Source organism: Leucopleurus acutus (genome assembly GCF_964270905.1).
Source record: "Leucopleurus acutus genome assembly, chromosome: 1".
NCBI lineage: Eukaryota > Metazoa > Chordata > Mammalia > Artiodactyla > Delphinidae > Leucopleurus > Leucopleurus acutus.
Window position 1 is genome coordinate 137,620,757 of NC_139142.1, and position 71,767 is coordinate 137,692,523.

A 71,767-nucleotide genomic window follows, 5' to 3' on the forward strand; every position below is an offset into this window, starting at 1 on the left:
TTATTTTTTGTTTACTTTCTCATTCAGATTTGGATAATTTCTATTATTCTGCCTTCAAGTTTACTTTTTCTTTCCTCTGTTCCCCACCCCCTGCCCCACATTCTTCTGTTGAGACCATTCACAGAGCTTTTTGTTTCAGTTATTTTCTAATTCTAAAATTTTCATTTGGTACTCCTTTATATCTTCTAATTCTTTGCTAAGACTCTATTTCTTTGGGGAGATTTTATACTTTTTCATTGATATCAATCATGTTTATAATGTTCATTGAAGCATTTTTATGATGACTGCTTTAACATCTTTATCATATAATTCTAACATCTCTGTTATCTTGGTGTTGACATCAGTTGATTATCATTCCTGCTGGGTAGTGGTGAAAGTTCTGACTGTCCACTAGGCCTCCTCTGATACCACGGTAGTGGTGAGCAAGAAGGATGACTTATTATTGCTGAACGGAGATGGAAGTCCAGGCTCTCCATATGGTCTCCACTAACATGTAGTGGGGGATTCAGTACACCCAACAGGGATGAAAGTTCTGGCTTCTTACTCAGCCTTCTCTGACACCACGCTGGTGAGGGCAGCATCCCTACTTGGCTTTTGCTAGTGCAGATGGTTGGATTGGAGGTCACAGTTTTTCTGTACTATTTGGCTGGATAGAGTGGTTACTGGCTAAAAGTTTTCTAAATTGCTAGCCTGCCCCTTCCACATCCTTTGGCTAAAGAGAGTGGCTTTTATGAGATTTTTATGTATGTGCCTTCTCCTGTTTCTGGGTTGTCAGCTTCTTTAGCTCCAAGTCTGGGATATATGAGGCAAAGAAAGAAATCTGGAGAATGCAGTACCATGTCATTTCTTGGGTTCAGAGGTCTTTAGCCAGTATACCTTTTTTTTGGTCCACCTTTTAGAGTCTACTTATGTCTGTTTTATATATGATGTCCAGGGATTTTAGTTGTGTTTAAGAGTTTGTACTTTATCCTAAAGACAATAAGAATATTTTTAAAGATTTTAAGCATTTTTAACAAATCATTCTATTTGGCTGCAGTGTAGATAAAGGATAGGAAGGAACAAGACTGGAAGTAGAGGCCAGTTAGGAGACTTATAGGAATCTGGTGAAAGATGATGATGTTCTGGATTTGGATGGTAACAGAGGAAGTAGAAATAAGTGGTTGAATTTGAGAGATATTTAGGAATTAGGAATCAATAGAATTTGGTGATTGATGTACAGGACAAAGCAAGGAGTCAGGAATGATTTCTGTGTTTCTGACTTGAGCCATTGGGTACATGGTAGTGTACTTTGTTTTTTTAATAGCATTTATCATAATTATAATTTTATAGTTATTTGTATAATTATTTGTTTAATGTTTGTCTCCCCTCACCAGACTAAGTCTAGGAGAGCAGGGGCCATGAGAGTTTTGTTCATTGCTGTAATCCTAGCACTTAGCACAATGCCTGGCCCATAATTATATGTTCAGTAAGTATTAACGTATTACACTATATTTAAGAGGAAGCATGTTTATGGGTGAGATGATTTTGGAAATGTTATTTTTGAATACATTAAATTTAAGATGCCTATGAGACGTGTTCCAGTTAGATATATTGGTCTAGAGCTTAAGAAATAGCTGTAAATAAGTATTTGGGAGCTATCTGCATATAAATGGAAATTTAAGCCATTGATGTGGGGGGATTCTCTATATAGTATATAGGGAAGAGAAGAAGACCTAGAGCTAAGGCTTAAGGAACTCTAATTTAAAGAGACAAATAAGGAAAAGGAGCTCCTAAAGCAACTGGGGGTAAGAATAGAGAAGTAGAAGGTATACTAGGAAAAGTATAGTTATATAGAAGCCAAAGGCAAAATATTTAAAGAAAGAAGGAGGAGTTAACACTGTTGTAACTGAGAAATTGAGCAAGATAAAGTCTGAAAATCATCTACCCAATTAGGGCAAAAATGGTTGTGGTAGAGGTGTTGATGAGGAAGGCATATTGGAAGAGTAAGTTGAGATAAGAAAATGGAAATAGAAAATGTAGACAATTCATGAAGTATTTAACTGACTAGAATGAGAAAAAAAGATGATATCTGGAGGGGAAAGTAAAACCCAGGGAAACTATTTGTTTGTTATTTTCAGATAGGTGAGACTAAGTCATGTTTAGGAGCTGATGAGAAGGAGCCAGTAGAAAAGGAGAGGTTGAAGATAGTTAATGGAACAAATGAGATCCAGAGCACTGGTAGAGGATTTTTACTTTAGATGAAAAGATTTAACATCTCCTTTATTGCAATAGGAGGGAAGGAGAAAGAATGGGTTGAGATAAAGGTGGGCTTATAGGTTCGGTAGCAAAAAACTGAGGGAATTCCAGATTGTAGCTTCTATTTTTTTTTAGTGTAGCTTCTATTGTCTTTTTTAGTGATGTAGAATACCTGTTGATATTGAGTGAGTTAGAAGGTTTAAAAGCAATAGCATATGTGAAGGGACTAGTGCATACTAAGTGCTTAATAAATGATAACTTTGTGTTACTTGCAGCTTTAAAGAGGTTTTCTATGGTTATATACGGCCAGTGCCGTATAGCGTGATTTGAGAACATTCAAAATATCTCCTTTATATTCTGGCAAAGTGCTTGAAACTCTATTTTGAGAAAATGTTTACATTGGATTAAGGTATTTTAAGATACTGTTTTATGTGTTCATATTTTGGTGCAATATATATATATATATATATATATATTTTTTTTTTTTTTTGTCACACCACATGACATGTGGGATCTTAGTTTCCTGACCAGGGAGCGAACCTGTGCCCCCTGCAGTGGAAGCTTGGAGCTTGGAGTCTTAACCAATGGACCACCAGGGAAGTCCCAGTGTTAGCTCTTTTTGTTTGTTCATTTGAAAATTCTTTCTTTAGTCCTTGCTTTCCAAGGTACATATGATAGTGTAAATTTTATTAAGAGTTTTGTAGTATGAGCTCTTATATTTAGGTCACTGATCCATTTTGAGTTAATTTTTGTATGTGGTGTGGGGTAGAAGTTGAACTTTATTCTTTTGCATGTGGATATCCAGTTGTCCCAGCACCATTTGTTGAAGAGACTATTTTTCCCCAATGAATGGTCTTGCACCAATGTTGAAAATCAACTGGAATAGATAAATGAGTTTATTTCTGGACTCTCAATTCTATTCCATTGATCTATATGTTTATTCCTATGCTATTATGACACTATTTTGGTTACTGTAGATTTGTAGTAAGTTTTGAAATGGGAAATGTGAGTCCCCCAACTTTGTTTTTCTTTTTTAAGATTGTTTTTGCTATTCAGGGCACCTTGTAATTCCATATGAATTTGAGAACTGGCTTTTTCATTCCTGAAAAAAAACGGCTGTTTGAATTTTAAAAGGGATTGCATTGAATCTGTAGATATCTTTGGGTAGTATTTCTGTCTTAAAATAGCAATATTCCATCAACAAAGGATGATTTTTTTTATTTAGGTTTTCTTTAATGCCTTTTAACAATGTTTTGTATATTTTAGTGTAAAAGCCTTTCACCTCTTCGGATAAATTTTTTCCCAGGTACTTCATTCTTTTGAATGCTATTGTAAATGGATTTGTTTTCAACTTGTTCATTGCTGATGTATAGAAACACGACTGATTTTGTTGGTGTTGACCTTCTACTGTGCAACTTTTCTGAATTTATTTGTTAGTTATAGTAGCTCTTTTGTGGATTATTTGAGATTTCTATATATAGGATCATGTCGTCTGCAAATACAGATAGGTTGACTTCTTTTCCTTCTGGGTGCATTTAATTTCTTTTTCTTGCTTAATTACTCTGACTAGAACTTCCAGTAAATGTTGAATAGCAATGGTGATGATGATGATGATGAAGTGATCATCTTTATCTACTCCCTGATCTTAAGGAGAAAGCTTTCAGTGTTTCACCATTGAGTATGATGCTAGTTGTGGGGTTTTTATAAATGCCCTTTATCATGTTGAGAAAGTTCCAATCAGTTCTAGTTTTTGAGTGTTTTTATCATGAAAGGGTGTTTGAGTTTTGTCAAATGCTTTTTCTGCATCAGTTGAGATGATAACATGGTTCTTTCATTTATTTTATTAATGTGGTGTATAACACTGATTGATTTTCTTATGTTGATCCACACTTGCATTCTTGGGATATATCCTGCTTGGACATGGTGGCTGATCTTTTTAATATGCTGCTGGATTCTGTTTGCTAGTATTTTGTTAAGGATTTTTGCTACCTACATTCATAAAGGATATTGAGCCATGATTTCTTTTCTTGTAATGTGTTTATCTGACCTCATAGAATGAATTAGGAGGTATTCCCTCCTTTTCTTTTTTTTTGGAAGAGTTGTGAAAGATTGTCGTTAATTTTTCTTTAAATCTTTCGTAGATTCACTCGTGAAGCCATCTGGTCCTGAGCTTTTCTTTCTTGGGAGGTTTTTGATTACTGATTAAATCTGTATTGGTTATAGGTCTGTCAAGATTTTCTATTTCTTCTTGAGTCTGTTTTTGGTATCTGTGTTTCTAAGAACTTGTCCATTTCATCTAGGTCTAATTTGTTGGCATACAATGGTTCATAGTATTCTCTTACAATTATTTTTATTTCTGTAAAGTAGGTAGTAATGCCCTTATTTTCATTTCTGATTTTAGTTATTTGAATCTTCTCATTCTCCTTCTCTGTCATTCTAGCTAAAGGTTTGTCAATTTTGTTGATTTTTTCAGAGGACTAACTTTATTTTCATCGATTCTATTTTCCTATTCTCTAAGTCTGTTATCTTTACTCTAATATTTATTATTTCCTTCCTCCTTTTAGCTTTGTGTTGACCGTGTTCTCCTTTTTCTAGTTCTTTAAGGTGTAATTTTATTTTTAAAGAGTTCAGCTTTTTATTGAACATGTTACTGAAGAGGTTTAGTCAAAAAGACCAAAGCCCATGTCATCATCAGACTCTTCAGATTCTTCTTTCTTTTATTCCACTTACTCTACTCAGCTGGGGCAGCAGTGGTGGAGGGGGAAGGACCTCCTGCTAGTGCAGCACCAGCTGCTGGGGCAGGTCCACCTGCCCCCACATTGCAGATGAGGCTCCCGATGTTGACATTGGCCAAAGCCTTTGAAAACAAGCCTGGCCAGAAAGGTTCAACATTTACACCAGCTGCTTTAATGAGGACATTGATCTTATCCTCTGTGACCGTCACCTCATCGTCCTGCAGGATGAGGGCTGAGTAGATGCAGGCGAGCTCCGAGACGGAGGCCATGGTGCGGGACAGTGCTAGGCAGGGGCTGCCAGGCGCAGTGCTAGTCGCCGGATGAAGTGAGGGCCTCACCCCAATGCAGCCTTAGCTTCCTTGGAAGGACCGAGCACCTTAGCAGCAGCTGAGGAAAGGGCTAAGGTGTAATGTTAAATAATTATTATTATTTTTTATTTTTTGGCTGCATCACGCGGCATGTGGGATCCTAGTTCCCCGATCAGGGGTGGAACCCATGTCCCCTGCATTGGAAGCACGGGCACCAGGGAAGCCCCTAAATTATTTATTCCAGATGTTTCTTCTTTTTATTTTTTTATTAATTAATTAATTTTTATTTTTGGCTGCGTTGGGTCTTTGTTGCTGCGCACGGGCTTTGTCTAGTTGTGGCGAGCAGGGGCTACTCTTTGTTGTGGTGTGCAGGCTTCTCATTGCGGTGGCTTCTCTTTGTTGCGGAGCATGGGCTCTAGGTGTGCGGGCTTCAGTAGTTGTGGCACACAGACTCAGTAGTTGTAGCTCGCAGGCTTTAGAGCGCAAGCTCAGTAGCCGTGGTGCATGGGCTCAGTTGCTCCACAGCATGTGGGATCCGTCCAGACCAGGGCTCAAACCCACATTCCCTGCACTGGCAGGTGGACCCTCAACCACTGCGCCACCAGGGAAGTCCTCTTCTTTTTAATGCAGGCATTTACTGCTATAAATTTCCCTCTCAGCACTGCTTTCATGGCATCCAAGACATTTTGGTATATTGTATGTTCATTTTCATTCGTCTCTAAGTATTTTTTACTTTCCCTTGTAATTTCTTCTTTGATCCATTGGTTGTTTGAAAGTGCATAGTATAATTTCCCCATATTGGTGAATTTTCCAGTTTTACTTCTGTTATTGATTTCTTGTTCTTTTCTATTGTGTTTGGAGATAATATTTTGAATGATTTCAATCTTTTAAAATTTACTGAGACTTTTTTTTTGTGGACTGATATATTGTCTACTTTGGTGAGTGTTCTATGTGCACTTGAGAAGAACAGGTATTTTGCTGTTGTTGGGTGGAATATCCTATATATGTCTGTTAGGTCTAGTTTGATTATAGTGTTGTTCAAGTTACTTTCTGTTCTATTTCCTTATTAATCTTCTATTTAGATGCTTAATACATTATTGAAAGTGGGATATTGAAGTCTCTATTATTATTCATTCTATTCCTTCAACATTTTCACCATATATTTGGGAGCTCTGGTATTTTGTGTGTATATATTTATAATTGTTATATCTTCTTGACGAATTGACCCTTTTGTGAATATATGTTCTGCTTTTTCTCTTGTAACAGTTTTTCAATTAAAGTCTATTTTATCTGATAGCAGATAGCGGCCCACATTTCTTTTGGTTACTGTTTGCATGGAATATCTTTTTATATTCTTTTACTTTCAACATATGTATGCCTTTAGATCTAAAGTGAATCTTTTATGACAGCATATAATTGGATCCTGTTTGTTTGTTTTCACTCATTCTACCAATCTCTGCATTTTGGTTGGAGAATATAATCCACTTACATTTAAAGCAATTACTGATAAGGAAGGACTTACTTCTGCTATTTTGCTATTTTCTGTATGTCTAATATCTTTTTGTCTCTTATTCCCTCTACTACTCTTTTCTTTTGTGTTTAGTTGATTTTTGTAGTGAACTTTTTTGATTCACTTCTAATTTCCCTTTGTGTATAATTTTTAGATATTTTCTTAGTAGTTATAAAAGGGATTACATATAACATATTAAATTTATAATGATCTAGTTTAAATTGATACCAACTTCAACAGCATACAAAAACTCTGCTCTTATAGAGCTCTGTCTTCACCCCTTTATGTTAATGTTGTTACAAATCACATCTTTATACACTGTGTGCTCAATAATAGATTTATAGTTTTTAAAATGCATTTTCTTTTAATCATGTAGGAAATAAAAAGTGGAGTTAGAAACTAAAACTACAGTAATGCTGGCTTTCATGATTACCCATGTAGTTACTTATACTGGAGACCTATGTTTCTTTCTTTTTTTTTTTTTGCGGTACGCAGGCCTCTCACTGTTGTGGCCTCTCCCATTGTGGAGCACAGGCTCTGGAGGCGCAGGCTCAGCAGCCATGGCTCACGGACCCAGCCGCTCCACGGCATGTGGGATCATCCCAGACCGGGACACGAACCCACGTCCCCTGCATCAGCAGGCGGACTCTCAACCACTGTGCCACCAGGGAAGCCCCCTATATTTCTTCATACAGCTTTGTGTTACTAACAACTGTCCTTTTATTTCAACTTGAAAGACTCCCTTTAGCATTTCTTGTTGGTCACATCTACTGATAAGGAATTCCCTCAGCTTTTATCTGTGAATGCCTTAATTTCTCCCTCATTTTTGAAGGATAATTTTGCCACACGTAGAATTCTCGATTGACAGCTCTTTTTCTTTCGGTACTTAATTATGTCATCCCACTGCCTTTGGCTCCATGGTTTCTTCTAAGAAATAGGCTGCTAATCTTATTCAGGATCTATTGTACATAATAAGTCACTTCTCTCTTGCTGCTTTTAAGATTCTCTCTTTGTCTTTCAACAGTTTGATTATGTCTCAGTGTCTTAATCTGTTGGGCTGCTATAACAGAATGCCATAGATTACATGGCTTAAAAACAACAGAAATTTATTTCTCACAGTTCTGGAGGCTGGGAAGTCCAAGATCACGGTGCTGGCAGATTCACTCTCTGGTGAGAGTCTGCTTCTGGTTCATAGACAGCCATCTTCTCACTGTGTCCTCACATGGCAGAAGAGGCAAGAGAGTTCTCAGAGTTCTCTTTTATAAAGGCATTAATCCCATTCATGAGGGAAAAGCTCTCATGACCTAATCACCTACCATAGGCCCCACCTCCTAATACCATCACATTGGGGGTTAGGATTTCAACATGAATTTGGAGAAGGTGGGGACACAAACATTCATTCTATAGCACTTAGTATGGATCTCTTTGAGTTTATCATACCTGGAGGTCATTGAGCTTCTTGGATATGAAGATCCATGTCTTTAATAAAATTTGGCGAGTATTCAGCCATTATTTCTTCAAATATTCTTTCTACTTCTTTCTTTTTCTCACATCCTACTAGGACTCCCAAAATGTGTGTATTGGTACATTTGATGGTGTCCCATGGGTCCATTAGGCTTTGTTCACTTTCCTTTATACTTTTTATTTCTGTTCTTCAGACTTTTATAATTTCGATAATCTTATCTTCAGGTTCATTAATTCTTCTGCCTGTTCAGAGCTGTTGAACCTCTCTAGTGAATTTCTCATTTAAGTATCGTACCTTTCAGCTCCAGAATTTCTGTTTGGTTCCTTTTCATAATTTGTATCTCTTTATTGGTATTCTCATTTTGTTCTTTATTTTCCTACTTTCTTTTAGTTCTTTGACCATGGTTTCCTTTAGCTCTCTGATCATATTAAAGATAATTGATATAAAGTCTATGTCTTTTTGTCCAATGCCTGGATTTACTGCTTCTTTGTATGTCTTGTGACTTTTGTTGAAAACTGAACATTTGAATATTACAATGTGGAAACTTTGGAAATTAAATCTCCTCTTCCCCAGGATTTGCCATTTTGGATTGTCTCTTTGACGCTTCAGTCACCTATGGTTTAGTGACTTTTCCAAATTATTTTTTCAAAGATTATATTCCTTGCCATGTTTTGTTGTTGAAGTCTACATTCCTTTAGCTTATGGTTAGCTAGTGTTTTGACAGAGATTTCCTTGAATATTAGGAGCTAAAAACAAACAAACAAACAAACAAGCAAACCACCTCTCCTAGTCTTCACAGATTAGCTCTGTGCTGGGGCAAGCTGTTTAGCCTTAGCCTTCGCTTCTTGCTTGTACCAATTCTAGAAATTAGCCAGAAGTGAAGGTTTAGGATCTTCTCAGGTCTTTTCTAAGTATGTGTGTGATTTTCTAAATTCCCCAACATACTTAGAAACTTCCCTTCTTTGGCCAGCTTGCCACCATCATCTTGGATCCTCCACATCTACTCCACAACTCTTTTGTTTTTAGCTGCCTACTTCAACCCAAAATTCCAGCACCTTCCAGCTCTCCAACCCAATTCTACATCAAGCTCTGAGTCCTTCACAGATCAAAATGCATCAAGAGACCCTGATAAATATTTGTCAGTCTCCTCAGGGTCTGTGTTTAGCAGCACAAAGAACTGGCAGTAGCTTTGGCTCTGTAGATTTTGGGGGGTTTTTGGTTTTTAATATAATTATTTTAGGCAGAGTACCTCTCCCACTATGGAAAGAGAATTTTCCTTCTCTGTGGAGCGTGTTCCATGAGTCATGGGAAGGGCCTGGTCTCCCATTTGCATCTCTAACTGTAGCAGGGGTGAGCAACTTTACCATTTCAACATCGGCTAGAAAACTAATACTAAATTAGCCCACTCAGGAGCAAAGGCAGGGTTTACTGCCAAATACCTCGGCTGCTCTGGACATCTCTGTGTTCTTGCTTTGAAGGAATGACTAGGAGTCTGGAGGCAGGCTTCTGGATTTGTCTCTACTAGAGTGGGTTGGGGTTCCTTACATCCTTATTCAGCTCTGCAGGAGTGAGCTGAGCAGGCAACTAACCCCGGTGGCCAGTTCCATTGACTGGGCTTCCTCAGTCCTGGGTACTTTGTCCCTATGTAGGTGGCAGGAGATGGGGATAGGGCCAAACTTCTTACAAACTTCCCAGCGGTCACTGACATTTCTTGAAGGAGGCAGGGGTTGTCAGATGAGTTTTCTGGTCTGGGTCACCAAGACGGGGTCTGGAGGATGTGTCAACCAGTAGCCTTTGGGCTTCACTTTCAGTCACAAAACAGCCTCCCCTGCCCAGGTTTCATAGATCTGTTCCCGTGTGGTGGTGAAAATCAACGTGACCTTCAGAAAGCCTAAAATATTACAACTTGTGAACACAGGAGGATGCCCTAACCCACCAGCACACAAGAGCATTTTTAAAAAACATTAAAATGTTTTCAACTGCGAAATTTCTTAGACTCTCAGTGTGTTAAAATTGGAGGAGATCTACGAGCTAGGCTGAACCCAGCCCCTCACTTTACAGATGATGAGACAGAGGTCACAAGAGGGGAGGCCTTGCTCAGGGTCACCCTGAAAGCCAGTGGCACAACCAGGACTGCCCCAAGTCCACCCACTGCCCTCACCACCAGTTTGGGGACGAAGGTCTGCACATTCTCCTTTTCTTATTCTTGCTTCTCCTCAGAGCTCATCTTTTGTTTTTTTTTTTTTTTTTTTTTTTTTGCGGGACGCGGGCCTCTCACTGTTGTGGCCTCTCCCATTGTGGAGCACAGGCTCCGGACGCGCAGGCTCAGCGGCCATGGCTCACGGGCCCAGCCGCTCCGCGGCATGTGAGATCTTCCCGGACCGGGGCACGAACCCGCGTCCCTTGCATCGGCAGGCGGACTCTCAACCACTGCGCCACCAGGGAAGCCCAGAGCTCATCTTTTGAATTCTGTGCCCTTGTTCCTTCTTATCTAGTCCCACTACCACTGCCTTAGTTAAGGCCTCTTGTCCTCTTGCCAGGATGGTGATGATGGTAATAATAATATTAATGATAGCAGCAGCTGACACCGATTGAGCCCTTACTGCTCACCAGACCCTGTTCTAAACTTTACGAGTATGAACACTTTAAAATCTAACAGCCCTTTGAGGGAGATGCTAGTATCACTGTCATCTTATAGATGAAGAAACTGCGGCACAGAAAAGCACAAGGTCATAGAGCTGGTAAGTGGTGGAGCCAGATTTGAATTTGGGCAGTTTGACTCTGGAGTTCATGCTCTCAACCATTTGATTAAACTGCCTTTAGGGGATATTAGCATAATGGGTAACAATTACTACCCCATTTTACAGACCAAGAAACTGTCTTGGTGAGATTAAGCAAGGGCACAAGGCTAGTAAGGAGCAGAGCTGGTTCTCAGGCCAAAGCCGTGGCTCTTAAACACCAGTTATACCTCTTCTTGTCATCATGACCACCCTGCCCCCATCAAACTGACAAAATCTAAGCCTCCAACAGGAAGGCCAAGAAGCAGTATTTTTAACAAACAAATTTAAGAACAACTGGTGTCAGGAGTTTGGGATTGACATGTACACACTGCTGTATTTAATATGGATAACCAACAAGGACCTACTGTATAGCACCGGGAACTCTGCTCACTATTCTGTAATAACCTAAATGGGAAAAGAATTTGAAAAAGGATACATGTATATGTGTAACTGAATCACTTTGCTGTATACGTGAAACTATCACAACAGTGTTAATCAACTATACTCCAATATAAAATAAAAAGTTAAAAAAAAAAAAGAACCACTGGTATCAATGGTATCAAGATTAAGGGACTTTGGAATCAAACAGTACAGAGCGTGGAATCCTGGGCCTATCACTTTAACCTCTTTAAGCTTCATTTCTCTCTTCTCTAAAAAGGAATATTAGTTATTTTAAACCATAGCTAGTATTTATCACCTGCTCACTGTTGCCCAGGCCCAGTGCCTCACATGCAGTTTCAACTGATCACAGTGCTGTCCCACCAGGTTGTGGTGGCAGTTAAATGAGATAACACCAAGTGTTGACCCGGCATGAACTCAGGCTCAGCAGATAATAGCTATAATCTTAGCCACGATGATAGCTCTCCATCCATTTTGTGTCTGCCCCTTCTGGATAGGAAGATTCTCACAGTTATGATGTGTGTCTTACTCATTTCTGTGTCTGACCAGGGTCTGGCTCGTAGCCGGTGTCCAGTCAGTCTGTAGAAATCTGTTGACACAAAGGCCGAGAGCATGTCCTCTGCTTGCTTCCAAGCCCTTAATGATTTTTTGGCTGAAATGAGCCTCTTGCTTTTCATTTTGTTCCAACTGTTCCCAGTTCTTCCATGAACCTGAGCTATACATGCTTCAGTGATTGTGTTTTTGCTTTAGGGATCAGGGACAGCATAGGGTGGATTTTTGAAGATTTTGCAGACGAGGATGGAAAACCCAGGCAGCTTGGACCAGCCACTGTCACAGTGTAACGGAAGATGTGAGCTGACACACTGGTGGCCAAGGTGGGCGGTGATCTCTCCAAACTTTTCCGTCTGCATCTGAAGTCTCATGAGGCTCATCACTGCGGCTATGGGAGTGTTTCTCTTGATGTCACCCATAAAGTGGGGTGACCACTGCCTTCCTACATCACAGGGTCACTGTGAAGATCAAATCAAATGACCACATGCTTGTGGAGGCTTTTGCTAACTGTAAAGCTCTGTACTGGGGCTAGGCCTTGGTCAGGTGGGCGTTTGGTTCTCAGTGAGTTGCCCCTCCCCTTGGTGGAGACGTCCCTCTCCCAGGACCCAGGGCCTTACCTTCTCATTGTTCTCTTCTCCTATGCCTCTGTTCATTCAGCTCAAGCCAGGCTGGGCTTTCCTGACTTGCTTCTGAATTCTTTCAGACCCACCTTCCTTATCTTTGCCCCCTTGCTTTCAAATTCTTAGCTGACATTTTAATTTTTCTACAGAAACCAGAGTCTTTACAGCATTTCCATCTTACTTTAGCAGTGCACTGTGTCTGCTGGTAAGTCTTATTTGGCAGTCCTGGCTCATGGACCACTGCCTGAGCATGCAGCTGTCTGATAAGCTCTTAGCCATGTGGGGGAGGTCGTCTGTTCCTGTCTTCATCACACACATGCAGGCCTCCTGTCTCCCGGAGCATCCTGTCACATTGCTTGTCCCAAGCCAAGATCTCGCCTTTCAACAGAACCTCATTCAGTCTGTTTCCTTACTGACCTCATGTCATTCCATCAGCATGATCTTCTGGTCCCTTGGTGGCCCTCTGAGTCCAGCTGATGGGATATAACCCAGACTTCTGAGGAACTGAACCTGCTGCTGGTGCCAAGAGCTAACAGGCAGGGAGCTGTGAGTGGGACTTGTGCCTGGGACACCTCGGTATAGACACAGCAGGTCCCACAGGAGGATCTGTTCCCTGCCAGTTGCCCTCAGAAGTCCTGGGCAAAGGCTTGAAGGGCAAGGATCACTAGTGTCCAAGTAGGGGGACCAACTGTCCCAGCTAGCCGGGATCCAGGAGTTTTGCGGGGCACAGGCCGTTCAGTGCTAAACAGAGAAAGTCCTGGTCTTCCTGTGTCTGGGACAGTTCAGCCTCAAGAGGACAAAAGGGGGTCCTTTCACTTCGATTTGGATTTGAGGCCCCTTGATTTTTCAAGGCTCCCTTGATTTTTCTCAGCTGATGAGAGTATGAACAGTGGTTTTGCCTGAGCCTGAAAGCTCTGTCCCTGTCCAGGTGAATGATGACAAGAGGCAGGCCCAGGCAAGCCCTTGCTGGCCCTCAGCAACCTGCCTGATGATTTGGGGAAGTGAGACTCATACACGGGGAGAACAGAGAAAGAGCATGTCTGTTTAAGCTAAGGTGGCAAGGCTCCATCAAGACAAGAGAAACCCCAGGAAATAATGATACAGCCCATTATCGGGTAAGTTAGCTGTTGACCAACGATGCCCATCTATGGGGTCCTGCAGAATGTACAAATCAGACCTTTTCTTCAGGTGAACACGGTGGGGGAAGGATTTGGAAATGAGTCCTCGATTTAATGCATCTGCTTCCGAGGCCCCTTGCTCCCCTGCCACCACTCAATGCGTACATGCATATACACGCACACGCAGCCAGCCTCTCCCCCACTCCTACACATCCCCGCAGGTCCTTGACCCTTGCTGCTCCTGTGTCCAGACCATGGCCCCCGCTGGGCTTCCAGATCCACAAAGGGAGCTGAGTCTCTTGGGCGGTGACTTTCAGCCCTAACAGCATCGCTGGCCTCACAGATGTCCTCATGTAGCCCTTTGGTGGCTGAGGGATTGCTGTATCTGTCCCCCTGCCCTAATCATTCCAGGAGCAGATAGCTAGGGACAGCCCCTGTGCCCCAGAGCCTGCTAGAATTATTCAAACAGGCCAGTCCTAAGCCTGCTTACCCTGCCTCACCCATCCTTCCCATGGAAACTACAATAAAGGCTCTTGCCCAGTTTCCTCTGCTCTCTCTGTCCTGACTGGCCCTGGTGTTACCCAGTGTGGCCCTGCGAGGTGTGGGGTGCCTCCTGTTTCTAGGGATCTGTGAGTATAACACTCTTCTTCCTTTGTGACAGTTGTCTCTATGTCTGCATGTCTTACCTTACCTGACAAAACAAATATCAGGTAGCTTTATCATGGTCAGGCACACACCTAAGCACTCACTGTACATGGATCATCTCATTAAATCTCAGCACAGTCTGTGAGGCGGGTGCTATTATATTTTGCAGATGAGGAAACGGAGACCTGAGTACACGCAATTAAAATAACAGAGGCAGGATTAAGAATTCAGGCATGCCAATCTGAAAGGCTGCACTCCCAACCTCCACTCTGATCTGCCTCAATTATTATTGAGTAGTTGCCTTATTATTTTTATTACATTAGCAGGCAGGGGCAGGGCAGTCTGGTGTCCCCATAAGCTCCCATGTGAGGGCAGAGGTCAGGTGGGAGAGCTGAGCCGTGTCTCTGGTCCTGGTCCTAAGCAGCCCCACTTGAGAGCTATAAAGGGCTCACGGAAGAGCTGGATCCTAGGTGGGAGGCAACCTTCTGGAGCAACCTGTCTTGATGGATTTGAAGGGCCCTGGGGCAACCCCTGCTTAGAACTCTCTGTCCAGTGATCTGTTTACAATCACCCTCTACCCCCACCATCTGTCAGTCAAGGTTTTAGGTTATGAGCAACAGATACCAGCTCTGGGTAACTTAAGCAACACTGATTAGAAGACTACTGGTACATTAACAGAACTGATAGAGAATTTAGAAAGCCAGCGTAAGAATCATTACACACCAAGAGGAAACTAGTGGCTAGGAACACAGCAAATTCACCTTCAGGAACAGTGTGATCAGGATGCAACCTGGCACCCCGTCCCTGGACTCTCACTGTTGATACTCTCACGTTGCTGTGTCTTTCTGACACTGACTCAGTGTCAAAGCCAGTGGGGACTTTTGGGGGTGATGGATATGTTCACTGTCTTCATTGTGGTGACAGTTTCATGGATCTCTACATATGTCAAAGCATATCAAATTGTACATTTGAAATATTTGTAGTTCATTATATGTATTCTTACCTTAATAGCACTATTTAAATAATATAGTCTGGAGAGATCCCTGTGCCTAAAGCTGGGGGGCGGCAGGGAGGGGAGTGGAAGATGAAACAGAGAGTGGGGGGCAAAGGTCAACAGGCCAGCTTCATGTAGAGGCCAGACTGGCCATGAGAGGTGAACCGAGGCTCCTCTCCCCAGCTCTTCTGGAGGGGCCTAGACCTCTTGCTGGGTCGTGGCTTGTCAATAGCAAGTTAAACTTGTAGCTGATGTTAGCTTTGATGGAGAAACTACTTCTTCTTCCTCTTTAGGCCTAGCTCTCTGCTCCTCTAACCATCTTGCTCACTGAGCCTCAGTCTGGGAGGGGCAAACTCCCTTCCTTTAGGAGTGGCATTGAGAAAAGTCTCAATGGCTAGAACTGTTGAGGGATAGCATTGCTCAAATGGGTTGCCCTGAAGCAGATAGTGAGGCATGAATTTGTAGCAAGCCATTTATTAAGCTCTTAGGGGACATAGGTAAGGGGATGGGGAAGCAGGACAAAGCCTGGGGCCCCTCAGACAAAGGCCTATGAGGGCAGCTTCTGCCCATCCCGCAGGGAAGTCTGGAGTGGGAAGAACACCTCAGATGTCCCAAGCTGAGCTGGGCTTGCATGCTGTGGCCCACGACCCGCTGGGAGAGGAGAAGGATGCCTACTTCCAGGCACGCCCTGCATTCTTCACTCCAGCAGCCGAGGGCAGCTCCCCCAGAAGAGGTGGGAGTGCTGCTGTGGGAGGTGGACAGGGACCCAGAAATGATGAAAGGTGCTCTGGATGCAGCACCAACACTGTCCATGACAAGCCAGTGTCTCCTTCAAGTCCCAGCAAGTCCAGGGCTTGGCCGACAGAGGTAATGGAAAGGCAGCCTTGTTTGGAGGAAGGTGAGCCTTGGCGTCCAGAGACCCCAGACTTAATTATCACATGATTCTTTTACTTGGCTGTGTGCTTTCAGCCTGTAGGACAAACCAGGCTTAGTTACACACATCTGACACATTCTTCCACTGCTCACGTCAGAGGTATGCAGAAAGATCAGTTTTCAAAAAGTGCTGCACCTTCGATTTTAGTTTGACTACTCATTTTGTCACACTGCTATTATATTCTGCTGGAGACGTGGGGTATCCGCCTATGGGGCCTGTGGGTTGGGAGGGAGAGCAGGGAGAGTGTGAGGGGTCAGTGCTCAGAGAGTCAGCTGACTGGTTTCACAGGCAGGACCACATGCCGCTGCACAGAACAGAACGTGGGGACTGGAAATGTGAAGACTGTTTAGTCCACAGGCCTCATTGTACAGATGGGGAGACTGAGGCCCAGAAAGGAGAGACTCTCCACTCCTTTAGCTTATATTTACCCAGCACCTCTCTGTGCCAGGGCTTGCACCAGAGCCTGAGAACAGAATACCAGGAGGCCACAGACTCCGACCTTTTAGCTTTTCACCTTGAAATAATTATAGATTCACAAGAAGTTGTAAATATGGTACAGAAAGGTCCCAAGTGCCCTTCACACAGTTTTCCCCAGTGGCAACATCTGGAATAAAATTACAGTGTAATAGTAAAACCAGGAAACTGACACTGGTACAAGCACACAGTGTTTACATGTACTAATTAATGTGTGTACAGGGGTATGTGTATGTGTGTGTGTGTGTGTGTGTAGTTCTATGTACTGCTATCACAAGTGTAGATTTGTGTGCCCATCATACAATCGAGACATGGAGCTTTTCTGTCACTGCAAAGGACCTCCCTCTGTGTCCCCTTCATAGTTGTCCACACCCCACCCCCCCATTCCTCAGCCACTGCTAAACTACTTTCCATCTCAGACCTTGCTTTCAGGGGGCTCACCTCTTCGGAGGGAGAGAGATGCAGATACAAATCTTGGCAATATGAGGAATAGTAAATACCTATGTAAGTATAGGAATGAAATAATACCATGACATTTGGGTGCAGTTAACGTCACACTCCTGAGGGTGTCTAAGTCAGATTGAATCCATTGAAAGGGGACCAGAAATGGGGTGGTTTCAGCCATTAAAAAGAATGAGGTCGCACCGATGTAGCTGACGTAGAACAACCTTCAAAGCAGATGACGGAAGGCAAAGGACGGAACGGTACATTCTGGCTTGTGTGTGTGTGTATGTGTGTGTGTGTGTGTGTGTGTGTGTGTGTGTGTGTGGCAGTTCTGTAATCAGATGTCATGTGTACATACACAAACAAACACCACTAATGGTATCACCTGTGGAAAGTGAGACCAGCAGCTGAGGAGGGAGGGATACTCGTCTCCTTGTCTACTCTCTTGTGCTATTTCAGTTTTCACTGCGTGCGTGACTTGCTTTTATTAAAAGGAAATGGAATCATTTTGGACGCTCCTTAAGCAAGAAGGAACGTATCCTGTATATTTGTATCCTCATATCGCCATATCCTTGCTTTCTCCTCTCCCTTGGGTTTGCAAAAGGCCCTCTAGGGACTTAGCATTCTAAAAAGGGGGTTGTGCAGCCTCTAGTTGCCATGGTAGCTGTTGCTCCTGGTGACACAAGATGCAGGCCTGGCCCTCCCAGCCCTGTGAGCAGGGGGCTTGGAACCCGCACACCACCCTGGGTACCAGATGTTAAAAAAGACGTCTCTATCAGTGCTAGCATTGGATGAGTCAGCTGTGTGATTTCAGGAAGACACTGCGTTCAGTGGTCTGCACTGCATGGTGTACGCTTTCTAAAGACAAATGTTCTTTACCTAAAAACATCTTAACCTCTACCTCGGAGCCCCAAGCCCCATTCTCCTCCCCGCTGGGATAATCTGGTTTAACTGCCTCTACTGGTTTCTAAACACAGAGTCTGGTTTAGCGGTTGTCTTGGGGGCAGCCCATTCTCACACCAGGGTCCCCTCCCAGCCCATTCATCTTCCTCTCTCAGACCCAGAAACAGGGAGAATTGTTTAGTGCTTCTTAAGGGGCTGGAGAACCCTTATTGACCACAAGAGGAAAATCGAGCTACCGTCCAGTGTGTGGGGCTCATGTCAAGACAGCTTTTGTTCTTTTCTGGTGAGTCAACAAGGGCAATAAATGATATAAATTAATTTCTTAATAAACTATTGTGATACATTAAATTCCCAATAGGTTCTTCTGCTTCAACTCAAGTGTGTGTTGATAGAATAAAAGTAAAATGCAGTGAGAACTAGAGGAGAGAACTAAATTAGCTCTCTTGGGGAGGAGTGGGCTGGGGAAGGGAATTTTTGTGGTGGTCCTTGAAGGTTGGGTAGGAGTTCACCAGGTGAAGAAATGAGAAGGCGAGCTATCCTATGCTTGGTGCTAAAACCAGGGACCTGACTCTGACCAGAGATTTTCCGAACTATTACATGCTGCCATGGCCCCGACCCCTCTCTGTCTCCAGGACTGAAGGCATATGTTCAGGTGAACTTAGAGCCTGGAGAGAGGCGATGCTGTCTTGTCAGCTGGCCAGGACATGTTCAGTCCAGATGGAGCCTGTAATACGCCGATGTGGACCGAATTGCCAGATACTCCACTTCTCTTGTGGAACCAGTGTCCTGGGAACAGGCCGGGACTGCTGCCCTAAAGTAAGGCCTTACCATTCATGCTGTGATTTCTGTGGGTGCAAACTAGACAGGGTTAAAAGACTGGGGAGAAAAGAAAGGCAAGGCACGGTGGAGAAAGCAGGAAAGGCCAGGCAAGTTTGCTTTGGGGAAGGTCTCAGGCCACGACTCACAGTGGGACCATGATTCACAGACATCCTCCGAGGCCTGATTATTCGAGGCTCATGTTTCCTTCCTCTGGGACTCCCAAAGCCTGATGGTTCTTGGCACTTCTCAAAAGCTAAAGGCAAAAATAATATTTTAATTTTCTCCAACAGAAAGTCTGCGTTATAGCTACTAGCCTTATTCCAAGAACCAATTCTTAGGAAATTGGATTAGGACATAAATTTACAGAGTTCCTGGATCGGCCCAGGATTCTTTTTCCACTTACGCCACATGTGCTCCACCCTGCCTTCTTCTTTGCGTCTGAGATGCAGAGCCCAGCCTCGGGTTTTGCAGTCACCACCTCAGGATGGAGGCTGGTGGAAAGAGCCGCATTAGGGGACCAGGGCTCTAGTCCCAACTCCACCAACTCCTGAGATACCACCAGGAGACCACATCCACTCCATGGGCCTCAGTTTCCCCATCTAGAAAGGAAGGGTGCACTAGATGTTTCATAGAAAAAAATCTGCATACCCATGTTTTAGGGAGGGGAGTCAGTTAAAATTTTACCCACATAACTGAAAATTAATTTAAAGTGTTTGGAAGCCACTGGAATAAATCATCTTCAAGGCTGTACCCAGACCTAATTTCTGTAAGTCTCTAGACTTCTCCATGCTCAAAAGTGGAGGCAGAGTGGGGAGGAGGGAGGTGGTTTGGCTTCAGCCAGGTGCCCGCAGCAACCCTCCCACCGTTGCCCTCTTTTAATAAAGGAGTGTGTCTCACACATGTCACCTGTCTCCTGGGCTGAATGGTGGTGGCACTGGCAGCTGGCTCTTGCTGCACATGTTTCTGATGGCTGGAGCAGTGAGGGGGTCTCCTGTGCTAAGGATGCAGAAGCGGGTGGGAGGGAAGTGGGGTGGCTGAGGAGGAGAGGTTCTTGCCCAGGCTCCAAGCCCTGCCCCACACTTTCTGGAGAACAGACCACTCCAGGAAGGAGAAGGCAAGGGGCACAAGATCACGTATCCAGTGCGACCCACTGGAGTGTGTACTTGCGGTGTCTCAGTGGAGTCACACAGCCTCATGGGGCTAAGTCTGAGTGTTACTGAGTCCGAGCTCATACTGCTCGCTGCACGACAGGCCAGTCAATTGAGAGGCGAGGTGTTGGGGCAAGGAACAGCGATTTTATTCAGAAAGCCAGCAGATGAGAAGATTGTGGACTCGTGTCCCAAAGAACCATCTGCCCAGGTTTGGACGCTAGTTCCTTTTATAGAACAAAGAGGGGGAGGTGAGGAGGTAAAGTAAAAAGAAGGCGATCGGTTGTTGGAAATATTTCCTGGTTCCGGCCAGACTCCAGAGGGAATGTGATAATTTCTTCCTTCCTGCAGCCATTCACAGGTGGGCCTGGTGTGTGTGTGTTGGGGGGTTCCTGTGAGCTAAACAAAGGTATTTTAACTTAACAGTCAGGCATGGGAGGCAGGGTTCCTGGAGAATGGGCCATTATGTATACTTTAAGCTCTAGGCAATATCCCTTGAGTGATTAACTTGTAGCAGAAGGAATACAATACAAAGGTTAAAGTGAAGCACCATCCCAACATGGAGTCAGATTTGTTCTTCCCTGTTTCAGGAGCAGTCCCTTTCTACAGGTAAGAAAGGTGGGGAACAGGGAGAGGAAGCACACTGGCCTCAGGCAACAAGTGGTGAGCCCAAGTGCTGATTCTGGGGGCGGTGGGGTGAGCGGGAGTATCGGGACCATGACCCCTGGGTAGGCAGTTGGGGCCACATGAACTCACCTATTTCTGCTTCAAGAAGACTAGTCAGGATTCTTTTTCTGGGACTTGGGAAACAAAGCAGGTGGTTGAGAATAATCAAAACGGCCTTCTGAATGAGTGAAAATGAACTGAGTGTCTCTTCTGGGTCAGGTGCTTCCTTGTGGTGTTTCATTGAATCCTCACAACCATGTGCTTTGGTATTCGGGGAAGACCCCCCTCACCCCCCACAGAGAACTCAGAGAGGGAGAGGGGGCTGCCAGGGAGGGCAGAGCTCCAGCCAAGGCCAGCCCCTCTCACTCACAGGTCTTGTTCCCATCAGGGGGCCCGCTGGCCACACTTGCCAAACAGCTGATTGTCCCACGTGAGTTCCATGAGTACAGTCAGCCCCTCCCTCCTGTCCCTGACCCAGTGCTGGGTACGGAGGAGATGCTCAGAACCAGAGCATGAGTGTCTTCCAGCCTATTTTAAAGTATTTGAAGCCACTGTTGTGAACTGCTCTCCCCCACCCCTCTTTCCACCTGTGTGCTCCTGTGTGCCAGAAAGCCTTCCAACAGCTAAAGGGAAAACAAGTCTTTCCCTTTAGCAGAAAACTATACCTCAGTGGGCTCCTAGGAAAGGAGCGCTGTGCTGGGAGTCTAGTACTGGAGCAAGCACAAGCCCACTGCAAGCTTCAGTTTCCCCATCTATGCCATGAGGGTGCCTTTGGTGAGCCTTAAGCCCTCTTCAGGGCCCATGGCCCCTGACCCTTTATGGGTGGAGCTTCCAATCTCTCCCAGGAGCAGGGCCCAAAAGGAATCCCTTTCTAGGTTTGCCATCCAGAGGCAGGCACACAGAGACCCCACCTCTGTGGTCCTTGCTGCTTTTCTACTTAAAAATAGTCCTCACTCAGCTTTGACTAGATCAAAGGGACACACTGCTGGAACTTGCTGGCCAGAGGCTGTCACTGTTAACTCTTGCCCGCTGGTTACAGGTGGATTATAGCAAGTCCTGTGGGGACATAAGGAAGAAATAAGGCATATAAGTTCTGTGAGGGCAGGAACCGTTGGTCATCTATTTATCTCTTGGATGGCATAGAGTATTTCTTGAAGGAATGTTTGAATGAAATAGGGAATGAGCAGAGGTGATTCCTACCTAGAGCTGATAGGCTCATTGCGGAGGGAAGAGATATATACACAAAAAGTTAAATAATGATCCAAGGACCAAGTTACCATGCAAAGCAACGGTATGACATGTTGCAAGACAGCATTTGTGGTGCAGGAACACAGTGCAACTAATTCTGGGCTGAGGAGAGCAGGAAGAGCCTCTAGAAGAAGTTGGACTTTGGGCTGGACCTTGAGGGGTGAGTCCGGTTTGAGGGGTGTGGAGCCCCCAGATGCTTGCCCTGAAGAGGCAGTTCCTGCAAAGTTTCCGTGTTGGAAACGAGCAAAACACGCTCAAGCTCTCCAACAGAGGATGTGTCTCTGCTCTGGAGAGAAGGGAGACTGGACATGACTGGCGGGGCTCAGAGTGTTCTGGCCCAGGCTCTGCCCCTCAGTTTGTCTGCCTGACAGATGGAGGTCAGAATGTCTACCCCACTGGGATCTTGTTGGGATTTCCTGGGATGTGTTTGCACAAGCATTTTGCGGTCTGCGAAATGTTTTGCAAATATTCACTGTAATCCCAAGATGAAACCTGTTGCTCAAGGCAGGCGCAGTGTTTGTTCTCTCTGTGTTTTCCTCAAGCTGAGGGATGGCGACTCAAGGCCCAGGAAACAAACACTGACCAAATCAGTAACCGTTTATGGAGCTGCTACTGTGGGTGGAGCCCCACAGGGGATACAAGAGGAGGAAGACGGGTCCCAGCCATCCAGGGCTTAAAAAGGAGATAAGAAAAGCGGGTGAAAACTTAATATCCCCTGAGATTTTGTATATCAGCTGAAAATGATAATAGAACTTGCTGGAATGATATTAGGTCAACTTAACTGCCCTGTTTTCCATGAGAAGGTCATTTCAACCCCAAAGGTGTGAGACTGGGGTGGGGTGATAGGCCATATTCCATCTCATTAGCATGAACCCTAGTGACATCAGCAGGAAAACAGAGCCTCTGCTTACTGTTCTTGGCCCCAGGGAACAGCTTCTTGTGAGCCTCTCTCCCAGACACAAGGTGCATAATGTGGGTGAGGTCAACTTTGATGGTTCTAAAAATGTATACCCCTGTGTCTGCTCTTACACTGTGTGCCAAGGCAGGGAGAACAGGAGAAAATCTCCATTGAGCAGAGGAGGGACTGGATCCTGAACAGGGGAGGTGACTTTCCCAGGCCAGACAGTGAGTTAGCCTGGGCATAGAAGCCCCCTCTCCTGATTAATGCCTGGAGCTGTTTCGGTTCCTGCTGACCCTGCTTAGAACTGGAGTTGGGCATCGGGAACGGTTGACTGGAGTGGGGAGATTCCTCTGCGGGATGCTGATGTGGCTGGTCTACTACAGTCATTTACTAAATATCAATTGAGTAACTATTATAATCCAGGCACTGCTCTAGTGTTGAGATTCATTCGAGAATAAAACAGACTCAAGTCCCCACCCTTATGGAGCTTACTTTCTAGTGGGGGAGGAGGCAGACAAAAAACAATAAGGAAGCACATTATATAGCACATTAGAAGATAGAACGTGCTGTGGAAAGAAGGGAGTAGAGCAGGATAATGGGGATCAGTAGTTTGGGGTGGGTGAGAGCCACCTTTAAGACAGGGTGCTCAGGGTAGACTTCATTAAGAAGTTGTGAGATGAGCAAAAGCTTGAAGGAGGGGAGGGAGTTAGCCAGGTAGATCTCTGGAAGAAGAATGTTCCAGGCAGAGGGAATGGTCAGTGCAAAGACCCTGGGGCAGAAGTGTGCCTGGTATGTTCAAGAAGTACTGAGGAGGCCAGCGTGGCTGGAGCTGAGTGAGCAAGGGGAGAGCCCAAGATGAGGGCACAGAGGTCATGGGGCCATGTCACGGGGGGAATACGGAGGGCTTTGTGGTTATTCTAAGTGGGATGAGAAACCATCTAAAGGTTTTAAGCTGGGGAGTGGCTCATTAATTTACATTTGAAAAGGATCTCCAGGGCCCTGAATAGAGAACAGACTATAAAGGGATGAGGGTGGAACAGAGGATGAGTTAGGAGGCTGTCCAGGTGAGCAGTGATGGTCCCTCTGGCTAGGGTGGGACCTAAGGAGGGGCAGTCAGATTCTATATCTATTTGTAATGTAGAAGTAGAAGCAGCAAGATTTGCTTGTGGGTTGGATGTCAGACATGTGGGAAAGAAAGGAATAGATGAGTACTCCATAGTTCTGAGGTGAATGGGGAAGGGGTCGTTTACTGAGATGGGAACAGTGGGTGGCTCAGAGTTAGGGATACCGTGAGTCCAGTTTTGGACGTGTTAAGTTTGAGATGCATATTGACATCCAAGTGGAGATGTTAACTGGCCATTGGAATTACTGGACCACAGTTCAGGGCCAAGGTTGGGAATGGAGACATGCACTTGTTGATGAGCTAGTTGACAAGGAATTTAGTTTAGATAGAAAAGATAGGCTGAGCCCAACTTACAAAGGCCAGATAAAAGAACAGGATCTATCCATAAGTCAGGACACTGAGAAGGAGACAGTGAGTTAGAAGGAAACCAGGAAAGGGTGGGATTCTCGAAGTCAAGAGAAGACAGAGGTTCAAGAAGGAAAGAGAATTCACCTTTGTCAAACTGCTAAGGGCTGAGAATGACCCCTTGGCTTGGCCATGAGGACATTGTTGTTCATCTTATTAAGAAAGGTTTCCTTGGGCAATAGAAATCTGATTGGAGTGGGTTCCAAAAATAAAAGGGAAATGACGAAGTGGAGACTGAATATAAGCAACTCTTTCAGGAGGTTTTGCTATTAAGGAGAAACTGGGCAATAGCTAGAGGAAAACGAAGAGGAAAATGATGCAGAAAGCAAGGAGATAATTGCAGGTCACAATCCTCAAGTGGGTGAGAGGATGAGGACTTCAGGGCACAGGGGGCGAGGCAGCTGCAGAGAGGAGCACATGCAGGTGAGCCATCATTTTCCCTATGGCTTGTCCACATCTCAGCTGCCTTTCTGGACTCATCCTGGCAGAGGAAAGCGGCCGTAGCAGTGTTCCCACCCTACAGCAAGCAGAGCAAATCCATGGGCTACAGACCCAGGTCGTAAAATCAGCCCAAAGAATCAACAAATAATATGTTGTAGGGCTGGAGTGAAGATACCATGCTTTTGACAAAAAAAAATGTAGAAGAAAAGTGTTCTAAGCAAAAAAACAACCAGTTGGGAGTATGTCATGTAACGAAGCTCTGTGTCCCCTCTACAGTAAAATGTCCTACTTTACCCAAGAAATGAGGAAAAGAGGTTTTCGCTATTTTTCCTTCCATGATGATGTTTCACTTTGTTACTAATCAGACTAAGGCAAATAAAAATTGAAAATATTGGGCTTCCCTGGTGGCACAGTGGTTGAGAGTCCGCCTGCCGATGCAGGGGACACGGGTTCATGCCCCGGTCCAGGAAGATCCCATGTGGAGCGGAGTGGCTGGGCCCGTGAGCCATGGTCACTGAGCCTGCGCGTCCGGAGCCTGTGCTCTGCAACGGGAGAGACCACAACAGTGAGAGGCCACAACAATGAGACGCCCGTGTACCACAAAAAAAAAAAATCGAAAATATCATTTTTTGCCAAATGGACAAATATTTTTTTTGTCTTGTTATCTCATTTTTTTTAACATCTTTATTGGAGTATAATTGCTTTACAATGCTATGTTAGTTTCTGCTTTATAACAAAGTGAATCAGTTATACATATACATATGTTCCCATATCTCTTCCCTCTTGCATCTCGGTGCTTTGTGACCATCTAGAGGGGTGGGATAGGGAGGGTGGGAGGGAGGGAAACGCAAGTGGACAAATATTTTAAGGGATAATTCTTAGTATTCAAAAATGTTCTGTTAAACAGGCATTTCTTAAAACATGGGTGGGAGTGAAAAATTGGTTCAAGATCTTTGAGAAGCAGTTTGGCTATTGGCTGTAACCAAAAGACTTAGGAAATTTCATACTTCTTGGGCGCAGTAATTCCTCTTTTGGGAATCCAGCCTAGAGAAACCATTGGAAACTTGGACAAAGATTTAATAACAAGATTTCTCAAAAACTTGTTTATAGTAATGGAATAAATATAAGAAAGTTAACTGTCCAAACATAGAAGACTAGTTTACAACATTTTTGACACATTCATATTTAATAATATGGAGAAATGTTTAACATATGTTGGTAAGTGAAAAAAAGTTACAAAATTATTCCAAGTGAATTATTCAATTCCATCTTAGGGATTGTACATCCACTCTTCAATTAGGTCTAGACTAAAAATTATGTATTGAATTATTTAAAATTTTAATAACCATATGTGTCTCCATATTTCTAGTTGCATTTTCTTCATACCAGCTGGGCTGGTTTCATTTCTGCCCATTTTTATTTAAGTTCTTATTCTTTTTTTTATGAATGTTTTTCTTTCCTTTCCTTCTTTGAGAATTCTAAATATGCTTAATGTCTATTATTTTCACTTCTTACAAAATGAATTCCCCCTATTATTGGTTTGATTGGCTGTCTTCTTTGCAGTCATTCTTTTGAGGTCTTTTGGAATACCAGCTTGTTGACTCATCTTGAATGGTGTGTGTGTGTGTGTGTGTGTGTGTGTGTGTGTGTGTTGTGTTGTGTTGTGTTTGTGTTCAGCCCTTCTCTAGAAGTTCTGCATTGCTTCCACCCAGCTTCCTGGTCCCCTCAGTTCAACATTAGCCTTACCTTGGTGGCCTCGGGCTCCCATCCAGGGAGAGCTGAGGATACCATGGGTCCAGTCACCAAGCAGCAGTTGTTGTGGTCCAGCTCTTGGCTAGGAGGCTAAGTACAAAATATAAATCACAGTCCCAGGCAATGGTCAGACACAGCTTTTTCCAGCCCTCTCCCATAAGCAGGGGCATGGCATGTTTCTGCTTCATCTCTGGTCAACAGAGATGTTTATCTTATTTGAGATCAGTTGGTCTTTTAAACTAAAAAAAAATTTTTTTATCTATCATTGCTTTGTATGTGGTACAGATGAGGGGGCCTCAAAGAGTGAATGTAATACCATCTTAACCAGAAGTCCCAAGTCTCAGCTTCTTACTTTTCTGACTCTGGCTTGTGGCTATGAAGAAGTGTCATTAGCATTTATGCCCACCTTTTGCTAACTGCTTTGCTTACTCCACTCCCAATTTTCCCCAGGTACTTGGGTGTCTCACATGTGCTCACGAGCCAGCCTGCTCAAATCCCACCAATCTCGTGCTCCTGGAGCTGTCTACTACCTGGCAGCCCTCCTACTGGCTGTACTGTCCTAGCACCTCCCAGTAGAGGGGTGATCTCCTGGACTTCCAAACATTCAAGACCCCCGAGTCCAAACAGTACCGGAGTCTCCTGCAGTCCCTGCAAAGAACTCCCTGCCAAGAACTCCCTGCCTTCCCTACCTCTTCAGAGAACTCAGACCAGAGTTCAAGGGCAGAGCTGAAGAACAGACCCGTGCTTCCCTCTCCTTCTTCCCAGGTTTCACCCCCAAGCCCTCCACTTACAGTGTTCTCCTCAGTGGCCCCTTTCACACAGGTGACACTGATTTCTAGGAGACAGCAGTGAGCAGTCCTGAGACAGATCTTAGTTCCCCTGTATAGGAATTGAACCTGGGTAGCCTGGATGAAAACCAGGAATCCAAGCCGTTAGTCCACCAGGGGCTAGAGACTAGAAGCAAAGTGCCTCTAGCTCTTTCCCCCATTGAAAGCAAGAATGTTTCAAGGAGGCAAAAACTGCAAAATAGGTACAAAGTTTATTACTAGAGACACAGCCCAATGTATGGGAGAGCACACAGAGAAAGAGTGTATTTATTTAAGTCAGAAGCAAGGCAGAAATACACACCCAGGGAGAAAGGGTATAGCCATCCTTCCTAATGAGGAGGAGTGCAGGAAAGAGGTGATTTAAATCACTTACATAGGACACTTCTTCCTGGTCTTTGTTTACCTTTGGCCAAATATCTGGTTTCTTTTTCCACACCTGACCTGCCCTAGGACCCTCCCCAACATGCCTGCCAACTTTTTGCTAAGATGGTTCCCACTGCAGAGGCCTGTGGCGGTATGTCCCACACCTATTATGGGATGGCGCCCCCTCCCTTTTTGACCCCCAAGGAGCCTTCCCGCCCATGTGCAGACAGGGAAGTTTTCCTTGACCTCCGGAGCGGTCATCTTATCTCTTTACTTCAGCAGAGCTCATCTTCTGCCACTAGCTTTGTCCTTGGAGCATCTGGGTGAGAGCAAAGCTTCAGTTTTCCTCCACTTGACACGTACCAGCTGTCCAGCCCAGGGGCCCATTTATCTCCTACCTCAAAACCAGTTCATGTGAATGAGTCCATCACACACAACCCCCCTCTGAATCCCAGGCTGGGCTACCTTCTGCATGTGACTAGAAATAGATGCTCAACATTAGCAGTGATTTTATTTGGGTAGGTAGATTATAGTGATTTTTTAAAAAATCTTTTTTAAAGTGTGTGTGTGCTTTTAGGTATTTTTCTAATTCTCTACAGTTAATGTTTATAATTTTGTAATCATGCAACAATATTATTGGGGACATTTCGGTTTCTTCCATGTCCTGGCGATTGTAAATAGTGCTGCAATGAATATTGTGGTATGTGTATCTTTTTGAATTATGGTTTTCTCAGGGTATATGCCCGATAGTGGGATTGCTGGGTCATATGGTAGTTCTATTTTTAGTTTTTTAAGGAATCTCCATATTGTTCTCCATAGTGGCTGTATCAATTTACATTCCCACCAACAGTGCAGGAGGGTTCCCTTTTCTCCACATCCTCTCCAGCAAGTATTGTTTGTAGATTTTTTGATGATGGCCACTCTGACCTGTGTGAGGTGATATCTCATTGTAGTTTTGATTTGCACTTCTCTAATAATTAGTGATGTTGAGCAGCTTTTCATGTGCTTCTTGGCCATCTGTATGTCTTCTATGGAGAAATGTCTATTTAGGTCTTCTGCCCATTTTTGGATTGGGTGGTTTGTTTTTTAAATATTGAGCTGCATGAGCTGTTTATATATTTTGGAGATTAATCCTTTGTCCGATTATTCATTTGCAAATATATTCTCCCATTCTGAGGGTTGTCTTTTCCTCTCGTTTAGGGTTTCCTTTGCTGTGCAAAAGCTTTGAAGTTTCATTAGGTCCCATTTGTTTATTTTTATTTCCATTACTCTAGGAGTTGGATCAAAAAAGATCTTGCTGTGAGTTATGTCAAAGAGTATTCATCCTATGTTTTCCTCTAAGAGTTTTATAGTGTCCAGTCTTACATTTAGGTCTCTAATCCATTTTGAGTTAATTTTTGTGTATGGTGTTAGCAAGTGTTCTAATTTCATTCTTTTACATGTAGCTGTCCAGTTTTTCCAGCACCACTTATTGAAGAGACTGTCTTTTCTCCATTGTATATCCTTGCCTCCTTTGTCATAGATTAGTTGACCATAAGTGCGTGGGTTTATCTCTGGGCCTTCTATCCTGTTCAATTGATCTATATTTCTGTTTTTGTGCCCGTACCATATTGTCTTGATGACTGTAGCTTTGTAGTATAGTCTGAAGTCAGGGAATCTGATTCCTCCAGCTCAGTTTTTTTCCCTCAAGACTGCTTTGGCTATTCGGGGTCTTTTATGTCTCCATACAAATTTTAAGATTTTTTGTTCTAGTTCTGTAAAAAATGCCATTGGTAATTTGATAGGGATTGCATTGAATCTGTAGATTGCTTTGGGTAGTATAGTCACTTTCACAATATTGATTCTTCCCATCCAAGAACATGGTATATCTCTCCATCTGTTGGTATCATCTTTAATTTCTTTCATCAGTGTCTTATAGTTTAATGCATACAGGTCTTTTGTCTCCCTAGGTAGGTTTATTCCTAGGTATTTTTTTTCTTTTTGTTGCAATGATAAATGGGAGTGTTTCCTTAATTTCTCTTTCAGATTTTTCATCATTAGTGTGTAGGAATGCAAGAGATTTCTGTGCATTAATTTTGTATCCTGCAACTTTACCAAATTCATTGATTAGCTCTAGTAGTTTTCTGGTGGCATCTTTAGGATTTTCTATGTATAGTATCATGTCATCTGTGAACAGTAAGAGTTTTACTTCTTCTTTTCCAATTTGTATTTCTTTTCCTTCTCTGATTGCAATGGCTAGGACTTCCAAAACTATGTTGAATAATAGTGACGAGAGTGGACATCCTTGTCTTGTTCCTGATGTTAGAGAAAATGCTGTCAGTTTTTCACCATGGAGAATGATGTTTGCTGTGGGTTTGTCATATGGCCTTTATTATGTTGAAGTAGGTTCCCTCTATGCCCACTTTCTGGAGAGCTTTTATCATAAATGGGTGTTGAATTTTGTCAAAAGCTTTTTCTGCATCTATTGAGATGATCATATGGTTTTTATTCTTCAATTTGTTAATATGGTGTATCACATTGATTGATTTGTGTATATTGATGAATCCTTGCATCTCTGGGATAAATCCCACTTGATCATGGTGTATGATCCTTTTAATATGTTGTTGGATTCTGTTTGCTAGTATTTTGTTGAGGATTTTTGCATCTATATTCGCCAGTGATATTGGTCTGTAATTTCCTTTTTTTGTGGTATCTTTGTCTGGTTTTTGTATCAGGGTGATGGTGGCCTCATAGTATGAGTTTGGGAGTTTTCCTTCCTCTGCAATTTTTGGAAGAGTTTGAGAAGGATGGATGTTAGCTCTTCTCTAAATGTTTGATAGAATTCACCTGTGAAGCCATCTAGTCCTGGACTTTTGTTTGTTGGAAGATTTTTAATCACAGTTTCAATTTCATTACTTGTGATTGGTCTGTTCATATTTTCTATTTCTTCCTGGTTCAGTCTTGGAAGGTATACCTTTCTTAGAATTTGTCCATTTCTTCCAGGTCATCCATTTTATTGGCATAGAGTTGCTTGTAGTAGTCTCTTAGGATGCTTTGTATTTCTGCGGTGTCTGTTGTAACTTCTCCTTTTTCATTTCGAATTTTATTGATTTGCGTCCTCTCCCTCTTTTTCTTGATGAGTCTGGCTAATGGTTTATCAATTTTGTTTATCTTCTCAAAGAACCATCTTTTAGTTTTATTGATCTTTGCTATTGTTTTCTTTGTTTCTATTTCATTTATTTCTGCTCTGATCTTTAGATTTCTTTCCTTCTGCTAACTTTGGGGTTTGTTTGTTCTTCTCCTTTAGGTGTAACGTTAGATTGTTTATTTGAGATTTTTCTTCTTTCTTGAGGTAGGCTTGTATAGCTATAAACTTCCCTCTTAGAACTGCTTTTGATGCATCCCATAGGTTTTGGATCATCGTGTTTTTCATTGTCATTTATCTCCAGGTATTTTTTATTTCCTCTTTGATTTCTTTAGTGATCTCTTGGTTATTTAATAACGTATTGTTTAGCCTCCATGTGTTTGTTTTTTCCTTTTTTCCCCTGTAATTGATTTCTAATTTCATAGCGTTGTGGTCAGAAAAGATGCTTGGTATGATTTCAATTTTCTTAAATTTACTGAGGCTTGATTTGTGACCCAAGATGTGATCTATCCTGTAGAATGTTCCGTGCACACTTGAGAAGAAAGTGTAATCTGCTGTTTTTGGATGGAATGTCCTATAAATATCAATTAAATCTATCTGGTCTATTGTGTCATTTAAAGCTTGTGTTTCCTTATTAATTTTCTGTCTGGATGATCTATACATTGGTGTAAGTGAGGTGTTAAAGTCCCCCACTATTACTGTGTTACTGTCAATTTCCTCTTTTAGAGCTGTTAGCAGTTGCCTTATATATTGAGGTGCTCCTATGTTGCGTGCATATATATTTATAATTGTTATATCTTCTTCTCTGATTGATCCCTTGATCATTATGTAGTGTCCTTCCTTGTCTCTTGTAACATTCTTTATTTTTTATTTATTTATTTTTTTTGCGGTATGCAGGCCTTTCACTGTTGTGGTCTCTCCAGTTGCAGAGCACAGTCATCCAGACGCGCAGGCTCAGCGGCCATGGCTCAGGGGCCCAACCACTCCACGGCATGTGGGATCTTCCCGGACCGGGGCACGAACCCGTGTCCCCTGCGTCAGCAGGCGGACTCCCAACCACTGCGCCACCAGGGAAGCCCTACTGCTGCTTCTCATGTCCGCCTGCTCCAGCTCCTGTGTCCGCAGGAGCGGCCACTTTGAGGCGCCCCAGCCCTTGCCCCTTTGCCTGTCCCATCCTGGGCTCCCAACTTCATTTCATGCTGCGTTCCCTCTAAATTACTCCAGAGCCCAGGAAGCTCCAGGCGGTCTGCGTACTATGGATGTGTGATTTGGGGTTCTGCCATTGGGCAGTAGTTTTATGTCTGCTGAGTGAAAATGTTCTGCTCTAGAAGATTCTTCTGGCTTTTTGCTGGCTTATCCCCTTGCTCTAATTGGATTAAACTGAGCACAGGGAGGGGAAGGAACACAGGCTTTCGGGATTCTAATCCCCACCCCACTACTTACGGGTCACTCATTGTCGTCATCTGTAAAACGGAGCTATAATTCTCTACCTTAGGAGTTATTAATATTTTAGGAATTAAATGAGATAATACATGTGAAGCCATTAACTACACACACCTGGCACATGGTCAGTCCAAAAGTATTAGGTCTAGTTTTGCTTTCCTCTCTCTAGCCTCCTCGAGATACAAGAGGTCGCAGAGGATTTGGTTGGGAGACAGGAACTGTCCCTTGGACTGATCTGGTCACATCAGAAGTAGACATATATATGTATACATATACACAGCACCTACTTGGGGCCAGCAATGATCCTTTGAAGTCAGAATCAGCATCCTCATTTGACCCATGAGGAATCTGACTCTCAGAAAAGTAACTTACCAGGCCAAGGTCCCACAGCTAGTAGCAGAGCAGGTATTAAAACTCAGGGCTGGCTTCCCTGGTGGCGCAGTGGTTAAGAGTCCACCTGCCGATGCAGGGGACGCGGGTTCGTGCCCCGGTCTGGGAAGATCCCACATGCCGCAGAGCAGCTGGGCCTGTGAGCCATGGCCGCTGAGCCTGTGAGTCCGGAGCCTGTGCTCCGCAATGGGAGAGGCCACAACTGTGAGAGGCTCGCGTACTGCAAAAAAAAAAACAACCAAAAAAAACCCTCAGGGCTTTGCTCTTTCTCCTCCACTCCCAGAACACCATTGCTGTCTTTCCTTCCTTCCTGCTGAGAAAGGGTCAGTGGGCTGAGACACTGATGCTCATGAGCCCATCAAAGGGGGCAGTTCACTCTGCCCAGAGCACCCCCAGGCAGATGTTCCAGATGTTTGCCACTAGCACCAAGAATCTTCCCTTACAGACTTTCTGGACCAAGCCCCCAGAACAGAGAGGCAACGAAGCTTCCCACCCCCAACCTCCTACCCAAGCCTGTTCCCAGGAGAGGGTGTGTGTGGCCAAGGCTCTCGGCACAGTCCTGGCTTTAAGGATGGCCGTGAACCTTGGCTCTGTTCCACCCCCAGGCCCTGACTCTGGCAACTTACTCCCCACCCCAACAGGTGTTCTATTGGACCCACCTGTCCTACCTCCCACGTCTGCACGGGCCCAACTTCTGGAAGTAGCTGCTGGTCCCTGGCATCTTGTTCTTCCTGGAGAAGGCCGTTGGCCTGGCCGCATCCCTCATGGAGGCCCTGTGCATCGTGGAAGTCATCTCCTCCCTTCCAAGGTGCAAAGGGGGCCTGACGAGCCAAGGGGAGTCACAGGTGGTGGGGTGCAGAAGCTGAGTACTCTGTTAGACCCCCGCTCCCAAGGAAATGGGGCACCCCATCACAGTGGAGAAGATAAGCAAAGTGCAAGACTCGATCTAGCCCTCCGGGAGTGACACTTCTGGAAGGGGAATAACAGGTAAGCAGGGTACCACTAAAGGCCAGTGTGCACAGAATACCTTCAGTAAGTATATATTAGTGTCTGCAAGGTGGCAGGCCCTGCACTAGGTGACAGAAATGCAGAGAAGGCTCAGCCACTGTCCTGCTCTCCATGGGCATCCAGGCTAGTAGGAGAGCAGCCCTTCCGTTACAGTGCAGGGCTGTGTTGGTAAGAGAAGAATCCCAGGAGGTGTTAAAACTCTTTGTCTTTGAGAGATCAGAGAAGCTTCAGAATGAGAGGGGAGCTGCCTTTTCAGGGTTTTGAAAGATGAATAGGAGTTTGTTGGATAGACAAGACAGGGAAGGGTTTGCTTGGATAAGGAACAGCATGGGCAAAGGCACAGAGTTATGAAAGGGCATACTGTGCTTGGGGGACTACAGGTAGTTTGGCACAGCTGGAGCCAAGGTGCCAGGGAGAAGCTGGAGGGGTGGGCAGGACCTAAGCGTGAGTGGCCTCACCCTGCAGGCCATGGGAAACCCTTGAGCAGGGTGAGGGATGGGTGGGCAGTGGTATTGAGGTGCTTTATACTCCAGCTGCATTTCTTTACTCGCTCTGTAGAAGATGGCTTGGAGGGGACCACTGGGGAGGCTGTTGCATACATGTAGATGAGAGCTCACGGGAGCCTTGACCTTGAACTGGGTGGGGAGGGGGCATGTCACAGAAAGACTCAAGAGGTAACTGGCTGCATTTGCGGTTGAGTTGGGGAAGGCGTCTAGGCTGTCTTGCAGGTGCCTGAGTAACTGGGGCCATTTTTGGAGAAAGGGAAGGCAGTTCTGGGTGGGTTTGACTCTGGACAGCATGAGAGTGAGGACACAGAAGTTGACTAAGAGGCTGAGGTTTCTGTCTAGACCCTGGCATCAGACAGAGTGGTTGGATTCAAATCCCGTGGTTTCTTAGCTGGTGGCCTTGAGCAAGTCATTTAACCTCTCTGAGCCTCAGCCTCTCCTGCGTAAAGTGGAGAAAGAATGACATTCATCTCAGAGAGTCGCTGTGAGGACTAGAGATAGCACTAGAAGGGCTCCACACAGCTCTGGCACCCAGTAAGTGCTCAATAAACCGAAGCTACTAGCCCGGAGGCAGTTGTATCCTGGGGAGATGCCCGTTCACGGCTGGAATACCACCCAGGTGCCACAGAAGTTCCAAGAAAGGGGCTGGAGCAGTCAGGGGCTTCACAGAGTGGGAGGGCCACTGAGAAGCAGTATTTACACCACAAGAAGTGGGATCACACCATGAGCCCCACTTCAGACACAGCCTGACTTCCCTTCTCTGATCACTGCCCACCCCCTGGTTGGCAGATGTGCTGCAGGGGCACATCTGGCACAGGCACAGAAGAGTCTTCTGTGCTCACAGGCACAGAAGAGTCTCATGTCTGGGGCCGGCCTGGCTTGTGGTGGAGAAAGACGGCCCAGCCTCCATCCTCTGGCCTTGGGGCCCCTGGCAGATCTGGGCCTGCACAGATGACCCTGGTCTCTTTCTTCTCTCCCCAGGTCACTCATCTCGTCATCAAGAAGCCCCCTCCTTTCCACCACAGGCCTGGCAACTACTTGTAACTGAACATCCCCACCATCGCGCACCACAAGTGGCACCCCTTCACCCTCAGCAGCGCTCCCGAGCAGAAAGGTAGGCCTGCGCCAGCCCCACTGGTCACTCAGCAGGTATTACTGAGTCCTTGCCGTGTGCCAAGCAAGGCTGGGAACCAGGAACACAGAGGTGAACAAGACCAGACACACAAAGTCGACCTCCCAAAGCTCCCTCTGGAGCACAGAGGCAGCCGTGCAGATGCTGACCGAATGGGGTTGTTTGGCGCTGTACTGGCTGCCGTGAGGGTCACAGGCGAGGGCCTGGCCTGGTGGGGGAAGTGGGCAGGGTGGCATTTCAGCTGAACTTTGAAAGGTTCGTAGGAGTTTCCTAGGTAGGGAAGGACGAGGGGGTGGAGGCGGAGGGAGAAGCATGAAAACATGGAAACGTAGGAGGGTCTGATGTAGTTTGGGCTGAGAGTCGGGTGGAGTAGGGAGGAAGGAAGTAGGGGCAGTGGGGGCGGAAGAGAGGGTCAGAGAAGGGACCAAAGGTAGACAAGAGTGGCTGGCAAAGTCGATGAGAACCAGGGTGGGACTGTGAAAGGCTTCGAACGCAGAGTGGAACGCAGGATGGCGCAGGCGGTTGGGAGCCCGCAGGGGTCTTAAGCGGAGGAACAGCGGCTCAGAGGAGAGGGGACCATGTCGTTTCCAAAGGGGCTGTGACAGGAAGCCAGGCTTCCGCACTCCATGTGGGCATGAGCCCTGTGGGGCGTCAAGGCAGCAGAAGCCCTCGCACCCTTCTCCCCCATCCCTGGACCACCCCTATTCCCTCTGGATACCCAGCGCCCATAGAACCGCTCAGCGGACCCTCCCTTTGCCCAGCTGTCCTCTGACTCGCAGCCATGCGTGGGCCTGCCTTCTGGTCCTGAGCTGTTGGTCGGGCCACAAGCTGGACCTCTGACCTCCTGGCCAGGCGTTGGCCCTCCCACCTCAAGCGGTGCTTCTGACAGAGGAGGCCTTGCGTGGCCTGTTACAGCGAGACCCTTGCTCGGCTTCAAGAGGAGTAAAGGCTTCTGGTTGCCAGGGTTCTCTGACCCACCCCCATTAAAAGCTGTAGCTTCACTCAGGATGCCTCCCACCCCCTGGCCCAGCTCCCTCAGCTCAGGGCGCAGACCCAAGTCCAGGGTTCCCCACCCGAAGCTGCACAACACCCACCCTGGAATCATGTGAGTGGTGGCCTGGAGGTACAATGGGGTGAGGGTGTGGGTTACAGAGGGTGGGTTATCTTCTTCCTATTTTTCTTTGCTTTGCTGTTTTGTAAAGAACAGATATGCTTCCAGAAAATTCAGACAGTATAGAAACATGTCCTGAAGAAAATTAAAATCCCTCAAGTAATTCCACCCAAAGAAATCCATTGTCCGAAGCGGGAAAGGGACGATGGGATGAATTGGGAGATTGGGATTGACATATATACACTCTTGATACTATGTATAAATTAGATTCCATAATGAGAACCTACTGTATAGCACAGGGAACTCAGTGCTCTGTGGTGACCTAAATGGGAAGGAAATCCAAAAAAGAGGGGATATATGTATACGTATAGTGATTCACTTTGCTGTATGGTAGAAGCTAACACAACATTGTAAAGCAACTATACTCCAATAAAATTTTAAAAAGAAAAAGAAATAAAACCATTGCCTTCCAGATCTCGATACATCTCCATGGATAATCAGAAGCAGAGATAATTCTGCATGCAAGGGATCACTGTTCACACTGTGAAGCCCACTTTTTCTCCATGAATAGTATGTCATGAAAATCTTTGCATGTCAGTTCTCTTAAAAGAAGAACTTTTCCTTTTTATGGCTGCATACTATTCCAGTGTATCAATACTAATATGATTATAATGACCATGTTTATTTTATGGATGTATTATTTATTTGACCAATTCTTGAAGGGGTTTCTTAGGGTCTCAGCTTGGAATCTGCCCATATCTTGGGCCCGAGTCCCCTGCAGTGAGCTGAGTGAGTTTATATGGGGACTGGTAAATCCTCCAACTTTGTTTGCAGAGCTGGCTTACAGAATCAGAAGTGGAACTCAGGCTGGCAGGTGCGGCTGATTGAATTCAGCTGACATTTAAGAGACCTTCTCCGTATGAGTCACTGTGTGAGGCAGTTCAGGGTGCATCTGTGCGACAGGGCATAGCCCAGCCCTCCTGCCTCTTTGCACCCTGAAGGCTGAGGAAGCGCCAGGAAGGCGCATGGGAGTAGGGACCCAAGCATGTGACTTTTCAGTCCCCTCCTCACAAAGCTGTGAGAGCATGCCTCACCTCTCTGTAAACACAGGGTCCAACCAGTTCATTCAGGAACTTAGGTGGACAAAAAAAAGTGACATCTTGGTTTCACTAACAGCTAACTAAAATTTAGCATTTTCTTCAGGTATGAATGCAGGTAACAATCCATAGTAGCATTACCAACCCGTGTGCCTTTTTCGAAATGAAAACCATGGGTTCTTCTTCATATCACATTACGGTTGCTGTCCATACTTTCGGATATCATTCATGCTTATTGCTAATTCACGTTTCCAGTGGCCGTGTGACTCCTGCTGCATCTCAGTATTTCATGTATTAACAAAAACGCACATGTATTCTTAAATCAAAATTTTAAAAAATATATTTTGATAACTGTCTCATTATAATTGGTTTCATTTGTAATTTCTACATATGTTATTCAATGTATTTAAAAACCTTATTCTGAGAAGGAGTCTATCCATTTCCTTCATACGACTGCCAAAAAGAGTCCGTGATTTAAAATAAAAGAAAAAGGATGAGAAGCCCAGACCAGGAGATCTCTTAGGGGCCTCCTTACTCTCATGTGGGTTCTTTCTGGTACCCCTCAACAGAGGGATAGCCCCCCCAGGCTTTTCCATCAGTCATCCACTCAACAGGGAACCTTAGTAAGCAACCCCTGCATCCCAGACACTGGGGGGCAGTGCAAGCTGTGGTTCCCACCATTGACTGAGCACCTACTGTGTGCAGAGCCGTTGTCAGGCACCCGGTTGAATGTGGGAGGGAGAGGGTCCCCACCTTGGTGAGACCCTGGCTTGATGGAGGAGGCCTGGCCCCCACCCCTAGGGAGCTCCCAGTGTGCTCAGGGGCACTCTGACCCCTGCCTTGGCAAAGGAGACTGAACCCTTAGGTTGACCTCACCGAGCAAGATTGCCAGGTCTGCACAGAGAGCTCGGCTCTCCAAGTCCCATGACTGTGGCTGCTAGTTTGGGCCTGAGGAAGGACATTCAAAGGAGGACTTAAGGGGCGGACACCCAGTCCCAATCCCTCCAAGTGAGACGGGCCTGTCCCTGCTGGAGAACAGTGCTGAACCCTTTCCTCCCTCCCTGTCTTTTGCTCAGACACCATCTGGCTACACACCTGGTCCCAGGGCCAGTGGATAAACAGGCTGTATGAGTCCTTCAAGAAATCAGACCCAGTGGACTATGGTTCCGAGAGGCTCTCAAGGAGTTTGAAGATGAGAAGGAGTCAGAGGAAGCTGCAGGGAAGTGACTGCAGGGAAGTAAGTTTCCACCATGGTGACAAACCCATGGGGACCAAGTTGCCTTCTTAGTTGGCAACCACTGAGCAGCTGTCGTGTACACCGGCTGGACGGTGGCACACAGGGCGAGGCAACTACAGACTGTGTGGTCCGAGCCTCCTCGAAGCCTGACCACGCCAGATCCTCCCCGCTCCAGTGTGCTCCATTAGAAAGACGGGGACAATGCAAAGAGGGGGAAATTGAGTTGAGAAAAACCCACCCCCACCTCTCTGCTCTAACGCTTTCTAACTGTATGGCCTTGGGCACATCTTTTAGCCTTGCTGAGCCTCAAGTTGTTCATCTACAAACTGGAGGTGCTTCCCACCGTTGGCTTTCCTTTTACACATGATTCTTTTAAGGACCAATGGAATGAATGCATGTCAAGTATTGAGTGAACTGAGCAACATGGTCCAGAGGGATCATTCATTATCACCATCACCATCACCATCGCCATCAGCATTGTTATCTTTTGAGCCCTGATGAACTGCACAAGATTGGCCATCTGCCAGTGCCTGGAGTGAACACAGGTTCTGGGAGGTTTGCGAGGAATACAGAGAGATCAGAGCAGCACCTGAGGGAGCAGGGATAGATGTAGGGGGCTGAGGGTGCCTGAACACTTAGTAGGCTGCACCACTGAGCCGGGAGACAGGTTAATATGTGGAAACCCTGTTGAAGGTCAAAGGAAGAAAGCCCGCAGGCCTGGCCCAGCCCTGCCTTGCCCCTGTGGAATTTAAAGTCCAGGGGAGAAAACCATGTGGAATCCTGCCTGGTCAGACAGGACAGTGCCAAGAGCAAAGCTCCGGGAAAGGGAGAGGTAGGTAGAAACAAGCAGAATGTTCTCTCCTGTTAATCAGGGGAAACCTCCCGAAGGAGAAAGCTGATTTTCAAACCCGGGCGAGTCTTGGCACACTGAGATTGGTGGCTAGATACACTAAAAGCAGTGTTTCCTTGGGGTCTTAAGCACCGCTGCCAAAGAATAAACTGGCACAATCTTTCTGGTGGGCAGTCTGGCTATATGTGTCAGCGTTTTAATATCTATACCCAATGGCCCAGCAATGCCATTTTTAGGGATTTAGCCTAACAAGCTGATTGGACATGTACACAAGAAGTACATTAACCACCTTGTTCATTCATTCATTTAGCAAATATTTATTGAGCACAGGATCTGCTGTTTTCCAGGTACTGTTTTAGATGCTGGAGATATGTCAATAAGCAAAATAGCCATTGGCACTGCTTCCCTTCCGGAGGGGGAGATAGACAGTAAATGCACAAATAGATATAAAATGTGTCACGTGGTAATAAATGCTATGAAGAAAATCAGGGTAAAGGGAAAGAGCTAATTTATATAATATACCGTGGTTGCTAACAAGAATGAGAAAATGAGATTAACCAAAATGCCCAACGGTAGGGAAGCAGTTAAATAAATTACTGATCGCCCGTCTAATAGAATAGTAAGTTGCCTAAAAAAGACTATGTGAATGTATATGCATTAGCACGTAAGCTGGTCAAGATGTAGTAAGTGGAAAAGGCAAATTACAAAGCAGTACGTTCCATTTATGTGAAACTGTGTGTGTGTGTGTGTGTGTGTGTGTGTTTGTGTGAAAAAGATCTGGAAGGACAGAGAAAATGTTTAGAAAAGTTGTATCTTCCAATTCAGGGTACTTTTTTACATTATTCTTTAAAGTTCTGTAGTTTCTGAATCTTTAAAGAAAAAACTAACACGTACTGATCTTGAGGTTTAAATCATAAAGCACTGGTTTTTTTGAAACCAAACAGGGTTTACAGCCCCAGCCCATCCACTCTGGAGCCTCGGCACAAGGTGCAATGACCTCCAAAAAGGATGTCTCTGTGGAGACGATGCCCTACAGGCCCAAGGGAACTCCACAGCAGGGGGATGAAGGCCTGGTGTACGTGGGGACAAAGGACGGGGTTCAGGCACAGTGGGAAGCTGCAACCGAAGATCTGGGCCAGGTAAGGCTGAGGAAGCTGGGGCTGGAGCCTGGAGAGCCAATGATGTTTCTTCCCAGGAACGGTGGGTGGGTCCTTGGAACTTGGAAGAGAAGGCCTCAAGGGCAGGCCACATTCAGGAAGGACCACACACCACGTGGTGTTTCTGTAGCCAGTCACCTGCATGGCACCTTCATAACTTTTGCCATATTTACTTGCCACAGGTGATATTTCCTACTGAATCTTTCTCCTTACATCCCAACATTACTTTCAACCTAATCGTATTTTAAAAGGACTCTTTAGATTGCCATGTTTAATGAAGAACCAGTTATCACGTGCCGTAAACAGAAGATAACTCTGAAAGCAAAAACGATGTAATTAAATTCTTGCCAGATGTTGCTGCCTGCTAAGTGCGGCTCTGAGCCTGAGCTGCATCCACTGCTTGTTCCCTCTCTCTCTCTCTCTGTCATGCTCTCCATCTCTTTCTTTCTCAGATTGTTAAAAGAAAAAAAAAAGGGGAGGGATTAGTAAGTGTTAGAGAGATGTTAAAGATATAATAACCATGGTGTAAGGCTTTCTCCTTGCAATCAGAAGAATTTTAAAAAATTGTAAGAGAAGTATCCCTCTCACAGTGTACTTCCTAAAATAATCCTCACAAGTAGTTCACATCCAGCACTGTGGAGGACACAGAATTCGGTTGCCGCCAAAGAAGCAACGTGGTGTGACGTGGTGAGTGCAGGATGGGCAGCTGGAGACCCAGGCTCCACCCCGAGCTCTATGGGAACTTGGGCGAGTCATTTCCACACTCTCGGGTTCGGCTTCTCTCTGTGAAATAAGGGATTTGCTTGGATGATTGTGAAGGTCACTCCTCACCAGAGAGAAACTGTCACAGGCCCCTGCAGCCCTTTGAGTGGGGGGAGGTTCTGTTTCCTTCATCTTCAGGAAGGAAGCACTTTGACCTCAGGGAATCTGGTCTGCCTGTCCTCGGGGCTGGAGGAGTTAGGCAGAGCAGAGGAGGCCTTTTCCCTGCCCTCAGGCAGCTCCCTGTCAGCAAGCCCAGAGCAGGGTCCCAAGGGCAGGGGCGAACTCTGAACCAGGCCCATTCGTGGCTTTTCTGCCTGGAGCAGCTGGGCAAAGCTTCCAGGAGGAGCAGCCACTCCAAGGGAGCTGCACACTGAAGGATGCACAGGAATTTGCCAGCTGGGCAAGAGGAGAGCGTGCTCTAGGCACAGGGAAAGAATGTTCAAGGCCGGGGCTGTGTCTAGAAACATGAAAGCTATCGGGGAGTGGCTGAGCCCAAGAGGTGGCTGGGGTGAGTCTTCTCCCATCACACCCTGAAGCTGACTTGTGTTGGACCTCTAGAGCGATTGTTACATTTTCAGGAATTTTGAGAGCCAGTTATTAAGCACAGTCATTGGTGGGAGCCACGATGGCAGTGTTTACACCGGAAATCTAGACACTAAAAATCAGGAGTTTGTTGTTGCTGGTGGTGGTGCTTTCTTTTTCTGAGGAGTCCGTGTACCAGCACACCACTGATGTTCTCCCTCAAAAGTGCCCCATGCTCCCTGGAATGGTTGGGGCAGAAAAGGCAATTCCCTTTCTGTAAGGTTGCTCAGACTGGCAAGGGTGAGGAAACCTCTGAGAAATGCCTGGCCCGCCCACTCCCAGAGACCCACCTTCTCTGCTGTACTCCCTGCAGGTCTCCGAGGTGTCCTCTGAGAACCACCAGTTCTGTAACATCAAGGTGAGAGGCTCAAGGGGGTGGCCCCAAGCAGAGGAATCGAAGCCTCTGCCCACGGGGAGGGCTTGCTGTGGCTCTTGGTACCCGGGTTCCATAGTCCCCACGGTCTGACTCCCAGGTCTCCAGATAACGGAACCAAACCCCTGCCCTCCCAGGGCACACGGGGCGTGCTGGCTGGGCCCTGCTCTCACCAGCTCTGCATGTGAACATTCTAGGGCTCTCCCAGACTCTGGCTCAGACCACAGCGTGTAGAATGTGCTCTGAGTGGGAGCCACTTACTCCTGGGTTCCAGCCCAGGAGATTACTGCCTGTATATAAAGGGAGGTCCTGAAGCGTCGGGGTCCGCTTCTGCCTCACCCACCCATCCTGTCTTTCCTCTAACCCCTCCTGCATGCAGTGCTACATCGATGGCCCTTACAGGACCCCCAACCGCAGGATCTTCGCCTCCGAGCATGCTATGCTCATCGGGGCAGGCGTCGGCATCACCCCCTTTGCTTCCATCCTGCAGAGCATCTTGTACAGGTGGGTGGACAGGCTGTGGCCCTGCCTGCATCCCAGGGCAGAGTCCTGAGAGACGGCCTCCCCTCCCCGCCCTGCCTTCTCCCTCCTTTCACCTGGCTCCCTCTCACCTTTTCTCTCTTTCCTCTCCTGCTCTTTTTCGGGTCTCACCCCTCCCCCTCCTCATGGGGTGGGCCCTGCCACCCCACCTCCCTCCCTGTGCCCTGCACTGTTCATTGGGGTCCTGAGAAATCTCATACTCACCCCAAACTCAAGAGCCCCTCCTCTCTTCTCCCCTCAGGCACCGGAAGAGAACGCACATCTGCCCCCACTGCCAGCACTCCGGGAGGGAGGGTGTGTGTGCAGGATGCTGACGTGAAGCTCCACAAGGTGAGTGAGCACCGCCTCCTGCAGGAAGGACTGCGGAGCTCCCCAGATACCAGAGCTACGTGCCCCCTGTGCAGAGGCAAGGGAGGGAGAGATGACCTCTCCCCGGCTTGGATCCATTGGTCTCTGTGTTCAGGGCTCCCCCAGAGAGACATTCTGGGCCCTAAAGGCGGGCATCTCGTTAAAGAACACGGAGCCTGAAAGTCAGGCAGCCGGGATTCAGTTACAGCCATGATGCTTGCTAGCCGTGACCTGACGGTGGTTTTAAAAATGAAAACGTTTGCTGTTTGAAAATTTATTATTCTGTGTAGGCCACTTCAAAGAGTTTCTAAAAAAAAAACAATGAAGTAATGTTTTTCTGGCTGTTCTAAACTTAAGATCTCAGAATACTGCTTGCTGTAAACAGTAGATTATTAGAGAAAATCCTGACCTGGTTGTCAGGACCCCGAGTTCTGATCCCATGCTGCTCTGTGGCCTGGGCAATGTTCCTCACCTCTGCGAGCCTCGGTCTCCCCCTCCCTTAAATGGGGGCGATAATGTATGCCCTGCTCACAGCAGGGTGGTTACACCAGGGCCCTGGGGATCACAGATATGAGTGAATGAGGTAGGCCCCCTCTGAACTGGACCCTTCTCCGTAGGTGGACTCCATCTGGATCAACCGAGACTAGCGGTCTTTCGAGTGGTTTGTGAGTCTGACCAGAGTGGAGATGGACCAGGCCGAGGAGACTCAGGAGGGTAGGAGAGGGGCGGGGCCTGAGGATGATGGAGGTGGGGCAGCGGGTTTCGGGGTCTTTTTAAGAAAGTGTTTAGATTATTCTATCAAAAATGTGGGGGAGGGGATTCCCTGGTGGCGCAGTGGTTGAGAGTCCGCCTGCCGATGCAGGGGACACGGGTTCGTGCCCCGGTCTGGGAAGATCCCACATGCCGCGGAGCGGCTGGGCCCGTGAGCCATTGGCCGCTGAGCCTGCGCGTCCGGAGCCTGTGCTCCGCAACGAGAGAAGCCACAACAGTGAGAGGCCCACGTACCGCAAAAAAAAAAAAAAAAATGTGAGGGAGAGGGGCCTGCTTTTTCCCCCCAATAAAATGTAATATTTTGTGAAACTTAAAAGAGAGAAGAGAAAAAAAATTCATAATCCCATCTAGGTATCCAGGCATTTTAAAGGATTTCCTTCTGATATTTTTTCTTATTCACATTTTATAAAAATGTATAGCCTCCCCCACCCCATTTCTCTTTTTTATGGCATTTCTTTTTATTCAAAATGAGCACTTACTAAAATGTTAGATAACCAGGCCTCATTCCAGACCTTCCAAGTCAGATTGTCTGGGAATAGGGCCCGGGAAGGTACATTTTAACACGATTCTCAGACGATTTGTATTCACACTTTTTTTTTTAAAGTTTCTTTGAGGGATAATTTGCATACAATAAAATTCATCACTTTAAGTGTCCAGTAAAGACAATGGCATTTTGACAAGTGTGTCCAGTTGTATAACCATCACCATAACCAAAACATGGGACATTTCTATTACCCCCGAAAGCTCCCTCATCTCACTTTGCATCAATACCCTCTCTCCACTTGCAGCTCCTGGCAACCTCTGATCTGCTTTCGATCACTATAGTTTTTCCTTTTCTAGAATTTCATAAAAATGGAATCATATAATATGTATGTAGTCTTTTCTAACATCTTTCACTAAACATAATACCTTTGAGATTTATCCATGCTGTTGCAGGTTAAATTAAAGTAAGTAGTTAATTCCTTTTTGTAGCTGAGAAGTGTTCCATTTTCTGGATATACCACAATCTTTTTCCACTCAGTTGCTGATGGATGTTAGAGTTATTTCCACTTTTTAGCCATTTTTGACCATGAAAGTCTCTGTGTGGGCATATGTTTCCTCTTCTCTTGGGTAAATACTTAGAATTGGGATTGCTGGGTAGTATGGTATGTACTAAGTTTTATAAACTGTCAAATTATTTTTCCCAAATGACTGTACCACTTTGTATTTCCATCAGCAGTGGAGTTCCAGTTGCTCCACAACCTCATCAACATTTTTTTCTTTACATCTTTATTGGAGTATAATTGCTTTACAATGTTGTATTAGTTTCTGCTATACAACAAAGTGAATCAGCTATACATATACATATATCCCCATATTCCCTCCCTCTTGAGCCTCCCTCCCATCCTCCCTATCCCACCCCTCTAGGTGGTCACAAAGCACCAAGTCATCAACACTTGATGTTGGCAGTCTTTTTAATTTTAACCATTCTAGCGGTGTATATGCTCTTAACTTGCAGTTCCCTAATTAATTATGATGCTGAAGATATTTTTATGGTCTTATTTGCTGTTTGTATGCCTTCTTTGTAAAGTGTCTGTTCAAATATTTTGTCTGCTCTTTAAATCCAGATATTTGTCTTCTTTTTATTAAATTGTAAGAGTTCTTCATATATTATGGAAACAGGTCCATTACCAGGTGTACATTTTATAAATATATTCTCCCAGTCTGTGGTTTGTCTTTTCATTTACTTAAACTGTCTTTTGAAGAACAAAATTTTGAAATTTTAATGATGTCCCATTTATCAGATTTCTTTCCCTTATTCTTCATGCTTTTTGTGTCCTAACTAAAACCTTTGCCTCACTCAAAGTCATGAGTATTTACTCTTAGGTTTTCTCCCAGAAGTTTTATAGTTTTAGCTCTTTATTTAGATCAGTCTCGTAGTGAGTTCAACAAGGTCCAGGTTATAAGGTGAATATGCAAAAGTCAATTCTATTTCTATTTACAAACAACAAATAATTAGTATTTGAGAATCTTTAAATAGAATTTTAAGAACCATGAAATACTTAAGGATAAATTTAGGAAAATATGGGCAAGATCTGTATACTAAAAACTACAAAACATTTCTGAGAAACAGTTTTTTCATATTTCTTGTACTTGAAGTTCATTGAACTTCTTGGACATCTGGGCTTATAGTTTCCATCAAATTTGGATAAATTTCAGCCATTCTTTCTTTACATGTTTTTTTCCTGTCTCCCCTTCTCCTTCCTGTCACTTCAATTACACAGATCTTAGACTGTTTGATATCTCACAGGTTATTGTGAGTATGGTTGTTGTTGTTTTTTCCTCTCAATCTGTGCCTCATATCAGATAGTTTCTATTGCTATGTCTTCAAGTTCACTCATCTTTTCTTCTGCAGCAACTTATCTATCCTTCCCATCCTAATAAATGTCACAGCAGGTTTTGAAAAATAGATATCAAGAAGCTTATTCTAAAATTTATAGGGAAAAACCAAAGCACCTAGAATAGCTATTAATCCTATCCATTGTATTTTTCATTTCTCTTATTGTGTTGTTCTTCTCTAGAAGTTCCATTTGGGTATCTTTATGTCTTCCATTCCTCTTCTCATCGTAGCTGCTTTGTTTTGTTTTTACATTCTCAAGGACATTTATAATATTTGCTCTAACATCTTTGTCTAAGTCCATCATCTCTGTCATTTCTGGGTCTGTTTCTAATGACGAATTTTCTCCTAGTTATGAATCATATGTTCCTGTTTCTTTACATGCTTGGTAATTGTTTACTGGATGGCAGGTACTGTGAATTGCATGTTGTGTTCTGGATTTTGTGGTACTTCTTTAAATAGCACTGTACTTTGCTCTGGTGCACAGTGACATTGTTTAGGATGGTTTGGATACTTTCAAGACTTGCTTTTAACTTTTGTTAGGGAGAGTCCAGAGCAGCCTTTATTGTGGGGCTAATTCAGCCTCAGGGCTAAGGTGCTGCACCTCTGAGGACTCATCCTACTGCCTTATATATTAGAAGGTCTCTGCACTCTTGATGGTGGAAGACAAACTATTGCCAGCTCTGTTTGAGCTCCAGGTACTGTGAAGCCTCATGTTTTCTGGTAATTTTCTTTCACAAGTGTACAGATTAACATTGAGCCAAAGACTGAGGGGGAACTTTATGCAGATTTCCAGAGCTAGTGAGCCCTCATCCTCCCTTCCTCTTTCTCTTCTTCCTTCGGTCTCTCTTCCTCTCTGCAGTTGCCCTTATTCTAGTTTTGTGCCTGGCACGTTCTAGCTGTCCTGGCTCCCTGATCTCCAATTTCTGTCTCCTCAATTCAGTGAGGCCAACACCAGGTAATTGTAAGGCTCACTTCAGTGTTTCCTCCCTCAGTAATGACAATCCTACATGACCTGTTGACCAATGTCTGGAAACCATTGTTTTATATATCTTGCTTATTTTTCTAGTTGTTCAAGGTGAGAGAGTAATATGGTTCCTTTTACTCAAGCATAAAATTTTTAATAGACGTAAACTGTAAGTAGAAATGAACATGTGAACAAACATATATTTATTGGGGGTGTGTGCTCAATATGTTTCCTGATGAGGTAGCAATCAAAAAGTTTAGAAAATGGTCTAAGATAAAAATTATACAGCTTGGCATGTACGAATTCTTTTGCTGATTTGTACGAATTTGTACGAATTCTTTTGGTCCCTTCTTTTATGCGTTCATTAAATTGGAATGTTTAAATGTCCTCTCCCCAGTCCCTGCAGTCTCCCCTCCCCGCCCAGCAAGTGTTGTATCCTACATTTTTTACTAAGCATTGCATGATAACATGTTTCTCTGGGTTATTTAATAGTCCTCATGGGGCATCTTTGTGGAATACTGAGGTTTTGTACTATGTTTAAAGTTAATCTGTTAGTCATTATTTTGTTTTGTTATGTTTTACTTACGGAAGATCTTAGATAAGGAGGAATATCTCTAGATATGTTTCTAACTTCAAGAGAATTGGTGAGGTTTTTTTTACAGTGTTGAGTCCACTGGAACTAGATCTTATTTGGCTGGTTAATTATCACAGGGTTGCCATGAATAAATTCAAATTCCTATGCTAAACATAGTTTATAAGTTCAAGTAATCAGACACAGTTTTCTACAAAAAACATTCAAACACATATAGCTTACTGTAAGAAACATCCAAAGCCTTAAAGCACCAGTCAACAGTCTTTGGAAGAGAACAAATAAACCCTAGAATATTGTAGTAAAGCTTCTTGCCCTTTCTTGTAAATAACAATTAAAGCAAATATTTATATAGCATTGACTTTGTTCTAAATGCTTTTAAGTATATTAATTCATAAGAAACTTGCTTTTATGATGACAGCCTAAGGGAGAAGTTTAGATTTAATTAAAATTTTCTAGTTACTGGTGTATAAATATTTGCTGTTTGCTTCTTCCTAATCTGTGTAAGCAAAGGGTAACAGCTAACCCACTGCTTTGCATTCTCAAAGCCACTTGAGTCAACAACTTTGTTACCTCAAATTTCTTCCAAGGTTTCTCATTGCAGCTGAAGCACATGGCCTCTGATTTCAACTTTAATCATACACCGAGGTCTGAGTCAAAGAATTTGTGGTTTATAATTTTTAATTTCTATAGCTTAGGCTTCAATTGTGCTGTTTGAGTTGAGTCTTTTACTCTATCCCATAATAGCTATAGAACCTTGGGCACGTTGCTTTGCCTCTATCTCCTCATCTGAAAAATATGGATACTACTAAGTACCTACCTCATGGGATTGTTGTGAGGATTGGGTGAGAGATCATCTGTACAGCACTTAGAATAAGGGCTGGAGTTTAATAACTGCTCAGTCAATTCACCAGTAGTAGAAGTCGTACTAATAGTAGTAGAGGTGGTCGTAATGGTAGTAGTAGTAACTGCTCAATAAATTTAATAGTAGTAGCAGAAGTAGTAATAGTAGTAGTAGTAATTGCTCCATAAATTTAGTAGTAAGAGTAGTACCAGTACTAGTAGTATTTAATGGCTATGTAATGAAGGATACGGTGGTTTGCCGTAAATTATTTAACCATGCCCCTACTACTGGACATTTTGTTTATTCCTAATTCTCCGCTATCATAAATAAAGCTGCAATTAATATGCATGAGCACATAGTTTTGTTTTCCCCTTCCTTTGGATGATTTCCTTAAGAGAGTGTCCCAGAAATGGGAGGACTGTCTGGAACACGCTGTCTTGGAGAGAGCGAAAACCTCCACAGCGCCTCCTTCTCCCTCCCGCTCTGATGTCTCATTCTCTCCTTTCTTACCCCTGTGTGGGGGAATGGGGGGGCAGTGACTCTGAGGAAGAAGGGCCAGGGCTGTCTCAGGTGGGCATCCCTTACGGTCCGTCTTCTTCCCTCCTGCACCACCACACTACTCAAGTTCAGTGATGTGTGAAATGAAATGTGGTGTCCCTCCTAGGGCCATTTGCATTTTAACAATGGCTGAGATCTTGAGCCAAAGGAAAAGTGGGCTAATCGTGGCGTATGAAACAATAGAGAACAAGCTGGGCTGGCCTGAATCCTTTAGGGAGAGAGAATCCTTTAAGGATAAAAGATTGTCAGCTCGTGAATCCAACGTGGTAGATCAGGCCCCGCCGTTTCTGGCCTGCATTGTGGCAGGGGTGTGGGGCAGCCCTGGCCAGTCTTCTCCCCATGATGGCACACTGGGAAAATGACAACATTTGTTTGCCACCTCTGGGAGAATGGAGGAAACTGCCTGAGCACAGAGGTGCCCACCTGGATGTACCGATTGCCCTAGAGCTGGCGGGATCAGTATCTCACAAACCTGTCCCATTGCAGACACAGAGCTGTGGACGCTCAGGCCTAATGGGTCTCCTAGATGCCAGTCTCTGCCCTGTGCCTTCAGTCCTCTGACTCCCCTCCCTGAAATGCTCTTTTCAGCTCATCATGCCCTGCTCCAGTACCCTCTCCCTGCCCCCATTCCCTAGCTGGGCATTCCAGATTCTTCACATTCTGGCCTCACTGTGTATCCAGTCCTACCCGCTGTTGCACCCATTCAAGGATGCTCTGCTCCAGCCGGGCAGTCACATCATGCCCCACAAACTCCAGCCTCCCACCTTTGTCTCATGCTACTCCCTTCTTAGGGTGCTTCCTTCACCTCCCCTTTGAGTCTCAGCCCTCTTCCAAGACCTCACCCAGTCCCCACCGTCCCAGGAAGCGGCTGCGTGTGCTTCAGCCTGCCCTGTATATCAGTAGCATTTGCCGTCTGATCCACTCACTCAACCCTTGACTCTCTGGTCTCAGTGGTCTTTCCATGTGTGCATAGCTTGTGTCCCCAGCTAGGCTGAGCAGACACCATGAGGCACAGAAGGGCATGAGTTCAGAGACCAAGGACAGCCACGCTGCCCTGGAATTCATTTACCTTCTGTAAATATAAGGTCCAGCTCCTGGAGTGGTTGTGAGACTTACATTAGAAAATGGCTATATGGTAACTCATCTGTGCTGTGCACAGGGCCTACCCAGCTCGAGCAGCTCAAGAGAGCCATCTTTCCTCTCTACAGCAGTGGTCAAATGGAGGTACTGGGTGAATATGGTTGGCCGACAGTGTGAGTCCTCCTTCAAGCCCCAAGACAAGGTGGCTGGCATCCTGCCCTGTCCCCATCATGGGTGCTGGCCCCTCAATCCTGCCCTCTCCTCCCCCACGTAGGCCATTTCCTGGAGCTGCGCATGTATATGACCTCCGCGCTGGGCAAGAATGACATGAAGGCCATTGGTTTGCAGATGGCCCTCGATCTCCAGGCCAAGAAGGAGAAGAAGGATTCCATCACGGGCCTCCAGACATGCAGCCAGCCTGGGCGGCCAGATTGGAACGAGGTAAAGGCCACCTGGAGCCCTGAAGCCTGCAGGGACTAGTGGGTCTGAGAGTCTGAGGCAGTGACTGGGGAGATTAGGGCCAAGCAAGCAGGGGCAAAGATTGAGGCCAGCATCCGAGTCCAGCCAGGATCTCAGGGCTGGAACGGGAGGCAGGGGACCTACATCCTGGCTCCATCACTAGCACCATTTGTTCCACCCCTAGCCTCCGTTTCCCCATCTGATCACAGAGGAAGTTAGCCCATATAACCTCCAAGGCCTCTCCCAGCCCTGACCCCCTGCAAACCAGAGTCTGAAGGCCCCAGTGGACAGAGTCCCGGGGAGGCATCGTCTTATCCCTTCCTGGTACAAACAGGGAAACTGAGGCCCAGAGCCACAGAATAGTTTGCAGTCTTTCTATTTGATTCCTCAGATTGGTTTTATTATTATTTTTCCTCCCTGAGCACTTACCAGTTGGGGTGCAGAGTTTGCCTGAAGTGACTAGAAGGTATTGCTTTTCAAACTGCTATAGATGATCCATGTTTAGATAGTGAGAGCCTGGGGGGAACGGGATGCCGGCAGGGCTTCAGCACCAAGAGAACTTTAGGCAAAGGCAATTCTTAAGCAGAACTTGGGGTGGAAAAGGGTCCTCGCGGGGGGGAGAAAGCCTGACTTCAGGAAAGCGGCATTTTGATGGAGGCCCATGGGCTAGCATGAGGTTGGGGCTTTGGAGGTCAGTGTACCCTCTGGGCTCTGCCATCGGCCTACAGCACTGCAGCTGGTTTAGTGCACATCTCCCCCATGGATGCAGCTCCTTGAACCTACGGCCTGGATCTTATTTCTTTCTGGTCCAGCCCCTCCCTGGGGTCGGAGTCAGGTTACTCACTGAGCAAACGGCTCCTAAACTAATGGCTGAAGCCAAGCAGCTGTGCCCTGGGGCTCCTCATGGGGAGGACAGCCATCCTGGCCCATTACGTCTTCGGCTCTACTGGGTGTGTCACTGGGCGGGACCACGGTCCCCCCTCTTCTCCCTCTGCTCTCCCCCAGCCCTGTGCAGTCCAGGTGTTCCAGAAGTTAGCCACTGAGAAGAAGGGCAAGGTGCAGGTCTTCTTCTGTGGCTTCCCAGCTCTGGCCAAGGTGCTCAAGGACCATTGTAAGCAGTTCGGCTTCAAGTTTTTCCAAGGGAACTTCTAGCCCTGCCTCTCCAAGCTCTGCCCAAACCCGCACTGCCCGCCAGCCGGATCGGATTGCTACCAGGGCCCTGCAGAGACCAGCCTCAGACGACCCAGAAAATCCTGCTCACCATGCAGAACAGGAGGCCCTAGGGGACCGATGGACTTCCTTCAGAGCCCAGGGAGAAGGGCAGGGCCTTGTGCGGTGCTGCTGTGAGTTCTGGGATTGCTGTGGGACTGGTCAGACTGGGGGCGGGGGATGGAGGTGACATGGTTGGGGAGTGCAGGGGGCCTTCTCAGGGCAACAGCTTCTCTAGAAGTCCTCTGAGGATGCCTTCCCTCCTACTACAGTGGTCCCAGACCTGCCTAATCATCAGGATCATTCAGGAACTTCCACACACTCAGCATGTTATTATGAAAGTTTTCAAACATACAGAAAGTTAAAACAATTGTGCAGTGGACAGTGTTACCCACTTTTTAGATTCCTCGGTTAACATTTTGCTGTATTTGCTTTACTGGGGATTTTCCATCTATCCCTCCCTCTAGCCATCCACAAATCTATCCCATTTATCTGATGCATTTCAAAGCACACTTTGCTACTCTGAGGAGCTTTCTTTAAATGTAGATTCCTGGGTCCCACTCCCAGAAATTCTGATTCTGAAGATCAGGGGGTGAGACGCGGAATGTGTATTTTATCCCAAATCCATTCCCATAGGGAGAGAGAAGCAGCTACTTTTCCCTTCTCCTTATGTCGTTGTCTTCCCGTCTCCCTATTCATCTGTGTCCCTTTTCTCCCTATTTATCTCTGTCTGCCTTTCTCCCTGTGTCTCCCCACTGTGTGTGTCCCTCCCTTGCTCTGCATGACGGTTTTCCCTTCTCTGCACACACTGAGTCATTAGAGAAGCAGTAATGGAGACAGCGTCTCTGTGTGTGTCTCTCCATGGTGGTCACAGAAAGGCCTTGTGCCCAGGAATCTGGCAGGTTGTGACTTGACGCTCAGTTCAGCCATGCCCCAGTGATGTGGCCCTGGCAACCTCTCTGAGCCTGTTTCTTCATCTGGAGTATGGGCCCGGTGACCCGTCCTCCCGGATCACAGTTGCTGAGGGTGAGATGATATACCACCATTCGTGCCCAGGACGTTCGTCCTCCGTCCCTGGGTGGCTCTTTATTGCTCCAGGCATCTGAGTCTCTGCATCTTCTCTCTGCGCCCTAGCTCCCTCTGGTCTGTGTTCCAGCCTCTGTCTGCATCTGTCACTGTCCGGGTAGGAGTGGATGGCAAGGACAGAAAATACAAAAGCCCCCCCTAGGAGACTCTTGGGGGAGGAGAGGTCCTAGGTGGCAGGCAGGCGCAGGAGGGCTAGCCTCACCTGTCGGATCCGAGCTGGGCATTTTCTCTCTGCCCCACACTGCAAGCCCCTGGTGACCCCACTGTTCCCGGGCATCCTCTGCCTTGCAGCTGGTTTAGGCCTTGCAGCCTAAACTCTCCTCCCCAAAGCTGCCTTCAGCAGGTTGGAATCAGGCACTTTTCAATGGGATTGTAGATTGTACCTTTCTTTTCTGTGGGTAGGAAGTACTTGGCGTAGAACAGGTAAAGAAGCTGGTGACAACCATGATGTGACACCCGTTATAAAGGGCTGGGCATCAAAGGGGGAGGGCGGCTGGATGCAGCCGGTGAGGGGAGTGCAGAGGACGAGCAGAGAGGACCCTTGGAGTCATCTTGCGGATGACAATGAAACAAAGTCGGTGGGAGAAGTTCTTTTCAAAAAGAAGCAGCAAGAAAAGGGGATGGTGGATGAGGACGTTGATGTGCATCTTGGGGCAAAGGGTGCAACGCAGAGTGAGGACTGAGACAGAGAAAAGACGGGGCACAGGACGTCATATTCAAGATGTGGGAGGAGCTGGAGGAAGAATACAAGAGGAAGAGTGGGACCTAGCCGTCAGCTCTGTGGTGAAGGAGGCAACCACATGCCGTATGGAGGGCAGGAAGACGGGGGACTGGGCTCAAGGAACCTCTCCTGGGGCTGGGAGCCAGCATATCTGGGAGGCCTCGTGTTGGGGCACTTGTGCATGATCGTGTTTAATTTCCAACAAGCCTGGGATAGGCGCCCAACTCATGTGGAGAAACTCAGACCAAGAGAAGTTGTTACCAGCTTAACTGGCAACACTCTTGGAACCCATTTCCTCCTGCTGAGTCTGTGTTTTCCCCTCGTAATCAGACTTGGGAAGGCTTGGAAAAGCAAAAACAAAAACAAGAACAAGAACAAACAACTGTCGGGCTTCCCTGGTGGCGCAGTGGTTGAGAGCCTGCCTGCTGATGTAGGGGACACGGGTTCATGCCCCAGTCCGGGAAGATCCCACATGCCGCGGAGCGGCTGGGCCCGTGAGCCATGGCCGCTGAGCCTGCGCGTCCGGAGCCTGTGCTCCGCAACGGGAGAGGCCACAACAGTGAGAGGCCCGCGTAACGCAAAAAAAACAAAAACAAGAAACAACTGTCACTCTACGGAGGGTAGAGAGAGGTAAGCTAGGAGGTCCTGATGCGCTGGGGTATCTAAAGAGGATATAGCAAAGTCACGGGGGGAGTTGGCAGGGCAGAGTCTGTTTAGCACAGGACTTCACACACACACACACACACACACACACACACACACACACGTCACCATTGTTTTACATTTCACCCAGTCTCTGTCCACAATGCCCTAAAACACTGGTGCCCCAGTCCTCAGTCCCTTGCTCTCTCTTTACAGACTTCTACCGGTCTCCCACTCCTCTATACAAACAGCCAACTGTTCATTTAGAACCTTATCTTCCAAAGGGCATGGAAGCAGATGGAGGAACTTGAACCTCGATTCTAAAATGCCTGAAGGGTCCACACGTGTGACTTGTGACCACGTGTGGCGAAGGCGTTCTCTCCAGACATATTCTTCTTGCCCACTGGAGGGCACTGCGGAACCAGCGATCTCAGGAGGTTTTGTTTTGCTGGGAGGGACACTGGTTGCTGAACGGTAGTGAATCAGGAAGAGCCAGGGAAGACCGTGCCCCACCCCAAAGCTCCCGGCCCTGGCCCACACCTGCAGCCCCAGACTCGAGCAGAACCGTGAAGTCCAGAGACTTCATTTTCTAGATCAGAGTTTCTCTAGCTGCCAGCCCCTTACCGCAATACATAAATGCATGCACAACCCTCCCCTCCCAACCCCCCGCCCCCATACACACACACACACACACACACACACACACACACACACACCCCTCCCATCCCTGTACCAGTGTGCGGGTTCTGGGCTTCCCTCTTTTCTGTCTGCAATGTCAGAACAGGCCTGGCTTGGCTGGAGGGATGGGGTTCGTTTGTCCAGGCTCTGCCACCTCACATTGTCATAGGTGGCAGGATCAAATATGTGGGTATACAGATTACTCGGGCTGTCCGTCTAGATGTTTCCTAGATGCCGAGATGGGGGCCATCCTGCCGTCAACCAGAAACAAATACATCCCGATGGCTGGCTGACTTTTCTCCTTCCACCCAGATGTTGGCAATGCAGTAGGCACATCTGGGGCCAAGATGGCCAAGGTCGACACACACACACACAGAACAGAGAGGGAACACAGGCGACCTGCAGATCAGCGGTGGGTGTATCAGGGTGTGTGCTGCCCTCCTCCATCAAGCTGTGAGCTCCTGGGGGGCAGGCCTGTGGCCCCATAGCCTCCTGTAGAGGGAGGGGCAAGAGCCCTAACCGGATACCAGCTCCCACCAGGGCAAGGGATTACTTAAATGGAATCATCCTCGGGAAGGGTCTTCTGCCTGTAACTGTCACTTGTAATCTGGGGAACAAAAGCGCAGGCACAAGCTCACTGAACGAATTGCTTTGCCAGGAGGCTCCACGACGCTGTTCTGCCGTGACGACAGCTCTGGCAGAGACAGCAGTGTTAGTGAAACAAACCGTCAGGCCCCCGCCCCGAGCAAGCCGCACAAGTGCATTCCGTTAACACACTGCGAGGCAGCAGTGTTGGGGGAACGGGGCGGGGGGACGTGGGCGGTATGGAGAAGTGTCACCGCCTGGCAGACGAGGTGGAGGTTAGGATTAGCCACACCAGCTGAGACTGGCTCTGGGCAAACTCCCTGGAAATGTGCCGCGGAAAGGCCTTTGCCCTCTGAAGTTGGGGCGCCCGGCTCTGCATTTGCTTCTGCCCCAGTCAGCTGTGTGACCTTGGATCTGCCCTGTGACCTCTCCGAGCTCTCACTTCCTCAATGAACAGATGGAGGATGTAAGTGTTTAAATGCCTGTACGTGCATAGTCGTTTCTAAAAAGATACTCAAAAATATATTTTATCTGCTCTGGGGAGTGGGAATGAAGAGAAAGGAAGGAAAAGATTTTCTTTTTGGGGTTTTAGGGTTCTTTCTTACTTTGCATTTTCTACCCCTCTATCGATTTTGAAGTTTCTGTGATAAACATGTATTAGTTTTATAGCTTTATTTTTAAAAAGAAACCCAAAGTAGAATGTTAATTAAAAAAAAATTCAAGTACCAAGTTTTGATATGTTTCTATTCCATCTCACAAAAACCAAACAGTGTATGTGTATCATGCAGGAGACAGATAGACATGTATCGGAAGACGTTGAGAAAGATGCACACCAAACAGTTCCCAGTGGTCAACTGTGCAAAAGGCAAATGCACTTTTGTGGTTTTCTCTGTTCTGTTTCGTGTGTTTATGTGTTACCCGTGTAATGTTTCACAGCATAGAATTTTTATACCATGTACTTCATATACTACTCGTTTTTTATCTACATACTTATGTGATGGCCTATGTCACTTTTTAAAGAATGAAACAAAATGGAGAGGTTGTCTGAGGTGTCTTCTAAAGATCCCTCATATCGATTAGTTCTCGAATGGAAGGGTTTGGGGCATGGCTGGGACTGAGGGAGCCGTCCCTCCAGCTGGGGGGCCTCTCCCGGCCTCTTCTGCAGAGTGTGGCTGCTACAGTGCCCGTATTCAGAATGCAAAGCTGCCAGCCCTAGATGCTCTAAGTATGCAAATGAAAGGCCCCTTCCAGGCCCAGGGCTGGTCCAGAAAGGCTGCCTCGGGTGCACTGTCTCTGCTAAACACATATTCATATTAACCAGTCTTCCTGACAGACTGATGCGTCTTTTTATGATCTGTCTTTACAATATGATGACTTTCTCCTTTTGAAAATCAGATTAATTCAGACAAGACATTTATTTTATGGGGAAATCCATCCCAGGGGGAAGGAGACTCCAGCTGAAAGGCAGAGATGGCTAGAGAAAGACTCGACTCTCAAGGAAGCTTCCCGCTCCCAACCTCAGCCACGTGGCAGTGGCCCCCAATGAGCTACCCTGATCCTACCCCGGGACAAGTGGGGCCACCTGGAATCGTCCCAGTTGTGTGAGTATCACCTCCTGGAGGAAACAAAATAAAATAGGAAGGGAGTTTCAGTGTGGTGGAGGGGAAAGGGTGCATTATTTTTCTGGTAAAAGAAAAAAGTTCTGAGATTCCCCCAAACTTGGTTGGATGTCTGTGTATACAGATTAAGCTTGTCTTAAAGAAACCGTGAAGTACGTCCAAGGGACATGAATTATTTGTCTCTGTGCCGGGAATGGCGCTACCATCTAATAGGTGCCTGGCAGTTGTTCGTGAATGTTTCTGTGCTATGATCCCTGTTTCAGCTGGTGGCCTATGAGGTACCCTTGACTCTTCTATCTCCCCATCCTCAGCCTTCAGCCAACCACCAAGCATGTCAACATGTTTCTCAAATCCATTCCCTCCTGCATCGGCCCGGCCTTGGTTCAGTCCTTCAATTGCCTCTTGCCTGGACTAATTACATCCACCTCCTGGCTGTCTTCCTTTCTCTAGTCTCTCCGGGTCTGATCCATCCTCCACACTGTTGCAGATCTGATTACACCCCTTCCTTTTGGATAACTGTCCTATCGCAGTCATCGAACTCCTGAGACCGGCACACAGGCCTCCCCACATGAGCACTCGATTAAGATCTGCAGCCGGTATCATTACTGGCCCTTCCTCCTGTGTCTTGCCAACATCCATCTCACCTTCATACTCTAAAAACACCATATAACTCAGAGTTTCCCCGACCACCATGAAATTTCACACCTTCCAGCCTTTGCTTCTGCGGTGCCTAACATTTGGAGCACGCTTCCCCGCCTTCAGATTGAGATCTCAGAACACTTTATCAGCTCATCTATGCAGACTTCCTTGCTGGTCCCTCTCAGCGCAGAAGAACAGCCTCCTCGGTGTGATTGCATGGGACCTACTTCCACGAGAGCATCTGTCGTAGGCACTGGCTTTACCTATGCATGTCTGTGAACTCCTTGAGAGCAGGAACAGGGTTTATGCATCTTTGTCTCCCCCGTGCCTAGCACATAGTAGGTGATCAAGAGTTGGTGTTGATGAGCTGACATAACTCACTTGAACGAACCCCCGTGTCTCCTTCCTTTCCCTACCTGCTCTGCCTGTGACCCCTCGAGGATGAGCAAACTGCAACATCCCGGCAGGCAGACTGGACCAGTCTTACATGTGGATAGAGTGGGTAGCTGCCTTCAAGGTGCAACTTCAGGGGCCCTAGAAAGATCCCTGCCTCCCCCACCTCCCATCCCTCCCACACTTGCTTCTCTTCTACAAGCGGAGGTCAGGATTAATACAGAAATCCTAACGGCAGAGGTGGGCTCCACCTCCAGCTCCCCCTGTAGAATGAGGAGGTGGGGCTCAGGGTCCCTTGTACCTCTGGGACACGTCCTTCTCCTCTTCCTCATTCTTCTTTCTTCCTCTAACTCAAAAGAGATGAATGACTTAGAGCCAATGAATCAGAAAATAGGGAAAGAAAAAAGAAAAGAGAGAGTAATTTTGCCAAGTTATTATTCAAAGGAGCTCTCTGGGACCAGGAACAGAGTAGCCCCATCAATCACCCCGCAGAGCTCTGGGGGCCGGCGGGGGGAGATGGCCGCTCTCTGTGCGGATGGCTCAGTGCGTGAGTGAGTGGCTCAGCCGGGAGCCCGAGGCCCTCTGCCAGGCACCACAGGGAGGGAGGGAGGGAGGAAGGCCAGAGGGACACTGAAAGAGGACAGTCAGCCCAAAGCCTGGGGACAAGTCTTACTGACCTGCTTTTCTCGACAGGCCATAGCCCTGGAGCCTGTACTCTGGGCTGGGCCAGCTCTGGGGAAAGCGCCCCTTGGAGCAGAGCAGAGATAGATGGAGGGGGCAGACCTCAAGCCTGGAGCCTGCTCTCCCCAAGCCTTTGCTTCCCTGAGGGAGGCAGCCACGGCCTCACCCACCAGAAGGGGGACCTACATCCCATTCATCCCTGCATCCCAGGGCTTAGCTCAATGCATGCTCCTTGGATGACTGAATGGATGGATGGATGACAAACTTGTTACAGCACATTGTTTGCTTCTCTTTGTGTTTTTTATTACTTTACTGGAATTTTTCTGCATAGGTTATTTGCTGCTTATTACACTGTAATTATAACCCACTTGGGGGCAGAAGGGAAATCTGATTCCTCTCTGTGCACAAGTTCTACATATAGGAAGCCCTTGAAAAATAAGTATGGAAGGAAAGAGGGCAGGAGGGAGGGGCAGAGCCTCTTGAATGGCATCAGAGCCTCTGTGCATCTCCAAGGTCCCACTACATCATCATGTGGGAGATTGTTGGCCCCCAGGCTCCACATTAGAGCAATTTTGGTGCTGTTTAGTGGATGAGTTTGTTGAATTCCTGCCGTTTTGGGTGCTGGAGTTGAACAGTGGACAAAAGAGTCAAAGTCCCTGCTCTCAGTTTCCTCATCTGTAAAATGGGGACAACAAGAATAATGGTACCTATTAGATAGAGAAATGGTAAAATGATTAAATAAATAAATGTGCATGAGGTGCTTAAGACAGTGCTCGGCAGGTAGTAAGTTTTAACAGATGCTGGTTATTTCTGTCTTAGTCCGTTGGGACCACTATAGCATGATACCATGGAATGGGGGGGCTCATAAACAACAGGATTTACTTCTCACAGTTCAGGAGGCTGCAGTCTGAGATCAGGGGGCCAGTGTGGTCGGGTTCTGGTGAGGAATCTCTTCCAAGTTGCCCCTCTGCCATCAGAAGGGGTCTGCAGCCTTTTGTCTTCAGGTCCTTTGCGACCAGACATATTTGGGGGCCTGATAAATGCCCTCCCCTCCCAGGAAGGATCACCTGGCTCCCAGGAGTCCCCAGACATCGCCCTCACACGTCCCCAGGGAAGCCCTGGCTAGCTGTGTGGGCATCACTGCATCCTTTCCCGAACTGGCTAATCCTGGGCTGCAGGAGACATGGGAAGATGGGAAGATCCAATCACAGGCGCTCCAGCTTGTGAGGGCTGCATTGTGAATTCGGGGGATCATGTAGGTTCTTTTCCCCTGATTGCTTCTGGAATCTCCTGCCTGTTTGTCAAATCTGAGTGCTTCGTTGCCCTCCGCTCTGGCTCTGTCTGTGTGCCTCTTGTCCAGAAGAGGAAAACAGAGAAGTGCTCCTGGGGAATTTCTGTTGAGTGTTGAGGACAAGAAGGCCAGTTTCAGTGAGGCTGTCCCCACGTCACCAGGGGAGCAGGCAGGTGGGATGGTCTTTAAGGGCAGGAGGCAGGAGGGCCTCAAAAAACAACCTGACTCCCCCGTCCAGGCTAGACCGAGGCTAATCTCCCAGGAAGGAAAGCCCCCTCCTCACACCCAAATCTCCCAACAAAATCCTATCAAGTCAGCTGAGGTTTATTATTAGAGAATCACTCATTCATTCATTCATTCATCCACCCCACAAGCACAGTGCCAGGTGACAAGGACACAAAGCGTGGTGCTAACACAATGAAGTAGATGCCAGCACAGGGCCTCATGAACTGCTGTCATGGCCAAAGGAGAGGGGAACCAAGGTCAGGGTGGGGGTGAGATGTCCCCTGACCTTGATCTTGGAGGAGACATGGGAAGCAGGGGTGGAGGATGTATTTGTACGCACAAGTCTGGACATGTGCAAAGGCACAGAGGTGTGACTGTCTACTCTCAGGGTGGCTGGAGGGCAGGTCAGGAACCTAGCCAGGGAGGGAGTGCACGGTGGAGACAGGCCTGGAGGCTGAGCTATGAGGAGCCACAGACGTAAAGCAAGGGCGTGGCAGGGTCATGTTGGAAAGACCACTGTCCACAGTGTGGACAATGAAATGAAGGGGAGAGCAAATGCAGGGGGAGCAGCTGGTGGAAGAGCACCTGGATTAAGGCAGAGGCGGGGGATGGATTGGGGAATGGGTAAGAGGGGGATGCAGGGATGAGGGGTGAGGACAAAGCCTTCCCACACCGTACCATTCAAGCCGAGACACAAAACCTGTTCAAAGCAGCCCTGGTAAAAGGAATGTTGATGGTCAGGATGGAATGGGCAACACCAACTCCAGTTCAGGATGGACCCAAGTCAGGAGTGAGGCTGCCCTTTCCTGTTTTTTTTTAACTTTTTTTGACGTGAAGCATTTTTTAAAAGTCCTTATTGAATTTGTTACAATATTGCTTCTGTTTTATGTTTTGGTCACGAGGCATGTGGGATCTTAGCCCCCCGACCAGGGATCAAACCCACACCCACTGCATTGGAAGGTGAAGTCTTAACCACTGGACCGCCAGGGAAGTCCCTGCCCTTCCCTTCTTGAGGTCCTTTGTGTTCTCTTGACACGTCCTACAGGGTGTCAGGACTTCTCACCCTGGGCAGTAGTCTCTGCATCTCTTACTTCAGATTCTCAAGAGGGAACATCTGAGTGACTCAGCTCACGTGTCCCTGCTTCCAGGCAGTGGATTGGCTGCCTTGGGCTCAGGGTCCACGTCTGGTCCCATCAGCCATGGCTGGGATTGGGGAGGGGCCTGGACGTCATAGGACTACACGGTTAGGAGCTGTGACAGGTTCCCCAGAAGGGGTGTGGGCAGGGCAGGCAGTGATCCTGCTTCCTACCATGACGGTATTTACTTGTGCCTCTATTCGATACTGTGCATCCAGACCCAACCAAAGCCTTTTCACTCTCTCGCGGTCCCAGGTTGTTTCGTCTGTGTGGCTGTCATCTTCAGCTAGCCTGAAAGCTCCCTGAGGCTGGATCCTTTCTCTCCCACCCCTCACATTTCCTACAGAGCACTTGGAAAAGAGCTTAGTAAACAACAGTAAGTAAAGACTTTTTGCCTGATCTTGGATTGCATCCAATGTCATTTTTAATTCTTTTACTATTTACTTAAGATTTGCAATAGGATATTTGTCCCTTTGTCAGGGCCTCGCCCTGTGAACAGCGAGGCCGGTGAACAACCTGACCCCGACATCCTTCCCTCATCTCTGCAAACTGACCCCTGATGGTGTTCTGGGCAACCCCAGGTGAAAATAATGACCAGATTAATTAGTCCTGAGAATTCATGTAGCCATGTGCCTGTTCTCCCCAGTGATGGTGAGAATCTGCTGGGGGTTTTGGGAGAGTTTTCATTTTCCTGATAAAAGGAACAGGAGAGGCTGGTGCCCCCTCTATCTCCTGCTTCCTGTCTTGGCCGAGATTCCTGGACATCCGAGGGATCCTATGACCAGGAGGCAGAAACCAATACACAGGGTGAATGGAGGACAAAGGTAGAGAGCCCTGGGCACTCCAGGCAGTGTCAAGCCTCTGCCCTCACCCAGTACCTTCTTGCTCTAGGACAGGAAGTTTGCTTTTCTCTGCTGTGTCCCCAACTCCTAGAACAGTGCTGGGCATGAGGTCACCTCTCAGTAGTTCTCTGTGGATTGAGGGAATGCCTTTATTTTTAAGGCCACTGTTAGGGGTTGTGTTACTTACAACTAAACATATTCCTAACTGATTCAGTATCTGTAAAAATCTGTGTATGCTAAGATTAATGGAGTAGGCTGGGTGGACCCACAATCTCAGGTGGCACCCTAAAATTTGAAAAAAGGTGCTGTGATGAGCCAGCTGGCTCCCTGGCCCTCAACCTTTCTCTGCCTAGAGTGGGGACCACTTACCCCTCTCCCCCCTCCAACCTGCACTTGCACCCCTCCTTTTCTTCAAGGGAAGGGCAGTCACTCATTTTTTTGTGAGTCAGTGTTTTGGTGCTACACATCACCTTCTGGCCTTGTCCTGACCCCCAGAGCCGAGGAGGCAAACAGGACCCAGCCCTTCCCAGGTAGGAGACCCCAAAGTCCCACCAAACATTAGAGGGGACGGGAGCAAAGCGGGGGGGGGGGAGACTTTAAAGTCATTCCCTGCCCCATGGCTCTAGCCTTGCATTATCCCCCACGTGAGCCATTAACCTGCTAATTACCAACCAATTAGCTCTGGTGAGGTTGCTGCTTCCACAGTCCTTTAAGCCTTGCTCCTCCTCAGTACACAAAGGGCCCTGACAACCTCAATTCCCACCCCCCCATAAGCTGTCCTTGGGGGGCACCTAAAAGGGCCCTCTGCGGACAGGTTCTGAACATCCTCCTGCACCCACTCCAATGGGTGCTGAAGAGAACTTCCCCCAGGAGACTCCACAATCACGAGCATTTATAAGTCAGCAGGTAAGCGAGTTGTATTTCTACCAAATGGGTAGGAAAAAGTAAAGATCATGAGATGACCAGCTTTTCTGAGGTCCTCACTGCAAACCTAAAACCTGACTTTGTAATAGCCCCATTATTTTTATACCCAGCTGAAAGAGGAGGGAAGGGGGCAGGGCACAACCTTTAAAGGACTGACACAGGCATAGGACACAACAAAAACTGGTTCGAGCCAACTAGGTCGAAGATGGCAGAATGTTCGACTTCCAGTAGACCTTGAGCCTCATTATACACTCATTGTAATACATCAGCATATGCTAAACAACACACCCACCAGCGCCATGACCGTTCTGAGGCCAACCATAAAAGGTCAAAAGGCGGGCAGTGGCCCAATTCTTGGAAATCCACCCCCCCAAAAAAAAATAGTTGGAATAATCCTCCCACTCGTTAGCCTAAGAAATTACCCCGCCCATAAATACTAACCACCCCTTATTTCAGGGCATCTTGCCACACTCTGTCAGTGGAGTGTGTTTCTCTCTAAATAGATCCACTTCTTACCTTTTGGTTTGTCTCTCACTGAATTCTTTCTGAGACGAGACATCAGGAAGCTGAGCTTCATTAAGTCCTGAGACTAGGTGTGTGATCTCATTAAAAGGCGGTGGGTTCAAGTCACAATCTGAGTTATGCAGTTTCACAGCTAATATCAAACTTTAAGCTTCTCTACTTCTCCTCCTGGGGCTCCCAATTTATTTTCTTGCCACGTTGCTATCAATGCCCCGCTCTCCCCCCATTCTCTGTAATGTCATCTAATGTCATCTGCCCTTTCCTGCAAAATCCAGCTCAAATATTTTTCTCTCAGAAATATCACCTTCCTCGGCCTCCCAACCCTATCACCAAATAGTCTGCATCATGTTTCTAAGCACACATTTGAGTGTGGGTTAGTAAATGCTTCAAATCTTTATACTCGCCTATGCACCATCTTCTTGCCCAAACGAAGTTCCTGAGGGTGATTTCTCTGTATCTCTCCTAGTGAGACACCATGGCGTAGTACATAGTGAAAGTTCAAAAATATCGCTGATTGCTTCAATTATCTATTGCTGTGTAATTCACCGCTCCAGAAGTTAATGGCTTAGACAACCATTTTATTGTCTCATGAGTTTGTAGGCTGATGGGGGTCACAGGGTAGTTCTGTTGCATATGATATCGGCTGGGACTGCAGCCATCTGGGGGCTGGACTGGGCTGGGTCATCCAAGATGGGTCACTCACGTGGCTGGTGCCTTGGAGGTCAGAAATGGAATATTGCCTGCCGCATCAGTAAAGAAAGGATGTCACAGTCATCAGAGATTGCATGAGCTTGTGAGCCCTGAGGGAGCTCAGGATGGAAACAAAGAATACCTGCCCTCTGGCAGCCATCAAACTGCAGTCACTCCCCATGGTGAGGCTTGAGGAAACTCAGGATATGAAAACACAGGACACTGGCCCCAGAGAGCTGAGGTGCATATCAAAGGAATGATTTCAGTGAGCCCAGACTCTTGCATTTTCCCATGCATAGAAAAGTGCTGAATTTCTTAACTTGAGATATCTGGTTTTCTTTAATTAACAATGATCTTTTGATATTCAGACTACCTGCCTTTTCTTGCAAAACTCCTATATAACTTTGTTCCCCCCTCACCTCCTCGGAGCAGTTCTCTCAGGGTTACTGCAGATGCTGCCTACGTGGCTCGAAGTCCTAAAGATTTCCTCCAAGTAAAACGTAACTCTCAACTTTTAGGTTGTGCATATGTTTTAAGTCGACAGAGGGGTGGCTGGAAAGCTGGCCTCAGTTGGGACCGCTGGGCCTCTCTCTCTCTCTCTCTCTCTTCCTCTCTTTCTTTCTCTCCTCCCATAGATTCTCAGGGTCTCTCCTTTTCCACCAGCTCTCTATACTGTCTCTGTAATAGAGCAGGACCCTATGGGGCCTTCCCGGGACCGGCCTTCCCCCATATCCTCTGCTTTAGCTCCTCTCCAGGTACTTCTGTACCTAGATAACAGTATTTAATGTACATTTCCTGAGTGGTTTTACGGATGTGAAAAACACCCACTAAATGGAAGATGTTAACTACTTGATGGCCCAGGCCTCCTGGAACCTAAGGACTGATAATGTTAACCCCTGTGACAGCGCCCTGTTACCTCACCATCAACCAATCAGAGAACTGTGCATGAGCTGATCGCATACCTTGCAACGCCCCTCCCTCACCTGGCCTTTAAAAATGCTTTGCCCCTTAGGGGAGCCTCTTTGGGGAGCTCGGGCGTTTTGGGGGGCCTGAGCTGCCCAGAGCATGAGCCACCCATCTCCTTGCGTGGCCCTGCAATAAACCTTTCTCTGCTCCAAATTGCCACATTTCGGTTTGTTTGGCCTAACATCTCTACAGTGCAGAGAGACCAAATTTCTTATACATTGGCTCAAGGCCTCCCCCAGAGCACAAAGGTGGAAGCTCCCAGTGCTTCTTAAGGCTTAGGCCCAGTGTCACTTCCACCATATTTTATAGTTCAAAGCAAGTCACAGACCAGCCCAGACCCAATGTGGAAGGACACCATGCAGGGCGTGACCATGGGGAGGTGTCTTGGACACTCTGCCTGCTGACGGAATGCCCAATGGCATTTCATCGAGGCGGGGGTCTGGTTTTCTAAAGCACCAAGATTGCTACAAAAGACTCAGCTCTCTCTCCCTCAGACTGTCTTTTTATCAAGAATAAGAAACACACGCACACACACAGAGCTCTGGGAACATTGCCACCCTAACCTGTAAAAATAAAAATCTCTAAGAGGATGAAGTTGTATGTTATGAGGAGAGATTAAACACTATCATTTTTAGCTGCCTATTTATGAGGTGTCTTAAATATTATTTCATTCAATCCTGATCTTCATCCCCATTTTAGAGATGAAGAAACTGAGGCTCAGAAGTGTTAGGTCATCTGCTCACAGTGGTGGAGCTATGTCTGTCTAACCCCAAGACCTTTCCATCATACCAAACAGAATCATTAGAGAATGATGTAATGTTTCTAGTCTGCAGAAATAAGACCCTGAAAGCTGAAACTGGCCAGGGTCCCTCAACCAGGATCCTAATCCTCCCTTGGAAGAAAACAGATGCAAAAGCAAGCACAGGGCCTGGTACATAGTAGGTGTCCAGTAAACACAGGGCCTGGCACACGGTAGGTTTTCAGTAACATATGAGCACCACCTCTCCACCCCAAACCTATTTCTTCCACAGCTCGCTGCCATGGGTCCCCAGCAGCAGCCATGATGCTGAGTTGTTGGCATAATTGCAGGCATAACTGATTCACTCTCTGATTAGATGTGAAGTCAGATGGCCAGCTTGGAAGGGCTCTGTCCACTCCACCTCACTCCTTTCCCCGCTCGCATTTCACCCAACGGTCCTGTGCTTTTTGAGCAGTCTGTTCCTGGAAAGCAGAGAAAAGTAACAGATTGACTGAGTGTGGCCAAGTGATTTATTTTTAATGTGACTAAACAAGACACACACCTGCCTATGGAAACGCAATCACGCTGAATCATCAGAGACTCAGATGGCCATTTAGGCAAGAAAAAGACAGGAGACAGGGGAGAGAAGGAGAGAGGGGAGCAGAAGAGAGAGGAGGAGAGGAGAGGAGAGGAGAGGAGGTCGGGGCCATCTCCTAAAAGTTATGATTTCAACAGCATCAGTGAAGCACCTCCAATTGGGCCAGGTGTCCCCATTTAGCTTGACTGATGCCAAAAATTTCATAATTAGACTTTCATTCCTCTGGTTTAATCAAACAGAGGATGTCCCCCACTGAAGTGTAAATGTAACAGGATCAGTGCATAAAACCACACCAACTATTTCTCAGTGAGAAAGATCTTTTACGGAAACAGGGTTGTTGTTTTTTTTCTTTTTCCTAGGCGGGGATGGGCATTAATGCAAAGTTTACGGGAGTCACCTGTGAGGGAACGAAAGGTCACAGAGAGGAAATTTGGGGGTCCTGGAGACTTCATGGAAGGGTTCTCTCCTTCATGGCTTTAAAAAAAAAATTGAAGTATAGTTGATTTACAATGTTGTGTTAGCTTCAGGTATACAGCAAAGTGATTCAGACATATATCTATACATATATATGTATAGATATATATCCTTTTGCAGATTCTTTTCCCTTATAGGTTACTACAAAATACTGAGTATAGTTCCCTGTGCTATACAGTAGGTCCTTGCTGGTTATCTATTTTATATATAATAGTGTGTATATATTAATCCCAAACTCCTAATTTATCCCTCCTCCTGCTTCCACGTTTGGTAAGCATAAGTTTGTTTTCTATGTCTGTGAGTCTATTTCTGTTTTGTAAATAAGTTCATTTGTATAATTTTTTTAGATTCAACATATAAGTGATATCATGATATTTCACGGCTTTTCTTAATCATAGCAGCTGCCCGTACTGAGCCTTTGCTACGCAGGTGCTGTGGGCACAATCTCACACACGTGTTCTTTCATTCAGTCTTCCCAGCAGCCCTCTCACTCTGCAGGTGAGGGAGCCTTGGCGCAGCCTGGCTTGTCCGTCTCAGCACTCTAAAGGTAAGCTCTGGATACGGCAGAGTTTCTCATGGGACTCCCAGCACCGCCAACAGTGCCTGGGTCTCAGGAGGCACTCAGGGCATCCCTGTCCACAGAGTGAAGGGCCAGGCATGGGACGTGATGCAGGCGCTCTAAATCCAGAGCCCGTGCTCTTCGCCATTTGCCATAACTTTCCCCCAGGTAACCCACTCCCTCCTCCCCTCTTCTGGCCAGAGTAGCATGAGAAATTCGTGAACCATGGCCCGGGGGGAGGCCAATGTCCTCCATCATAGCTCCCTCCCCGAGGTCCCTGGGTCAGCCCCGATAACTGGACAGCCAGACCCTTCCACTCTGCACAGCTAGTTGTCTCTTTCCAGGTGCTTCCTCTCCCCAGTACGGCTGTAATGCCTTTGAGGGCAGGCACAGCATCTCTGCGGAGACATTTTTTGGTGATGGATGTGTACTTTTAGTGTTGTACGAGGATCATTTTCGAGAGCAACATTGTATCTTTGTGTTTTCTATTAGTCCAGATTGTGGTGGGCTTTCTGATCAGTATCCCTCCTCCTGTTCCTAGTATTTGGTCCAGCAGCAAAGGAGGGAGCTGATAAAGTCGTAAGAAAAGGGGGGAGTCCATCAGATTGGTAAAATTGTAAAGATTGATAATACTGTGTGTGGGCAAGGATGGGGGAATGGATACTCATATACTGTTGGTGAGGCCTTTTTAGAAGGCAAATCATCAGTAAACAACAGTGGCTTAAACAAGACATAAGTTTTATTTTTCTCTCAAAAAGCTAAGCTGGTAGGAAGTCCTGAGAAGAAGCGTGGCTTGGCTGCATGGGGTTATCCAGACGCCCAGGTTCTTTCTGTACATCACCCCACCATCCCCAAAAGTACTGTCTTCATCACCTGGTGGAAGCTCGTTCTCACTGCCACCACATCTGATCTCCAAACAGCCTTCTCCTTGGAGAAAGAGGAAGTAGGCCGACAGCGTCTTTTACGAGCATGACCCAGAAATTTCACACAATACTTCCCATTGGCCAGAACTTAGTTACCTGTCCCCATGCAGCAAGGGAGCCTGGGAAATCCATTCTCAAGCTGTGCCCAGCTAAAACTCAGGAGATTCGTTGCTAAAGGAAAAAGCGAGAAAATATTTACTGGGGGAAAATAAGCAGTTTTGACACATACAGGAATTACCCAAATTAAAAGTCTACATATCACCTGATCTGGCAATTCTAGTTCAAAAAAATCTATCCTAAGGAAATATTCACACAAGTACATAAAGATTATGTATAAGGATAGTACTGAGGGCTTTCAAATATGTTTGCAAACTCTTTGACACTCCTCCCTTCAAAGGGGCTGGACTTGGTGACTCACTTCTGATGAACAGAATGTGGCAGAGGTAACTGTGTGACTTCTGAGGCTAGGTCATGAAGGGCATTGCTGCTTCTGCTTGCTCTCTCTTGAATAACTCACTCTGGGGGAATCCTGCCACCATGTTGTGAGGACACTCAATCAGCCTCGTGGAGAGGGCTACACAGGGAACTAGGAACGAGGGCTCTGCACCATCAGCTATCATCCACTTGCCAGCCCTGGAGCAAGTACACCCTCCAGCCTAGTCAAACCTCAGTGATTGTAGCCTTAGCCAACCTTCTGACTGCAACCCAATGAAAAACACTGAGCTGGAAGCCATCCAGCCAAGCAGCTCCCAAATTCCTGTCTGGCAAAAACTGTGAGCCATGTTAAATATTTATTATAGTTTTAACCCACAAAGTTTTGGGATAATGTGTTAGGCAGCAGTAAATAACTAATACAATAGACATTGTTTCCTTGCTTATAATAGCAAAAAAAAAGTTAGAAATACCAGAAATGTCTATGATGAGAGGTCAGGGAGGGTGCTTGGAGGCCCCAGATGCACTCCCTGTGGTACACAGTTGTGTATATGTATTGTGTACCCAAAGTGCCTTTTGTGGACACTTAGTATATACACAGTTGTATATATGCATTGAGTACCCAAAGTTCCTTTGTGGACACATATTATACACACAGTTGTGTACATAGGTGCTGTCCTCCTTGGGAGGGTGCTTGGGCTGATTCAATCAGCCCCTTGGATCATGTGACTCCTGTTAAATCAGTCCCCGTAAATCAGGTGACTCCCATTGATTCAATCAGCATGCTTGTATCACATGACACCCATATATTAAACCGGCCCCCTAAATCACATGGCTCCCCTTGATTAATCAGCCCTGTTAAATATCCTGACCCCCATTAAATCAACCATCCTTCTTAAATCTCCTGACACCCATTATACCAATCAAACCCCTTACTTTTCCTGACCCCCATTAAATCAATCTGCCTTCTTAACTCTCCAGACACCCATTAAGTCATTCTACCTTCTTTTTTTTTTGGCCGCATTGGGTCTTTGTTGCTGCACGCAGGCTTTCTTCTGGTTGCGGCTGTGGGGGGGCGGGGGCTACTCTTCCTCGCGGTGCACAGGCTTCTCATTGCAGTGGCTTCTCTTATTGTGGAGCATGGGCTCTAGGCTCGTGGGCTTCAGTGGTTGTGGCATGCGTGCTCAGTAGTTGTGGCTCATGGGCTTAGTTGCTCTGCGGCATGTGGGATCTTCCCAGACCAGAGCTCCAACCCGTGTCCCCTGCATTGGCAGGGAGATTCTTAACCACTGAGCCACCAGGGAAGTCCCCATTCTGCCTTCTTAATTCTCCTGTACCCCATTAAATCAATGGGCCTTCTTAATCTCCTGACCACCCTTAAAACAATAAGCCCCCTTAAATCACATGATTGCCTTTGATTCAATCAGTCCCCTTAAATCAGCCCAGGAAGGGTGCTGTCCAGGGTGCTTGGGTGGAGTATAGTTGATTAACAATGTCGTGTTAGTTTCAGCTGTACAGCAAAGTGATTCAGTGAGACATATACATGTATCTATTCTTTTTCCATTTAGGTTATTACAGAATAGTGAGCAGAGTTCCCTGTGCTGTACAGTAGGTCCTTGTTGGTTATCTGTTTTTAATATTGTAGTGTGTATATGTCAATCCCAAACTCCCAATTTATCTTTCCCTTTGGTTAACCTTTGGTAACCATAAGTTTGTTTTTGGAGTCTGTGGGTCTGAGTCTGTTTCTGTTTTGTAAGTAAGTTCACTTGTATCATTTCTTTTTGATTCCCCATGTAAGCGCTATCATATGATATTTGTCTTTCTCTGTCTGACTTACTTCATTTAGTATGCTAATTTCCAAGTCCATCCATGTTGCTGCAAATGGCATTATTTCATTCTTTTTAATGGCTGAGTAATATTACATTTTATGTATGTACCACATTTTCTTTATCCATTCACCTGTCAATGGACATTTAGGTTGCTTCCATGTCTTGGCTATTGTAAACAGCACTGCAATGAACATTGGGGTGCATGTATCCAATCAAACCATGGTTTTCTCTGGATATATGCCCAGGCATG

General features: G+C 46.3%; 2 pseudogenes across 2 annotated transcripts; one reads left to right on the forward strand and one right to left on the reverse strand.

The window, feature by feature from the left end:
* Window positions 1-4,895: 4,895 nt before the first annotated feature.
* Window positions 4,896-5,924, reverse strand: LOC309972199 (large ribosomal subunit protein P1-like; annotated as a pseudogene). The gene has a single exon. The product of its transcript is annotated as a large ribosomal subunit protein P1-like (transcript).
* A 14,876-nt stretch (window positions 5,925-20,800) lies between these two features.
* On the forward strand, window positions 20,801-52,266 carry LOC309960477 (NADPH oxidase 5-like; annotated as a pseudogene). The gene is made up of 12 exons: window positions 20,801-20,811; window positions 32,005-32,074; window positions 33,408-33,574; window positions 35,262-35,394; window positions 38,697-38,857; window positions 40,652-40,846; window positions 42,522-42,566; window positions 42,961-43,085; window positions 43,363-43,451; window positions 44,087-44,183; window positions 50,930-51,096; window positions 52,135-52,266. The product of its transcript is annotated as an NADPH oxidase 5-like (transcript).
* The last annotated feature ends 19,501 nt before the right edge of the window (window positions 52,267-71,767 follow it).